Source organism: Schistocerca piceifrons, chromosome 1, assembly GCF_021461385.2.
Source record: "Schistocerca piceifrons isolate TAMUIC-IGC-003096 chromosome 1, iqSchPice1.1, whole genome shotgun sequence".
In the NCBI taxonomy this organism is placed as follows: domain Eukaryota; kingdom Metazoa; phylum Arthropoda; class Insecta; order Orthoptera; family Acrididae; genus Schistocerca; species Schistocerca piceifrons.
The window spans coordinates 24,517,806-24,589,894 of record NC_060138.1 but is presented as its reverse complement, the minus strand read 5'-3'; positions in this window follow the sequence as shown (position 1 = coordinate 24,589,894).

Sequence of the window (72,089 nt, the reverse complement as noted above, 5' to 3'; positions counted from 1 at the left end):
AGGCTGCAACTTTAAAGGAGATTCTCTCTACAATTACGCGCTAGCAATAAACAATAGCTACACTAATTACACAAACTACAAGAAAAAAATCAGAAGATTCCAGTGAGGTATCCTCGGCTAAGGGTCGACATATGAAACGTCCCCATAGAACAATTTATACAAGACTGTGCTTAAACTGACATACAATATTTTTAGCGCAACGCAATCTGACTTTCAAAAATCCCTACAAAAGAATGGCCCTGACTAACATTAACCTATACGTTTCACAAATCACTTACCTCACAAAAATCTTGCTTACTCGAACTACTGCAATACAGCGAGCACCACTACTGCCAGCTAAATAAAAGATTCAAACTACGGAAGGCACTAACTACTGATAGGCATAGTTAGCAAATGAAAGATTTTAATAGAGAACAAACAATATATTTACCTCAATAGTCATAATATATATAGCAGTTCATGACAAATTACAAAACTCCGCCATCTCTCTCCCCACATCCACCACTGCTGGCGGCTCACCTCCAACTGCGCAACGCTACGCGCTGTTAACATCCAGCTGCCGCTGCCGAACACTACAATGGCAGACAACAATGCAAACTAGCCACAGACTGCACACAGCACAGCCAGTGATTTTCATACAGAGGTGGCGTTACCAATAAAAAAACCTAAACATCCTACTTACACAGGGTGCTCGGTAAGACATGGGAAACCGTCAGTTCGTCCAAGAACATCTGACGACGTCGTTGAGCAAGTGAGACAACGTTCTGTCAAAGCCCTACGAAATCGACCTGGCGTGCATCTCGCGGACTGCAAATCCCGGTGTGCGTATGCAGTGGATACGACAAAGTTAAAATAAGCAATATATTCATTTAGTTATGTACCGTAAGTCTAATAAAAGTTCTCTTGGGGGTATGTAAAGAAGGAAGGAAAATTATACCAAATTTTGCGTACGAAACACAGCCGCCTCCTGCTGCTGCCAGGGCCAGGGTAGCAGCCGGCGCGAAGAGGTGGCGTGGTGACGGCGCGAGCGCAGCGCAGCACTGCCGGGGCCTGCACTAGCCGTGACCAGTTACCGCGCCACCTCCTCGCGCCGGCTGCTACCCTGGCCCTCTCAGCAGCAGGACGCTTGGGAGCGTGCCGATCGCACGCCAGCGCCAACCTCTCTCTCTCTCTCTGTCGGACACAGACAGGCACAGTCGCAAAAATTTGGTATAATTTTCCTTCCTTCTTTACATACCCCCAAGAGAACTTTTATTAGGCTTACGGTACATAACTAAATGAATATATTGCTTATTTTAACTTTGTCGTATCCACTGCATACGTACACCCGGAGGGAGAGCTCTGTGGGATGTGTACGCTGGTTAGGAATTGTAACACAGCATGTATATACCACAGCTGAGCGGTCAGCACGACAGAATGTCATACCTAACGAACCGGGTTCGGTTCCCGGGTGGGTCGGAGATTTTCTCCGCTCAGGGAGTGGGTGTCGTGTTCTCTTTATCGTCATTTTCATACACATCGACACGCAAGTCGCCGAAGTGGCGTCAATCGAAAGACTTGCACCAGGCGAACGGTCTACCCGACGGGAGGTCCTACCCACACGGCATTTGTTTTTATTGTATACCACTGCTTTGTTTCACCTCATTAAATTACTAGAGGCTTGTTTTCCTCAAAAGAGTAACTAGATGACTCAGTCAACCAAACCACTGATATAATCAATTGAATGAACGAAAAAGAATGTATGCATGCTTCAACTTACAGAAACTACAAAGCCTTTTTCACTTGAAAACAAAGAATGAACAACTCAGTACGCAAAACACCGCTGGAGTGAGTCAATTGTTTTCATCCGGTTGCTCCCATAGATTCGTTTCATTCGTTTCGCCACGTCCGTTTCAGTACACGCCATGCCTCTCTGTTACGTCGCTCGTGCAGCAGAGTCCGAACTTAAACTGCTCAGGTTACCGTCTCCGAAGAAGTTGCTCTGGCGTGTCCGTCAGTGTGCATGAATTTTCCGAGTGCACTCTTATTCTGAAGTACAAGGTTCCAACCTCGATGCTAAGCTTGCCGCGTGGTCTGAAATGCTTTCCAAGATTCTCAAAGTCTTTTATGGTATGGTCTAACTTGTAGCTTGATGCTGATTTATTTTGCGTGAGCTATGTGTTCCATATTCAGTTATTATTACCTCTATTCGGGTTCTGAAACTCATTATGGCGCTTTTCAAGCATTAATAACGCTTAATACCATATAACTTTGCTAGAATGTTACCCGAAGCAATTCCTTTGTGGTTCTGTGCAACAAAAAGCAAATTAATACTGAGCTTTAAAATGGATTTTTCTTAACCCGACAGTTTTCTGAAATTTATTGTTTCACACTGTCAGGCAGCTTTAATTTTTAACAAGTACGAAAACAAATGACTGTATATGCAGAGACGATTCTGTTTATGACAGGTGAATGGCGAGCTCGTTTTGTGCGCCAATGAAGCTTATCGATGAAGGGCATCGGCTGTCAAGCAAAGGGATGCATGTCATTTCTCTTTAGTCTCGGCTGTGTGCCTTCGTCGAGTTATTACTACCGAGTAAGCAAGATTGATTACCTCTCCAACCTTGCTGACAGTCACCAAAAACTCTTCGGCGTCAAGGTCTAAGTGTTTTCTTCGTGAGAAAAAACGTCATATTACTCTTTTGTAGTTTATCAGAAACGATGAAGTTCACTAAAATTACTTGCTAACAGCATAGAAAGAGGCTCCGACAACATAAACAAAATTTCCAACAAATGTCACTCTCATACATATATCTGAGCAATTGAATTACACGTGACTTAAGGTAGTCTGTACATCAACATACCTACAACTACATTTAAGAAAACGCGATTTCATTATGAGAATCTGACTTAAAAGCTTTTTAACACATTACCTTTAGAGGCACGTCAGGTCTTACTGAATATCTTCTATAATAATATTCCAAAAGTGGCTACAAGTGCGCTTTTTACACACTTCAAGAATTTTAAAATTGTCGGAAGATGATCTAAATTACTAAGTGATTCGCATGATTTTAATTGTGTATAGTAGTATTGTAAGATTTCTGTAAATTGAAAAAGGCTATGTTGTATAGTAGTGGTCATCGAGTTCCATATAAAATTACCCTGATTAAAGATTTTCTCTGTACTAAGTGAATAACGCTCAAAATGCATAGTATAATTACGTGATCTGTTCCTCCTTCAGATATGATTCAGTACAGGCGATTTCGCAGAAACATCACTCAGTGGAAGAGAAGTTGAAATAAACGAACACGTGTTTTAGCTTATCCGTAGATACACCACCGTTTCTGAGAAAACGACGTTCGCAGTTTTATAGTTATTTTATGTGCATTTTAGCGAGTGGACAGTTCAACCAAAGGCAACACAGCGCTTAGCGTCGCCTTCACAGTATCATCCCGCTTGTTCGAAGCCCGATTATTATTTCCGTCCTTTTAATTTATCTATCCATGTCCATAGAAGATTATAACACGAATGTTTCCCATTTTTATTCAAATAACGTTGTCCTTATTCACCTGCTAATTGCATGTCCGGTGAATGAAGTAAAATAAATAAATAAATGAGAATATTGTTCGAAATTGTTTTCTGTGAAACAGCTGTGGAGTATTTTGATTCGTAATCAACTGCAAGCGACAGTTTTCGCTAAAGGGTTCAGTTTTACGGGGTTTGCCGCGGAATTATTATAAACACGTTATCAGTGTTCAAGACGTTTCCTTCTCGAGTGAGATTCGTACGAAGAAAGGTCACTGTGGCATACCCGACTTCGCGCAATTCTCGTGCTGTTTGGAATTTCAATGTTTCGAAGATTTCTATGACTTATATCATCCATGGGAATGCACCAAATCTTTCTGAAGAATAAACTTAAGAATAAAATACAAGAATTAATGTAAGAATTGAAAAAAAAATGGCTCTGAGCACTATGGGACGCAACTGCTGAGGTCATTAGTCCCCTAGAACTTAGAACTAGTTCAACCTAACTAACCTAAGGACATCACAAACATCCATGCCCGAGGCAGGATTCGAACCTGCGACCGTAGCGGTCTTGCGGTTCCAGACTGCAGCGCCTTTAACCGCGCGGCCACTTCGGCCGGCTGAAAGAATTGACATAAGAATTAAATATAAGAATGTGAGAATTTAAGAACATTGCAACCTCTGAAAATACCATACATCTACATATTATATAATAAATGTATGACACTTATAGTGAAACCCAGTTGTGATTTAACTGTTAAATAACGCCCTTGTATCCCCTAGCTTGACAAGACATATTCGTGTAGTAACCTTCTCTGAGCATGCGGATAAAAGAAAAATAAATGAATGCAGCTATCGGGTTTCGAACGCGGGGCACGAAACTGACAGCCAAGGACTCTAGCAGCTCTGCCACGATTTCAGCTAAGACTATAGCGTCCTTACATGCAATTTCTGGCCGTCGCTTTCGCAGATACGATGCGGTATCTATGGACAAGCCTAAACACATGTTCGCGTATTTTAACCTCTCTTCGACTGCGCGAAGTTTCCGGGAATTCGGGTTATGGCACCCGCCGTGTTCCCCTCGTTAGCGCAACGGGTACTCTTTAGCATCTGAAATGATCTACTATTATTAACTGAGCAAATTTATCATCGCTGAATCTGACTTTGGATCCCATAAACATGTTCTAGATTTCTTCCACTAGAAGGGCCAAGTGTCGTATTGTGTATTCAATTTGGCTTAGAATGCTTATCTTGACTGGTTACATATCGTTTCCATAAAACATTATATCAACGCAGCGCACCACAGCTCATCTGTAAGTCTCGAGGCAAATTTACCTTCTGGAATCTGCAAACAATAGTAATAGGAATCCTGTACTGAATCCCTCTCATGTTCTTACGACATGAGAAAGGGTTACCATCGAGCAAGTGATTGAGCTGAAGGAGGAAGATCATTTCTCTTTCTGTTTCTATGCAAGATATTAGTGCAAAGCGTCATGGTTACTCAGTACCACCGTCATGAAAAGATTACTTCATTTAACTTACCTGATGAAAAGAACAAAATATAAATAAATATATGAGATTTACTTATGATTTGCGATCATTGGCTCGAGTGAATACAAATGTTTTACATAGGTCGCTAAGATTAACATTACACGTACTATCTGGTTGACACGCCACTATCAAACAAAGAACAGCTCTTCTGGAAAGTTGTGAAATATACAAAGTGCAAAAACCCTTTGGTGAGTGAAATACCGGCTTGCTAAACTCAGTGACAAACAAATACTTTTACCAAGCCCCAAATAAATTAAAGACATTAGCTCCCAGGAGGAGCTGATTTAGATCAATGGGGCAATTTGAAAATTTTTACTGGACTGGGATTTGAACCCAGGTGTCCTGCTTACTAGGCAGATGCTCTGGCCACTACACTATCCAGACAAAGTGGCCACCACCATCGCATGGACTACTCGAGCACTCCTCCCGTCGGAACCAAAATCTCCAATTATACCACACACTACTGATGGGAGGCATGCTAGGGTAGTCTGCAGAGGTGTTGTGGCCACTGTGTCCAGATGGTGTAGCGGTCAGCGCATCTGCCTATTAAGCACGAGACGAAGGTTGGAATATCGGTTGGCACAAATTTTCAACTTACAGTATTGATATAAATCAGTTGCATATAACCTATTTACATTTGATATAAATCAGTCCCACCGGCAGATAATATCTTTGATTCCTCTGTGCCTTGATTCATAGTGGCAGCAGGATCAAAATGTCCCAAAGAACAGACATCACATATATTGCTGGAAAAAACATTAAGGACAGACACAACATACAATGCTGGAAAAAAGTTAGTACACCTTGTAAGACAACGTCGATTTTGATCTAATGACATTTGCCATCTGGGGGATAGTAGATGTAGTGACAATGGTTTCAACGTCGTTCGCCAACAGACTGTGTAGTGGTATAGTTAACAGAGCGCCATCTGTGTCTATCCTTTAATATGGGATGCTCATAGCCAGAAGGTACCCCCACCGTCCTACCTTACCCCCACAGGCCGTGAATCCCGTCGTCTCTACCGTGCCTTCCTCCGCACGCGTGACCCGGACACACTACGACGCCACCGGCAACTCCAGCGACACGTTCGTAATTTGCTCGCGGCCAAGAAACGCCGGGACTGGCGACAGACATGCACCCGTTTAAATGCAACCTTACCATTCAACTCGTCCAAGTTCTGGTCGGCCTTCCGTCGCCTTACCGGAACTAAACCCTCCCCCTATTATCCTCTTCTCCATGATGATCACCATTTCCCTGACACCCTTAGTAAGGCCAATCACTTTGCCTCCTACCTCTCCGATGTATTTTCCATCCCCGATGATCCCCAGTTCGATTACTCCCTTTTCCCGTATATCCGCGATCGAACTGACACCTTTGTCCCTCCCCTCGCTCCTGGTTTCCAGTACTTGGACAACATTGCACACACGGAACTCAATGCCTCTATCACTACACAGGATCTCATTGATACGCTCCGCACAAAACGCAACACCGCTCCTGGTCACGATCGTGTCACCTACCGTCACCTTCGTGAAGCTCCTGTCTCTTTCCTCTCCACCCTGGCCAGGCTCTACAATGTAGTCCTGTCCACCGGTTACTACCCTGACCTGTGGAAAACCTCCCGTATCCTCATGTTCCTTAAACCTGGCACACCGCCGTCCGCCGTCTCCTCCTACCGTCCCATCAGCCTTACCTCAGTCTTCAGCAAGGTCCTGGAATCTATCCTCACCCGATGCATCCACCAGAATCTCCGCCAGCACCGCCTCCTTCCCATTACCCAGTGTGGCTTTCGGCCGTCCTTCTCTTCCGACGACCTTCTCCTTCACCTCACTCATCTCCTTTCCGAACAGCTTAATTCCCGTCGCTCCGCAATCTTCCTCTCCCTGGACCTCGAACATGCATATGACCGCGTATGGCATTCCGGTCTCCTCTTCAAACTTCAAACCTTCGCCCTTCCCATTAACTACGTCCGTCTGATCGGCTCCTTTCTCTCCCGCCGTCCTTCCTATGTCACCATCCATAACACGGATTCCTACACCTTTTTCCCCTCTGCCGGTGTGCCCCAAGGCTCCGTCCTCTCCCCCCTTCTGTGCCTTTTGTACACAGCGGACATGCCGCCGCCGTCAGCCCCCGTCCACCTTCTCCAGTTTGCCGATGACACCGCCTTCCTTGCCCTTGCCCCCATCCTACAGCGCTCCCAACACCTTCTCCAATCCCATCTTGACCGGTTCACCGCTTGGTGCAACCACTGGTTGCTCAAGGTCAATCCCTCCAAAACCCAGGCGATCATTGTAGGCAAAACCACCCCTTCCTTCTGCCTCCTTGATTTCTATCTCACCATCTATGGCCGTCCTATCACCCTCACTCCCACCCTTAAGTACCTTGGCGTCACCCTCGACCGTCGCCTCTCCTGGACTCCCCATCTCCGGACAATCCAAGCCAAGGCACACTCCCGACTCCGTCTCCTCAAGCTCGTTTCCGGCCGTACGTGGGGTCTGGACCCGTCCACCATCCTCCACACCTATAAGTCCCTCATCCGCCCTATCCTTTGTTATGCCCATCCGGATTGGATCTCCGCCCCCCCCTACCTTTTATAAATCCCTCCAAATCCTTGAACGTCATGCTCTCCGCCTCGCCTATCGCATCCGTCTCCCCTCCCCCACGCGGATTCTGTACGATCTCATCCCCTTCCCCCACCTCCTCCTTTTCCTTGAAAGGATACGGATCCTGTACACCTCCCACAAACTCGATCCTCCTCACCCGCTCGTCTCCCCGATTCTCTCCCACCCCTGCCCGCTGCCGCACCTGTATTTGTACATCCCACCCGGTCTCCATCTCTCCACCCTCCTTACCCTCTCCCAAGGTGGCTTCCGCCAGCTCCCCCTCCCTGATGATGCCCTCCTCCCCTCCATCTACCCCTCCTACCAATTTTGATCCTCCCGCCCTCCTCCTGGCTTGCTCCTCTGGGCACCCTCCCTCCCTTCTCTCCCTTTTCCCTCCCTCCTCCACATCTCCCCCCTCCTCCCCTGGGCCTCCCCTCCCCTGTCCCTCTCCTCCTGCCCCCGTCTCCTCAGCCATTGGCATCCTTTTACTCCCCTCTCCCCCACCTCACCCCTGTTCCCCTCTTGGCAGGTCCCCGGACTCGCACACGCTCAGTGGACATTCGCGCGCCAGAGATCACCGCCATCAGTGTTTCGTGTGTGCCGTCATGTTTAGTGTTCAGTGTTCACCGTCACACTCCTTCGTTCACCAGTGCCATCGTCTTCTTCAGTGTTTGTGCGTCGTATCAACAGTTTGCAGTGTGGATTATCGTCGCGTGTGAATGGCTCTGTGTTTGTCTTTATGTGTCTACTGTTTTATTGCTCACCTTTCTGTAACTTATGTGTCTTCTCCGTGTTTCTTCTCTTTGTGTATCCTCTGGCTGAAGAGCGGCGTAGAATGCTGCTGACAGCCTGCCTGTTGTACAGGTTTAAAATAACAATAAAGAAAGAAAAAAAACAGAAGGTTCAGAGTGCAGCAGACGTGTGAAGCAAGCAGGCAACCATGCCAGACACACGCACAAGTGCATCCTGCAGCCAACTGACGGAGTTTGGAAGGCGTCGAATTGTGGCCTTCTGAGTGCTGGTATGGCCCTTCCAGAGAGCTGGACGAGCAGCGTCAGTTGTGCAGTGACGCTGTTGTCAGTGGTCACGTGAACATTCTCACACCTGCAGACGAGGTTCTGGATGTCCACGCAGCACAGACGCCCACCAGGATTGTCACAGTGTAAGAGCAGCAGCGGCAGATCGTACAGCTACCACAGCACAGGTAAGAGGCTTTGTGAGCTAAGACGAGTCACCACGAACTTTTGCGAACCGGTTATTAGCAGTGGGACTAGAGGCATGCACAACTGTAGCCCGTCTTCGGCTTACGCCATTGTGTCGACGTGCACGGCACCTCTGATGCTGTCAGAGGATCACTTGGAATATGGAATGGCGCGCCTTGGTCTTCAGCGACGAAAGCAGATTCTTCCTGCACCCATGTTGTGACCGGCGAGCGCTGTCTCGTAGAGTACATTCGTCCAAAACATAGTGGCCCTACACCAGGCCTTATATTCCGGGGTGCGATAAGCTACAACTCTCGTCCACCTCTGATATTTCTGGAGGAGTCGTTAATAAGCGCTCGGTGCATGCTGACTGTTGTTAGACACGTCTTTTGCTGTTCTTGTGAAACCTCCGCTTAGAAAAATTAATGAATTATTGTGCTGATAAACCTCTACGTTATTTGATTTTCAAACAGCTGAGCAAAACTGAGCGTACACAGACATTCACTAAACAGGCACACAATATTTTTAGCGCAACGCAATCTGACTTTTAATAATCCCTACAAAAGAATGGCCCTGACTAACAATAACCTATACCTTTCATACATCACTTACCTCACAAAAATCTTCGTTACTCGAACTACTGCAATACAGCGAGCGCCACTACTGCCAGCTAAACAAAAGATTCCAACTACTGAAGGCACTAACTACTGATAGGCATACTTAGCAAATGAAAGATTTTGATAGAGAACAAACAATGTATTTATCTTAATCGTGTTCAAATATATATATATATATATATATATATATATATATATATATATATATATATATATATATATTCATGACATCCAGTCTTACAAATTTACTGTCTCTGATGGACACACGTCCAAATCATCCGCTCTCAAAACTCCGCCATCTCTCTCCCCACATCCACCACTGCCGGCGGCTCACCTCCAACTGTGCAACGCTACGCGCTGTTCACATCCAACTGCCCAACACTACAATAGCGAATATTACAACAATGCCAACCAGCCACAGACTTCATACAGCACAGACAGTGATTTTCATACAGAGCGCTATGTGGCGTTTCCAATATAAAAACCTAAACAGCCTACTTACACTTGCAAAGGGACGGTGTTCCAACAGGAAAGTGCTCACCCACACTGTCCGTGAAACTCAACGAGCTCTGCAAGACGTGTAGCTACTTTCCTCGCCAGGACGGTCTTCGAATGTGTCTTCAATCGAGCAGGTGTGGGATATGATGGAATGAGGAATGACTCGTGCGGTTCGTCAACCAACAGCTCTTACAGAACTGCGTGAATACGTCCAGCAGGCGTGGCATAACGTATCCCAGGACGGTATTCTCCATCTGTACGATCGACTGGATGCCAGACTTGGCTCCTGCTTTGCCGCCCACGGAGGATACACCGCTTACTAATACGGCTGTTTCAGCGTGGGTCGATATCTGGTACCAGAGAACCGTCTGTTCTACTGATCTGTAAATGTATTCATTTCATGTACTCCATACGCACTGTTGCAACAGTAAGTCTTGAGTGAATTCGGAACCTCTAAAAGGATGTACTAATTTTTTTCTGGCAGTGTATATAAATATACTTGTATCTACATATACACACATTCTTCGCAAGCCATTGTACGATACAGTTCCGCACTGTCGCCTCATAAACAAAGTAAGAGCCTGCGGAATATCAGACCAGCTGTGACGCTGGATTGAAGATTGGTTGGTTGGTTGGTTTGGGGAAGGAGACCAGACAGCGTGGTCATCGGTCTCATCGGATTAGGGAAGGATTGGGAAGGAAGTCGGCCGTGCCCTTTCAGAGGAACCATCCCGGCATTTGGATTGAAGAGTTTTTAGCAAACAGATCACAGCATGTTGTTCCCAATGGAGAGGCGTCTACAGACGTTAAAGTAACCTCTGGCGTGCCACAGGGGAGTGTTATGGACCCATTGCTTTTCATAATATATATAAATGACCTAGTAGATAGTGTCGGAAATTCCATGTGGCTTTTCGCGGATGATGCTGTAGTATACAGAGAAGTTGCACCATTAGAAAATTGCAGCGAAATACAGGAAGATCTGCAGCGGATAGGCACTCGGTGCAGGAAGTGGCAACTGACCCTTAATATAGACAAACGTAATGTATTGCGAATACATAGAAAGAAGGATCCTTTATTGTATGATTATATGACAGCGGAACAAACACTGGTAGCAGTTACTTCTGTAAAATATCTAGGAGTATGCGTACGGAACGATTTGAAGTGGAATGATCAAATAAAATTAATTGTTGGTAAGGCGGGTGCCAGGTTGAGATTCATTGGGAGAGCCCTTAGAAAATGTAGTCCATCAACAAAGGAGGTGGCTTACAAAACACTCGTTCGACCTATACCTGAGTATTGCTCATCGGTGTGGGATCCGTACCAGGTCGGGTTGACAGAGGAGATAGAGAAGATCCAAAGAAGAGCGGCGCCTTTCGTCACAGGGTTATTTGGTAAGCGTGATAGCGTTACGGAGATGTTTAGCAAACTCAAGTGCCAGACTCTGCAAGAGAGGCGCTCTGCATCGCGGTGTAGCTTGCTGTCCAGGTTTCGAGAGGGTGCGTTTCTGGATGAGGTATCGAATATATTGCTTCCCCCTACTTATACCTCCCGAGGAGATCACGAATGTAAAATTAGAGAGATTCGAGCGCACACGGAGGCTTTCCAGCAGTCGTTCTTCCCGTGAACAATACGCGACTGGAACAGGAAAGGGAGGTAATGGCAGTGGCACGTAAAGTGCCCTCCGCCACACACCGTTGGGTGGCTTGCGGAGTATAAATGTAGATATAGATGTAGATACATGGCGGAGGGTACCTTGTACCACTACTAGTCATTTCCTTTGCTGTTCCACTCGCAAACAGAGCGAGGGAAAAACGACCGTCTATATGCTTCCAATTTCTCGTATCTTTGTGGTCCTTGCGCGAAATGTATGTTAGCGGCAATCGAATCGTTCTGCAGTCACCTTCAAATACCGATTCTCTAAATCTTCTCAGTAGTGTTTCGCTGAAAGATCATCGTGTTCCCTCCAGTCATTTCCATTTGAGTTTATGAAGCACTTCCATAGTAGTCGCTTGTTGATCGAACCTACCACAGCCAAATCTAGCACAACGCCTGTGAACTGCTTGGATGTGTTCCTTTAATCCGACGCGAACAGTGCTCAAGAATGGGTCGCACAAACGTTGTGCCTGCGGTCTCCTTTATGGAAACAGAATGGAAGCTACAGCACATTAATCATAATCTGGAACACCACTCTGATGTTCATTCTGCTTTGGTAACCATGATCTGCAAGCTGGAAAATTATAACAGACAACTTACATCAGACGCCCCTGGAATTAGAGAGTACATTTGGAAAGTTTTCTGTGGAGTAATTAGCAGAACACATTCCAAGCTGATCATCTAAATCATACTAATAAGCAGAAATGTGGTCCGCATTCGCCAAAACAGGGCAAAAGTTAACATAGTTAAAAACTCATCAAATACTAGAATGAACTCTAGGACATATAGTTTTGATAAACCATTATGAGGTAAAAGGTCAGTTTCCGGGATCTTTGCAAAGGAGCGATACTACTACTAGCACTGGCAAAAAGGGCGCTCCAGGCCGATAGAAGTCTGCTGGCGTCAAACACAGACCTTAATTTGAGGAAGAAATTTCTGAGAATGGTCGTTTGGAGGACAGAACTGTGTGGCGGGGAAGCATGGACTGTGGGAAAACCAGCCAGAGAATCGAAGCAGTTGAGATTTAGTGAAAGAGATGAAATTAGGTGGAGTGATAAGGTAAGGAATGAGGATGTTCTCCACAGAATCGGCGAGGAAAGGACTATAAGTAAAAACATTGACAAGAAGAAGAAGCAGGCTGATACAAAATCTGTTAAAACACAAGGGAATATGGTACTGTAGAGGGTAAAAACTGTAGAGAAAGACAGAGACTGGATTACATCTAGTAAATAATTGAGGACATAGGTTGCAAACCTTATGCTGAGATGAATAGGTTGGCACAGGGGAGGAATTCACGGTGGGCCACATCAAACCAGTCAGAAGACTAATGACTCAGAAAAAGGTAAAATGTCTAAACTACTGTGATTTTTTTCCAGAAATGTTGAATGGTGTTGGCCTGCCATCGCCATTAATGGCACCACTGATACCTGCCCCCAGGCATTCAGCCATACTGCCACAGGCATCGTCGTCTGCAGGCACGCCACCCACACCTCCTGGACCACTGCGAGTGCAAGCACTGGCGTCGTCTGCACCCACATTCGGACCTTCAACCTTGCACTGCAAACATCAAGAATGCCAATATCTGCCTCACCGGCAACCAGACCATCATAGCTGCAGCAACACTGGCACCGGCGCGGTCGACATCTGGATGCGATCTTCGTAATAATGATGATTATCTATCAGTTAGCAGCAGCCTCTCTCTTCCCAACCTATTAACTATGAAGACAGACAGGTGTGTCACACCACAGCTTTGCCATAACCAGTGATTTGAGAGGTGCACTTGGTGACGTCGTTATAACTGTCAGGTATCACGGTCTGATCTTTTCCCTAAAAGTGAGCCTACTTGTTTCAGAAAGAGAACTTTCCAGTATTGTAAATGATCTGCGGTATCCTGCCATTAAGTGTAGTGCTACGCTGTACTGCGAGTTCACACTTCCGCTGAAACCTGGTGGTGTTTCTGGAAGCTCTATCAACATACATGGGGCGAAAACAGTGTGATGTCATGGGTCACCTCAGCTGTTCACTGCTTCAAGAAATCTACTCTGAATGTCATACAGGCTCTATTCTCTGCATTCCAAGAAAGAGATTCTGGGTAATCTTTCAGTGCAGTCCTGTATTTGGATGTTCTTACACACTTTGAACCAATATGTGGGATCTTCCTATATCCCTATTCCAGAGGATATGACAGGGAAACGAGGCATTATTAACCCTTTTGCTGCTGTTGGCGTTACACACGTCATGCTACACTCTTCCCCTGGTGTTGCGGATGTTTATACGGACACCGCTCGTATTTTCCTACACGGCTGCAGACCAGTTACTTCGACATCTCGGGGAATAAAAATATTTCGAGTGTTTATCACACAACATAGATGCCTCATTTGAAAAGAAAAAAAGAGCCTCGATTTGGTGTCGTGGATCCTTTAAGAGATACTACGATTGTTACGTTACGACCACGTGCTTTGCGAGGCTCTGCGACGTGAAATGGCGTGACGCGCGCGACCGTCCTTCGGATAAAGATCCCAATAACTCGAGAACGAACTGGGATATCTTCCTGCTCTCAATTTTAAATAAAATTTCTACGTCTTATCTGCATTTCATTCTCTGCAATGTATAAGATAAAATCAACCATACGCAAAGTTTACGCAGTGCGTTTTTACCTTTGCGAACTCTTGAAAATTTCGTGCATTGTTTTGCTTAATTTCATGCAGCATAGTAATTATGGCGGATAACGAAAAGAAACCATGTTCTTCATCGAGTGAAGATATTAGAATGTAAGATGGGCAAAAATCAAATTTTTTCACCTAATAGTTTTCGAAAACTCGGATGACAAGTATTTAATATCGGCCGAAATGCCGATCCTTAGCAGAGACACCAACATATGGCGACCAGTACAGTCGTAACAAAAGCGGGCTCAGCACGGAATGCAAAGAGCACGTCTGTAACAGAAAAACTACTAATGTCCAAAATAGCGTCAACTTTTGCTTTGCATGGTCACTAATGGATTGCGGAAGAAATTATGAGGCGAAGGCACAGAGTATGAGCCGATAAATCATTCATGATATTCGCAGGTATTACAGAGGTATTGAATTCCCTGTGAAACTCCTGCACATCACTAAATGCGAGAGGTATATCCATTCATGTACGAAGGCCACCGCGAGCGCGCAGAAGTGCCGCAACACGACGTGGCATGGACTCGACTAATGTCTGAAGTAGTGCTGGACGGAACTGACACAGTGAATCCTGCAGGGTTCTCCATAAATCCGTAAGAGTACGAGGGGATGGACATCTCTTCTGAACAGCACGTTCAAGGCATCGCAGATATGATTAATAATGTTCGTGTCTGGGGAATTTGGTGGCCAGTGGAAGTGTATAAACTCAGAAGTGTGTTCCTGGAGCCACTGTGTAGCAATTCTGGAACTGTGGGGTGTCGCATCGTCCTGTTGTAATTGTCCAAGTCCGTCGGGATGCGCAATGGTCATGAATGGATGCAGGTGATCAGACAGGATGCTTACGCACGTGTCACCTGTCACAGTCGTATCTAGACATATCAGAGGCCCCATATCACTCCAACTGAACGCGCCTCACACCATTACAGAGCCTCCACCAGCTTAAGGGACTTCCTATCCCGACAATGTTAAATTTAGCGGCTTCCCTGTATTTCAGGAACCACTGTGAACATTGACATGAAACTTTTACAGGACACTGAACTGTATTTCCGAGTCTACTGAACTACAATAATTGCATTTCAGACGCTGCTTTCGGAAATACAATTTTTTAATTAAAGGGTTAAAATTTTGTGTACTTTTTTGTAAGTTATCCTAAATAATTTTAATCATACATAACATTATGTTCTTCTTTTAGTTCAGTAGACTCAGGATATGTATGTTATTACTCCCTAAAAATTTGAATTCTCTACTCGAAGTGGTTTCTCAGATTTAGGAAAAAATGCAACAGAAAATGTAAATTTTCAGGAGCGGCTTCTAAAGTTTCAAAAGACTGTATCTCACTTAATGTATGCTGATTTTTTATTTTTAGTCACTCAGATGCACCCTGCACCATACTGTACCTCATCCTCTTGATATTTTTTTCCAAGTTTTTTCTTCTTTATGGGCTCCTTAGTGGCCAACTGTGCTACATACCCTGCTTTATCAATGGGAACCTTGTCTATCCGTTCAAGTTCTCTGATGCAGTTTTCTCCAGGATTAATTTCCATATCCAGTAGCACTTTCACGGTACCAATGTTGCCATCATTAAAAGCAGTCACTGACTCCCCCATTTTACTGTCTTCATTCCAACAAAAACATTTTTTGGTAAGAGAGTCCATATAAGATTACTGAACGACTCATTGGAATTTTGAGTCTGACCATGCATACACTTCTTCAGTAATTCAGGATTTTCCAAGATTTCTGTAAATAGGTTTCATGATATCCATGACTGCTACTGGGATGCAATGTTTATGGCTGTATGAACTGTTTGAGTACTGTACTGGGCACTGCGGTAATTGCACCATGAATGAGGTTCAGGAGGGCAAAGCTAACGTACTGGCTTCTCATCAGTTAACAGTCTGTGGAAGTAGGTAGCCCATACCGCCTGCTTCATTTTCAACAAATCCTGACTATTATTTCTAATGACCATCCCATAATACTGCTGTAGTTCATCAAGCATTTTGTCTGTCAGCGTGCCTCTTATTGTTTTACCGTCAGAAAGTTTCTTGTCTCTCAAACTTTGATTCAACTTCCTCAAGCTGGTGCTCATCCTCTTCTGGACATGAGTAACCTTTATAACACAGCAATCCACAGCCTTCTATATAAAAAGAATTACCGATTTAATTTTAACGTTTTCAATCGGTGTAGATTATATTTAAAAAAATAAAATAAAATACTTCCCATGTGAGTTTATAATTCGGAAAATTGCAAATTTTATAATGTGAGAAAAATCTGAAAACGTGAAAAAAAAAATTCCGTTCAAACTCCCCTTAAACAGTCCCCTGCTGACATTCGGGGTCCATGGATTCATGAGGTTGTCTCCATACCCATACACGTCCGTCCGCTCTATACAATTCGAAAGGAGACTCGTCCGACTAGGCAACATGTTTCCAGTCATCAACAGTCCAATGTATGTGTTTAAGGACCGAAGTGAGGCGAAAAACTTTGTGTCGTGCATTCATCAAGAGTACACGAGTGGACCTTCAGCTCCGAAAGTCCCTATCGATGATGTTTCGTTGAATGGTTCGCACCCTGATTCTTGTTGATGGTCCGGCATTGAAATCTGCAGGAATTTGCGGAAGGATTCCACTTCTGTCACGTTGAACGATTCTCTTCAGTCGACATTGGTCCCGTTCTTGCAGGATCTTTTTTTCCGAACGCAGTGATGTCGGATATTTGATGTTTTACCTGATTACTGATATTCTCGGTACATTCGTGAAGTGGTCTTACGGAAAAATCCCTACTTCATTGCTACATCGCAGATGCTGTGTCCTATCGCTCGTACCGCAGTGCCGTATTCTGCCCCTTTAGATATCTCTGTATTTGAGTGTGCATGCCTATACCAATTTCTTTTGCGCTTCGTTGCATATGGTCTTGGTGCACGCAAGTCAGATGATAGCTACGACGATATGCAGAATAAAGTGAAGCATAAAGTCACTGGATCTCTTAAGTTGTTGGTATTCGCCGGTCAGTATGCGACCCATTTGGAGTTCTTGTTAGTCTCTCAGGGTGAGAAAACAAAACCACTGCCAGACCAAAGAGATATGGCTCAAATGGCTCTGAGCACTAAGGGACTTAACTTCTAAGGTCATCAGTCCCCTAGAACTTAGAACTACTTAAACCTAACTAACCTAAGGATATCACACACGTCTATGGCCGAGACAGGATTCGAACCTGCGACCGTAGCGGTCGAGCGGTTCCAGGCTGTAGCGCCTAGAACCGTTCGGCCACCCCGGCCGGCTCAAAGAGATATCCTACTCGGTCATTCACAGCAGATTTGTCCTATGTGGTGGAACCAGTTTTCTACAGGTGAGTAATTAACAGGGCATATGCTGGAATGCACTACGCAGGATGTTGTATCCACGGACCCAACCAACTAACCTACCAACCAATCAACTCGCGCATGCGCGCCCTGACCGTGACACCGCTGGCCACAGTTGCTGTCGCGGCCGTCGGCGTCTCAGGGCGTTACCGCCGACGGAAGAGGTCGCGCCACGGCTGAGCCCGCGTCCGCAGCGCCCTCTGCCTTTTGCATATAAGGAGGAGCGCTGGCCCCGAGACGGACAGTCTATTGTCTGTTGCTAGCCTTTCGTGGAGTTTGTAGCGGAGCCATTGCAGTGTGATATTTGCTATCGTATTCGACTAGGCTCGGTACACGGATTACTCTCGGATATTACTTGGACTTGTATTGCTGGTGCACGTTTCGTCAGAAATAAGGATAAGTTATCTCTTCACTCTATTTGGCGCAATTCTTATTTTTCGGCCAACAGACATAGCTACATCCTGGTCACTACCCACGCTTTATACAACTTGTGGTGGCTGCACCAAAAGCACCGCCGAGGACCTTGGGCTTGGGAGCCTTCACAAAACAGGATGCTGTACATACAGAGGTACCCACTGAGGTGAGTAAGTCCTTAATGTTTAAGAATTTTCTCCACAAGGAGCGTGTATGCTTTGTTATATATACCGAATTCGAGTCTCATCTCGCTCCTGTGGCGTACTGTGAAGCTGCTCCCGCTGCCTTAGATGCGACCATGAGAGACCGATGAGTACCGCCTGTGGCAGCTTATCTGGCCATACGTGTGCACAACTCGAATTATTTTAGATTCCGCATCAGGGAATATCCTGCGAGGTGGATGCTCTCTGCTGATGTGATTCACTACAATCCGATTAAGACCAGCATGTAGGAAAATAGATCCTTGTACAGGAACGTAGTGGATTGGTATGTTTGTGGACAGCTATTGGCTAGAAAAGCTTAAATACCATGTAGGGATCGTTGCCATCCAACCGGCGAATTCCAGGTGCAGTACACAACTCATGCAACCTGAATTACAAGCTTCCCTGACACACACTCATTTTTTCACAATCTGAGCGAGTATGATGCTGGTTTCCTTGTTAAGCACTTCGCTGAATCTGGTCTGTGCAATGATGAGGTTAGTGTCCGGGCTGACAGCATAGAAAAATACGTACTTCTTCAAAGAGAATAGCCCAGAATATTATGCAGCAGTTCGCTGACTCGCTAAGACTTATGCAGGCACCACTTCACAAACCTGCAGAAACCGTGCTTCAAGAGGACATCCATCTCACTCTACACGCACAACCCAATGATGCTGAGTTTCAACTCGAAACGAAGAAAGGAGTCTTCCTGCGTGAATATCTTGATTCGATGACGAAACTCAATGAAACTACATTGCCCAACATAGTTGGATTCTTGTACAAACTAAAAAGGTGATGCCATAACGGATATGGAATATGAGCAATTCCAGAGTGCATGCCTGAAAACATATAAGCATTTTTCTACATCGTCTCAGGCTTTACTGGGACACCATGCTCAATTTCACGCAAGTCAACATCGAGCTCTTAACCAATATCGACATGGTGCTGTTTTTTGAGTACAGTTCGCAGAAGACTTTTGCAATGTGTCTGTAGGCAGACTGTGGAAAATATCCCACTAATAGGTGAAAGGTTCAATAAAGCGCCCAGCAACTCAAGTTCGATTACGTACTCGAATGTTAACAATTTATACGCATATGTTATGCAACAATCCCTATCTATGGGAGGGTTTCCATGCTTGTCTAATGACGAAATCGTCGAACTGGTAATATCTCGTGTGTGGTGACAGATTCTGAAAGAGATTGTGTTTCAGAAGTTGATTTAATGTATCCTAATAGTTAACATGGAACACACAGCAACTGTCTTTGCTTCCAGGGCAATGAGTCCTTCAGAACAGTTCCCACCCAAGAGTGCTGGCAATGATGGAGGGACAAACGTGGTACATAACATGTTATCGAAACGTCCAGCAATATCTCTAGTTGTGGTTGCAACTGGTTGCAAGTACCCACCCTGTGTCCTTCATGCAGAACTTCTGGAATACCGGAAAGGATGCGTACATGAAGTTCATTTGATAAAGATTTTTACAAGTCAGTGAACAATGGAATTTCCAGTAAAATGTCAGTAACCACCCTGATATTCATTTAGTCGCACATCCGGAGGGGTGTTTTGGTGCGAAAGAATACATCACTAAGTCAAATTTTCAAAGGGCTGCAGTGTTCAGTAAAGAATTTGTGGCTGTGAAAGTGGTGATGCTTTCAGTGGAGTTCATGAAACCTTTTTAAGTAGGTGTGTGTATATTGGACATAACTAAACTCCATGTGTACCAGTTTCATTATGAGTTCGCAACAAATTTCTTTATGTGGACACAGTTTGATTCGTTTACTGGGTGACGGGTTGCGATCCATATGAAGTTATACTGTGTCATCACAGTGCATTTGACACATCTTGATATGCGACTGATAATGCTTAAAGCATAAAACCAGCTAACAGTAAGGTTATTGGCTTGAGGAAAGATAAGACGAATGGGGCTCAGACTGTGGAGTTTGTAGGTCCCTGCACAAAGAAGAATGCGTACAACACAGAGGCGGGTGCCACCCCGATACAGGCTAATGGTGTGTGTTGAGCAGCCTCAACGGCTGTCGGGGTGGAAAGAGACAGTCTGAAAAGTTTGGAAGAGTGTTGCAGGGGAGGTTGTGCTGACAAATAACTGTTAAAAAAATCGATGTATTGCGCCTTTACCGAGTTATTTACCACTGAAGTTAGCCAATCACGTCATTGTGTATATAAATACAAGCACTTGCACTTGCTAAAATGGGGTAATGTACAGTCATGTATGGATCCGAGAGTTGCCACTTGTTGAAGTGCTCATGATCATTTATGATGTCCCTTTTCCGGAAGTGATAAATTTAAGCTAGGTGGGCGACACTGCCTCTGGCAGGCTGCATGAATCTGTACATGTGACGAGCTGACTGACTGACTACAATGCTGAGTAACAGGGATTCGGTGCAACATATCGAATCTTTTTTCTTAACAATTATTTCTCAGCACTACCTCCCCTGCAACATGTTACAAGCTTTCCAGACCGTTTTTGACCACTACTTGCATACTAAGTATGATAGTGTACACTGTGCATGCTAGTTATACTGAGTGCATACTGTACGTGATAGAGTGAAGACCGCGTGTGTGAGTTAAACTGTCTACGTACTATGAACGCTAGTTAGTGTAGTTTTTCCTGTTGCCAACAATACGAAGCAAGATCGTTTTTTTTATTTTATGTAAATTGTAAAATGTACAAAAACTTCATCTCATATGTTACAATGTCAACTATTTGGTCCATTCTGATACAGTAAAATTGTGCTAAAAGATTGTAAAATAAACTATGACTATTTCAAGTTGTAAAAAATTTTTCCATGCTGCTGAAAACACATAAGTGCTTCAATATACGAAAACAAGTAACACTATTCCAACTTGTGAGACCTTTTACGTAAGAGTATTTTGTACACTGTTAAACTACTTTGTAAATATTGTAAGTTTGTACACAGTTTAGTACTTCGTTTCACGTTTATACAAACTATCTAACCTGCAAAGTGTAAAATTTTGTGAACTGTTAAATGTAATATTTCTACTTTGTAAAAAAAGTGGCTGAACTGAAAAGAAACATAGAACAAATGTGTTTACTCTAGTCACTCGTCTTTCTCTGTACGTCAGGCCTGTAAAGTAGTTTGTTTACAACACTTGAATACAAATTGCTAGACCGTACAATGTTCATACATATGCACTGAATGCACCTTTCATAAGAAAAAGACAACGTTACTCCACATTAACGGAATTGTTGTGCTTTTTTTTTACCACATGCAATGGGCAGACGTGGATGATTGACATATGTCTCTTCTACAGGAAGGGGTGCATTTACAGTTCCTCATTTAAAGACTATGATCATTTGGTGTGACAGAAAAACCTCACTAGAAATAGGGTAGTGAAAGTCTGACAGGCTGTATGCTATGGAATATACACTACCATTGCACTAGCGTGTGTGTATTGAAGTCAGACATGCTTCTACCTCCACAGGAGCCAGACTTTTCATAGTCGGCTGCAGGCATGCAGCCAATAGCAAGGCCTGTTAATGGCCAGCTGGATTCATGGTGCAGCGTCAACGGTCGGTGCTGTTGATGCATTTAGCCTGTAGATGTGACATCTGTTGGGACGCGGCGCCCCCCAATGGACTATCTCCTCCCTACCCTACGTGACACTAATACTTACTGGCAGGCAGCACTGTGACTCTCACAACATGCACAGTGGGCAGTGGAGGCATGGGTGGTGGAGGTGACTTGGAAGAGGCCGTTCTGGCACGGCCTTTTTGACATAAAGAATAGTTATATCTTTTTCCCTCATTACTTGCACCACATCTAAGACACTGGAACTGTGTTAATTACTCCACGCATTTTCTCATCGACGACTATCTCTGATCGACGTGGACCATTTGCCAATAACATGAGTGGTTTAGTTACAGTGGTTGAAATTTTTCAGATGCAGCTTCAAAATCGTTAATTGCAATTCATCTTTAATTATTTTTATTATAAACTAGCGAAACTAGCAGAGCTTCGCAATTCCTAAATATGTATCGGGATTGGATATGCCGTAATCTCCTTCTGCCTCTCTCTCTGCCCATCTCTCTGTCCATCTCCTCATGCTCCCTCCACGCACTGTCCATCCGCTCCCCCTCTTTCTCTCCATCTCCACACTCCTCCCTCTCTATGCATCTCCCCCTCCCACGCTGTCCAAAAAGACAATTTCTCTGTTTCCAGAATGAGATTTTCACCCTGCAGCGGAGTGTGCGCTGATATGAAACTTCCTGCCAGATTAAAACTGTGTGCCCGACCGAGACTAGAACTCGGGACCTTTGCCTTTCGCGGGCAAGTGCTCTGCCATATGAGCTACCGAAGCACGACTCACAGCTTTACTTCTGCCAGTATCTCATCTCCTACCTTCCAAACTTTACAGAAGCTCTCCTGCGAAACTTGCAGAACTAGCACTCCTGAAAGAAAGGATACTGCGGAGACATGGCTTAGCCACAGCCTGGGGGATGTTTCCAGAATGAGATTTTCACTCTGCAGCGGAGTGTGCGCTGATATGAAACTTCCTGGCAGATTAAAATTGTGTGCACCGACCGAGACTAGAACTCGGGCCCTTTGCCTCTCGCGGGCAAGTGCTCTACCATCTGAGCTACCGAAGCACGACTCACGCCCGGTTCTCACAGCTTTAATTTCTCTATTTTCTGCAAAAACTGACTGAGAGGAAGAAAACATAACAGCACATTGCTGTGCATAATTTTTTGTTAAAAACTTATATAATGAAAAAGAATATGTATGGGAAAAACAAGTTTTCCAATGTTTTGAATGCCCTACTATCGTCGTTAAAACTGACTGCAAGAAGAAATCAGAACCACACATATCCATAGCAGAGCAAAGCGCAGCATTATCTTTGTCACAGTGGGTTTTAACAGAAAACGTGTGAACTGTTGTTTGAAAAACTGTATAGCATGTGTCTATAGGAGTGTTTAGTAGTGTGTCCCGGTCCAGAAGTTTTCGAGATTTTTGCTAGTAATGTTTTATCTTCCTGTATTAAATATCTATTTATGTATGATGAGATGCTGCTCCAGTAGGTATTTAAAAACATGCACGTATTCGAGTGCAGTGTTGTGTCACAATTTCAGAGAAATTGGCGAAGCACATGCAGAGATTTAAGATTTGAACAAACGAACATTTACATGGTTATTTATGTAGATTGATAAACAGCTTAAAGTGTTGAGGGAGCGCTATTCCCAGTTTTTGTAAGTAGGGTTGCCTTATCTTCCTTGTAAGTTCTCACCAAATCATTGCCTCAGGTGTTTAATATTGCAAGACTACACTGGCCTTGCGGTATGATTTGATAGGCTACAGGCGACTCTGAGTTTACGCCCTGCCAGCAGTCACTCTAACTAGAAAGCCTTCCACCTGCTGACCAGGCCCATCCGTCTGCTAAACTGATTTTGCCCTTTGACAGTGGTTGTTGTTATTAGCCTGCATTAGAGGCTATCAGTTTCATCAGAATCTAAATGAACCTGAATGCTGAAATAATTTAACTAAATCATGGCTCTGTCACTATTGTAAGCAATTATAGATGGGTGATCAATATATCAACCCGGGATTGGTCTTATATAAAAAAATTATGGCAACAGTTTATTGATCGTAAAATAAGATAAACGATACAAGTTAAGCGTTATGACAGATACATCATGAACTGTTGACAGTACAAGTAGATACAGCAAATAAGTAACACTCCATTGGATGGTGACCGGTTGGCAAAGACGAAGGTTTGTCTGACTGAACTATTTACTTTGACTAAAAATATCGATAACGCAATCTGAAAGTATCTAATGCTGAACAGACTTCGATCGATTTTCCTACACAGAAGTTATACTACGTTGGTGCAGCTGAGAACAAGTGGTGAGACTGTGACTCTGTGTGCTCTACCAAACCAGAGTGCTAATACTGTGCCCCGTTCTCGACGTGCAGCGCTGTCTCATGTGACGGTCGTGGTGCAACCATCTACAGAGTAGCGACGTGCAGCGCCTGTAATTCGTTATTACGAGCACAAAATATACAAAGTCATCGCTGGCGATCTATTAGACGGATCGAAATTAAATGGAGCTCTGAGATCTCGGCAGATTCCAGCGTGTCACACTCCAATTCGCCAGTCATACTATGGACCAATTTGACTCACTTATACAGCAGTACACATAAGTAAATCAAACGCTAAGGTAGGTAACCTGACAAGAATAAGATTGCTCTCAGCACAGAGAGTTGTTCGAGACGACTGAGATCTACACTGTCGCTACGGCGAAGTTCTCGCCACAGGCTCCTGAGTCGAGACCAATGCCAGAGCGAGGTCACGATCAGGACGAGTGTCCTCAGTGTGGCCCACTCATTACAAGAGTGAAGATCAGAATCCTCACCTCCCGGGCCCTGAACCAGAGGACCAAGTTTCTTCACTCCTCACTAAACCTTGGTAAACTCCACAAAAGCACTCATGCAACCGCTCCCACATGGGTTTCGTGCCAGTCACAAGACTCCTCAAGATCCATGTCTCCCCTCTAACTCAGCTGCTCCACCCATCAGCTAATGCTAATCAAGGTTAATAATGCTCTTCTCTTTTCTGGAGAAGCAGCCAATCCCTTACTCGTAAATTCCCACAAGAGAGGAGAAGATGTGCTCCCGACTTGTCTTTTTCCCACGGCCACTTTATTCAGCGTGTTTTGAGTTTCTCTTTAGCCCTAAAGTGAACAACACATTTATCACAGAGATCATTAGCTGGACGGGCTGAACGTTACATCGTGTCCGACCAGGGTCCTCAGCTAAACCAAGAGAAGTGCTTCTGTGTCCCAAGACAGACCATTTCAGAGCCACCATAAATATTGTACTCCATTCTGAAATTCTTTTGAAGGCCTGAGGCTTCCCAGACAACTCGGCAGGCAGAGGGATCCCTCGATAGCATTTGGTCCACGGTGAACATGAAAGAATGCGAATTTTTTATGGTCGCCATCCCTGTTCACTAAGGGGTTTACGACACTGTCGAAACGCCTTGGCCGGGCGACCTAAATTCCTCTCGCGTCCCTGCCCCTGCTCTAGTTAGAGGTACCTAACAGGTAGAACCAGGTAGGCAGTTTTTTCGTCTATTTGGCCGAAAGCATTCTGGTGCGAGAAATTCTTGGGACCGGTGTTCTGTCCCCAGGGAGTACTTCAAGGTGTTCCTTTCCCGGATAGCTGCACGTGGCTTCGAAGCCCCAAACGTCTGCTGCAAGATTTACTCTTGAATGACCAAACTGCCAGCTTGTTATTAACTTCACAAGTTTGGTTCGAAGGAGAGCTACCATAAAGGTCCCACATGAATTAACAAATTACCTCTGCTTAAGTAGATGTATTTTGTCGTCTCACGAAAATTATGACTTGAGTGTAAAATCAACATTAAAAAGTAGCCCTGAATATGAAAAATAGCGACAGACTCAGCCGTCCTCTGTCAGTATTGTTAGCGACATACTAGACCCTTGCCTAAAACGCTGATTATCATACAGTTTGTGCCGGGTGACAGGGTTTTTCCATTATCCATAAAAATTCTCGCATTAGTTCAGATATGTTCAATAATTTAATCAGTTGTTTCGAGCATTCTTTTTCCCTTCACGCAGTCGAATGATTTCACAAAATCTGGGTAGACTGTGACCCTTCGGATGCTCTCTCCATGGGCAAAAACAAGTTCATAGTTTTGCGCACATCGTCATCATACGGGGCAGGGCACCTAAGACAGGAAGTCCCAAAAAACATCCAGAATGGTCAAACATACTGGGATGTGGTTTCCGCTAAGTTATAGCGAACAATGTATGCATTTTTCTTACGTTTTAACGTTTATAGTTGCCAAATTATGACAGAGACTTTTTAAATACTTTTTCCTGTGGTACTGGAAGGAAGCTTCCTTCGAGGGCTTCGACAACATACACTGACGCAAATAAGAAAAAAGTTGCAACACCAAAAACGAATCGGTAGGCGTGTTTCTACATCCGAAAGATGATGTCTGTTTAAATTTCGCGCCAGTCGCATAAGAGTAGCTCTAGCGTTAGTTACCTTTGAGAATGGACGTGGTGCGTTGATGTTAGTCAAGAATGCCTTTAAGGTGCCAAAGTCGGATTATCAACACTGTAAACAATGGCTGCTTTTTTTGTTTAAGTCATCAGCCCTCTGACTGGTTTATGCGTGCCACCACAAATTCCTCTCCTGTGCCTATCACTTCATCTCAGAGTAGCACTTGCAACCTACGTCCTGAACTATTTGCTGGATGTATTCCAACCTCTGTCTTCCTCTACAGTTTTTGCCCTCTACAGTTCCCTCAACTACCATGGAAGTCATTCCCTCATGTCTTAACACATGTCCTACCACCCTTTCCCTTCTCCTCGTCAGTACTTTCCACATATTCCTCTCCTCTCTGATTCTGTGAAGAACCTCCTCATTTCTAACCTTATCATTCCACCTAATTTTCAACATTTCGTCTGCAGCACCACATCTCAAATGCTTCGATTTTCTTCTGTCCCGATTTTCGTACAGTCCATGCTTCACTATCAAACAGTGCTGTGTTTCAAACGCATCTCCTCAGAAATTTCTTCCTCAAATTAAGGCCTATGTTTAATACTGGTACACGTCTCGTGGCCAGGAATGCCTTTTTTGCAGTGCTAGTCTGCTTCTGACGTCCTCCTTGCTCCGTCCGTCATTGGTTATTTTGCTGCCTAGGTAGCAGAATTCCTTAACTTCATTTACTTCGTGACCATCAATCCGTATGTTAAGTTTCGGTCCGGTCTCCTTTCATCTACTTCTCATTACTTTCGTCTATCTTCGATTTACTCTCAATCCATATTCTGTACTCACTAGACTGTTCATTCCATTCAGAAGATCGTGTAATTCTTCTTCACTTTCACTCAGGATAGCAATGTCATCAGCGAGTCGTATCATTGATATTCTTTCACCATGAATTTTAGTTCGACTCCGGAACCTTTCTTTTATTTCCATCACTGCTTCTCCCATGTACAGATTGAAGAGTAGGGGCGAAAGGCTACATGCCTGCCTTGCACCCTTCTTAATCCGGGCAGATCATTCTTGATTGTCCACTCTTGTTATCCCGTATTGGCTCTTGTACACATTGTATGTTATCGGTCTTTTCCTATAGATCTCCCTACTTTTCTCAGAATTTCGAACATCTTGCACCATTTTACATTGTCGAACGCTTTTTCCAGGTCGACAAATCCAATGAACGTGTCTTGATTTATCTTTAGTCTCACTTCCATTACCAACCGCAACGTCAGAATTGCCTCTAAAGTGACTTTACCTTTTCTGAGACCAAACTGATCGTCGTTTAGCACATCCTTAATTTTCGTTTCCATTCTTCGGTATAGTATCCTTGTTAGCAATTTGGATGCGTGAGCTGTTAAGCTGATTGTGCCATAATTCTCGTACTTACCAGCTTTTGCAGTCTTCGGTATTGTAAGGACGATATTTTCCCGAAAGTCAGATGGTATGTGGCCAGACTCACTGATTCCACACACCAATGTGCCACTTTCCCCAATGATTTTAGGAATTCTGGTGGCACGTTATCTATCCCTTCTGCCTTATTTGACCTTAAGTCCTCCACATTTGTTTTAAATTCTGATTCTAATACAGGATCCCCTGTCTCTTCTAAATCCACTCCTGGTTCTTCTTCTATCACACCAGACGAATCTTCCCACTCACAGAGGCCTTCAATGTACTCTTGCCACATATCCGCTCTCTCCTCTGTATTTAACAGTGGAATTTCCGTTGCACTCTTAATGTTACCACCCATGCTCAGTCTTTCCGACAATCATTTTTTTTTCTATTCCTTCACATTTTCCATTTAGGCACGGCAGCGTTAGTCACGAGAATTTACGGTTGTAGGAAGACTGGGCTCCGAGCGGCGGCTTGGCACCACGGAGAGGGGACAACATCGTGTTCGGCGTATGGCTCTGGCGCATCGTACTGCATCTGCAGCGGCAGTCGGCACCACAGTGGCGCAACGAACTTCTCCAAATTGATTACTCCAAGGACAGCTCCGAGCGATCATTTACATGTTTATTTATCTAAATTGATAAACACCTGAGCCTGCAACGGTGTACTCCTCTGTGACGCGTCCCAGGTGGTGGTTGTGGTGAAGGATGAAGGGGGGGGGGGGGGAGAGGGGGGGATCCTCACCAGCCTTGCTGACGAACTTCAGCGAAATGAAACAGTTCTCGCACACAAATGTCACATTCCGTCAATCTCATTTTTCGTCCTTCGATATGTTATCCATCACCTTTCCAGATCTCATCTGGAATTGTAAACGCTGGCCTTGGTCAGTCACTTGATCATTGATCAGACAATCAAACAAATATGAGGAGTATTCCGTCGAAAGAGTCCACGGGTTAGGACAACAACAGCAAGGTTATCCAGACGAAGACACCATTCGGATACGGTAGTGTCAGATAGAGAACAAGGCGAGTCGAAGCGCCTAGTAACACACTGAATAAACAAACAAATATGCAGCATATTACACGTAAGAATAGCCTAAATTTAACGAACAAGGAAGCTTTTCTTTTTTTGCAACAGTAAGTGTAAATTCTCTAAGGAAAGCGGTAAATTGAAACATCTAACAGATATCTTAGATCTACACAAGGTAGTTATCACAGCCCTTCAAGAGTTAATTAGTACTGATCAGGACCTGATCGAGTCAGGAGTACACCGCCTTTACAAAGGACGATCATGAGAAAGGGTGAAAGGTCTCTGTTGGATTCCTTTCATGTTTAATTTCTTAAATCTGTTGTCATTTATGGAGTAAATTCCTCTCCTAAATTTACTGTGGCGTTTCTGACTATCTGGGAGGAGACTGAGTAGTGGAACGTGTTACTTTTACACATAAACAAGAACGATCTGTCACACTACTACACTTTAAAACACAGTTTATATGTAATTCATGTCACACAGTCTCATACGCAACCTACATCCGCTTTCTTTTATATACTGTATATGATAAGATACTGTCATCCCCCTTCCCTTCTGTGTGAGAGTATGAATGAGCCAATGTATTTGTAGTTGCATGCTTGAGGGTAGCAGACAAGCCTGTCTGCTAGAGAACAGTAGGACCAACGTCGGAACAGGTAGCTACGCTTCCTAAAAGCAAAGAGGTTTCTATCCTTAGTATGGTTCTGTCCGTCCGTTGTCTTGTTGGTATAGGAAGCTGCCCCTCTGGCCACTTCCGTTTGTCTTTGTGAGCCACCCTCAGGAAGCACGCTCGGCAGTAGGCAGTTGCTGTGGGACCGTGGCGAGCGTCTGAAGTGGTAAGATCTCCGGCTAAGCGCGTGTCTGCTAAGTCCGTAGGACAATGGATTTCTTAAGTTCAGCCTAACTGAAAACTTAATACCTTGATTTCAGATTTAGCTCTAAAATATCTAATGCTATCTTAAATTGCAGCGGAGTGTAATTCTCGTGTGAAGTTCAGATTATTTTGCGGTAGTTGCTTTGTCATTACTTTGTGAGTAAAGTGGAACCACGTGTTGATCAGTAACTCTAACTAAGTTCATCAATCTTAAATGTGAATGCTTGTGTGATTATAACATCTCGTCTTGACAATATTTTACAATATAGCAACTTTTCTTTATGCTTTTCTTTATGTTCAACCCACGTGGAGTGTACTTTGCGAGACCAGTACCACGTGCTTATATAACTGTTTGACCCATCAGGTTAATAGTAAGACGTTAGTAACCAGTTCAAGGTTTTTATTTTGTCAATTGCTTTTCAATCGAATTTATTTTAATTATCAAAATTACTGTGGAGTTATACGCTTTCTGTAAACCAAGTTGACCACGTGGAGCATGTGGTGTAATCATCAAAGTAGCCTTCAGCTATTCTTTTTGGGAAGATTTCACAAAGAGTTAATATGAATTTAGTATACCAGTGTGTGGTAATTACATGACGGACAGGATTGTGTTACGAACGTAATTTCTTTGGGTGAAAACTGAATCTGTTGATTGTGGTTAACTTCTTCTTGCTTATGTTTCAACGTTCTTTGGGTGTTGTTTTGTGAATGCAGGGTTGTATGCAGTCTCCCAATCTTGGCTCCATATTTGATGTGTTCCGTAAGATTAAAATCTCACATTTTTACAATCCTTAAACAAGGCACCAGCTCAGTTATAACTCACGTATAATATGCTGAAATTTCAATGAACAATCTTAAAATAAATTTCCAAATATAAACTGATTTCTTTCTTTTTATTTAAATTCTCCTTTTTATATATAGATATATTACCGGTTGTTGTATGACTGTAAAAGATTATAATCAATGTTAGTCTGATTGGTAATGTGGTAAACCTAGACTAGTTACCTGGTGAAACAGTTGCGCAGTAATGCACGGTTAACTTCTCCCCAGACAGCTCACAGCTTTTAACCCGCTTTTATTCTACTATTAGCACCCGATTTCAGCATAGCAAATTCTTGTAGCAATATTACAAGGGAAACAGAAAATGTTCCCCTGTTTGAGGCGAGTTTCTCGATACACAATAGAATATTGGATTCCATTGAGGATTTTTCATCTAATTCTCCACGAATGACATTGTTAACAATTATGGTGGAAAACAAAATCTACTCATTGATAAATGTTCATGATCCAAGTAACCTCAAAAACAGAACTGATACAGATGGAACAGAAAAATTTTGGGGTGAGCTTGATCAACTGGTTACGACCATACTGAATATCAATATTAAAATTCTCCTTGGAGATTTGCAATGCGAAGATAGGACTAGAGAAGGAATTTCGAAACAGGGCGGGGCGATGGCCAGGGCATAAACTTACAAACAGGAATGGAGAACTATTAAATGAATTTTGTACTAGACATGAGTTGGTTTTGAACACAACGAGTTTAAGAGAAGACAACTTAAGATAGTCACTTGGAAACGTCCCAGCGTCGAGCTAGGAGCATTTCAGAAAGATAATGTGGCCATGAATCGGAAATCTCATACAGAAATCTGGAATGTTAAAGTCCTCCGTGCCGCCGATATTGATTCAGACCACTACATGTCAAAAATTAAAATCAAACTGTCACCTGAAAGAAAAAAAAACATCGTAAGTTCGATAGAGAGAGAACTTATGATCCTAGTTATGTTATTAACATTTTGATGTATTACGAAAGATCTAGAACATCTTTAAGTGACAATCTAGGAACAATTATAAGTGGATAAAACGTTGGTGCCTTGCGGAAATGATAGAAAGACGCTTGGTGGAATGAGGAATGGGATATGACAGTTATACGCAGGCTTCAACCTTGGTTAAGTGACCAACAAAAGCAAACTGAAAGTTGCAGGAGAAATTAATCAATGCTAGATGATCAACGGCTGAAGACGTTACAAGGATCAAAAAGAAATTTTATCAAGACTCTCTTTTAATTGCCATAAGACGAGAGATTACTATCAGACATGTAATCAGTACCAGTCGAAATATACTCCACCTATTTTCATAAAAATGGATATGAACGGAAAAGTAGCACATAACAATTATAACAATTCAGTGTTTTTGCTAAATACTTCAAACAGTTAGTAAATAGTGCGGAACCTGAACATTATATAGAAATTGACCCCTATACGAGAAATAAAACGGATTCAGATAAAGCTATACTCCCACATCCAGACGAAGTACAAGCTGGTATTATAAGGCGACGGCTGAGAATCAACTAGAGGCAGAACTTTGGAAATATGCAAATGCACAAAGTATTCTGAATTTACACAAGCATCTTATTGACATTTGGAATACCGAGAAATTGCCAGGCGAATGGAACGTTGCAATAAACCACCCACTACGCAAGAAAGCAGATACATCGGAACCAAATAATTATAAAGGATACTACCTACTAAATTTTCGAATTCGTGAATAGCTTGATGATGAATTAGGTGAATATCAAGGTGGTTTCCATCCAGGACGAAGCTGTTCTGATCAAATTCTTAGTCTTAAATGGAAAACAAAACGCCAAAGGGTCGGGAACCTCCTCGATCGTAAGTAAGTGTATGACGGTGTCCATCGTGGATCCCATTCTCTGTCCTTACAGACTATGGTTGCACCAGAAACTTGTCAACTTCATTGCGGTCACCCTTCGAAATTTTAAATCTAAAGTAAGGTTCAAGAATGAATTATCTAAACGTTTGGGATTCGAGCTGGTCTTCGACAATGTGATGGGTTGTCTGTATTACCGTTTAATTGCGTGCAGGAGAAAATCATGCGCGAATGGAAAAGATGCCACCATCTGTTAAGATTGGAACGAAGATTCTACTTAACAGTCTTGCATTTGAAGATGATTTGGCGTTATTGGTTCAAATGGCTCTGAGCACTATGGGACTCAACTGCTGAGGTCATTAGTCCCCTAGAACTTAGAACTAGTTAAACCTAACTAACCTAAGGACATCACAAACATCCATGCCCGAGGCAGGATTCGAACCTGCGACCGTAGCGGTCTTGCGGTTCCAGGCTGCAGCGCCTTTAACCGCACGGCCACTTCGGCCGGCTTTGGCGTTATTGAGGAATAGTATCGATAAAGCAAAGTTTCAGATACAAAGACTAAAGTGATTAGCGGAAAAGGCTGAACTGTAAATTTCTTTTGACGAAACAGAAATCATGCCCACCTTCCCCGTTGATGCACCCCATATTAAACTCCATAATGCTCAAAATATTAAGGTGGTAATATTATGACTTGGAATACCACCAAAAGGATAGTAAAAGACAGTAGAACATTAAAACTACAACGAGCATAGAGAATTACGTGGCCAACTTACAAAAAACGATCTGTTTCAATTAATGTTGAACTTCAGCATTATTCCTCAGTCGTTAAACCGAGGACAACATATGCAAGTGAAACATTGTTTAAACTAAACCTTCGTGTAACAATTGATGCGAAATAATTTTGGTGAAGGTCACGGTTAAAGCAGGCTCAGACATGGTTAATGGATGTCTCTATAGGCCCCCTGGCTCAGCAGCTGTTGTGGCTGAGCACCTGAAGGATAATTTGGAAAATATTTCGAGTAGATTTCCCCACCATGTTATAGTTCTGGGTGGAGATTTTAATTTGCCGGATATAGACTGGGATACTCAAACGTTCATAACGGGTGCCAGGGACAAAGAATCCAGTGAAATTTTTTTAAGTGCTTTCTCTGAAAACTACCTTGAGCAGTTAAACAGAGAACCGACTCCTGGCGATAACATATTAGACCTTCTGGTGACAAACAGACTCGAACTATTTGAAACAGTTAACGCAGAACAGGGAATCAGCAATCATAAAGCGGTTACTGCATCGATGATTTCAGCCGTAAATAGAAATATTAAAAAAGGTAGGAAGATTTTTCTGTTTAGCAAAAGTGACAAAAAGTAGATTTCAGAATACCTGACGGCTCAACACAAAAGTTTTTTCTCAAGTACAAATAGTGTTGAGGATCAGTGGACAAAGTTCAAAACCATCGTACAATATGCGTTAGATGAGTATGTGCCAGGCAATCGTAAGAGATGGAAAAGAGCCACCGTGGTACAACAACCGAGTTAGAAAATTGCTGTGGAAGCAAAGGGAACTTCACAGCAAACATAAACATAGCCAAAGCCTTGCAGACAAACAAAAATTACGCGAAGCGAAATGTAGTGTGAGGAGGGCTATGCGAGAGGCGTTAAATGAATTCGAAAGTAAAGTTCTATGTACTGACTTGGCAGAAAATCCTAAAAAAATTCTGGTCTTATGTCAAAGCGGTAGGTGGATCAAAACAAAATGTCCAGACACTCTGTGACCAAAATGGTACTGAAACAGAGGATGACAAACTAAAGGCCGAAATACTAAATGTCTTTTTCCAAAGCTGTTTCACAGAGGAAGACTGCACTGTAGTGCCTTCTTTAGATTGTCGCACAGATGACAAAATGGTAGATATCGAAATAGACGACAGAGGGATAGAGAAACAATTAAAATCGCTCAAAAGATAGGATACCAGTCCGATTTTACACAGAGTACGCGAAGGCACTTGCCCCCCTTCTTGCAGCGGTGTACCGTAGGTCTCTAGAAGAGCGTAGCTTTCCAAAGGATTGGAAAATGGCACAGGTCATCCCCGTTTACAAGAAGGGATGTCGAACAGATGTGCAGAACTATAGACCTATATCTCTAACGTCGATCAGTTGTAGAATTTTGGAACACGTATCATGTTCGAGTATAATGACTTTTCTGGAGACTAGAAATCTACTCTGTAGGAATCAGCATGGGTTTCGAAAAAGACGATCGTGTGAAACCCAGCTCGCGCTATTCGTCCACGAGACTCAGAGAACCATAGACACGGGTTCCCAGGTAGCTGTCGTGTCTCTTGGCTTCCGCAAGGCGTTCGATACAGTTCCCCACAGCATGTCATTCTCAATGGAGAGAAGTCTTCCGAAGTAAGAGTGATTTCAGGTGTGCCGCAGGGGAGTGTCGTAGGACCGTTGCTATTCACAATATACATAAATGACCTTTTGGACGACATCGGAAGTTCACTGAGGCTGATGCTGTGGTATATCGAGAGGCTGTAACAATGGAAAATTGTACTGAAATGCAGGAGGATCTGCAGCGAATTGACGCATGGTGCAGGGAATGGCAACTGAATCTCAATGTAGACAAGTGTAATGTGCTGCGAATACATAGAAAGAAAGATTCCTTATCATTTAGCTACAATATAGCAGGTCAGCAACTGGAAGCAGTTAATTCCATAAATTATCTGGGATTAGGCATTAGGAGTGATTTAAAATGGAATGATCATATAAAGTTGATCGTCGGTAAAGCAGATGCAAGACTGAGATTCATTGGAAGAATCCTAAGGAAATGCAATCCAAAAACAAAGGAAATAGGTTACAGTACGCTTGTTCGCCCACTGCTTGAATACTGCTCAGCAGTGTGGGATCTGTACCAGATAGGGTTGATAGAAGAGATAGAGAAGATCGAACGGAGAGCAGCGCGCTTCGTTACAGGATCATTTAGTAATCGCGAAAGCGTTACGGAGATGATAGATAAACTCCAGTGGAAGACTGTGCAGGAGAGACGCTCAGTAGCTCGGTAAGGGCTTTTGGTGAAGTTTCGAGAACATATCTTCACCGAGGAGTCAAGCAGTATATTGCTCCCTCCTACGTATATCTCGCGAAGAGACCATGAGGATAAAATCAGATATTAGAGCCCACACAGAGCCATACCGACGATCTTTCTTTCCATGAACAATACGAGACTGGGATAGAAGGGAGAACCGATAGATGTACTCAAGGTACCCTCCGCCACACACCGTCAGGTGGCTTGCGGAGTATGGATGTAGATGTAGATAAATTGAAGAAAGTTATAGAAGAATACTCTGAATGATTATCAATAAAAAGCAGCAAGTTAACTGTCATTTCGGTGGTTTACTAAGAAAGTGAATCCATTGCTGATATGTTGCGAAAAAGAAGGGTTCTTCTTCTTGCGTTACGACATCTGTAGGACCACGGATAGCCCCTTCTTGGACTGCATATTCCTTTTCCTCTCCCAGAACCTCTTCATTCTTTCTTTTCTTCTCTCCCGCTCTTCTTCAGAGATCTTCAGTGTCCTTTTCTCCTGTCGGCTCCACTGGTGACATTCTAATCTTTTCCTGTATTCTTCTCTGTCGTTGATCTCCGGCATATTGGTCTGTGTGTATTTGTTCCTCCGATTTTCCTTTCCTTTCCAACCAGCCCTTCCGAAGTTCAACAACCCACTTGTTCCCTGTCTGTCTCTTTGTCCTCCCTGTTGTTTCCCACACTCTCTTTGTCATTCTGTCCATACTCATCCTAATTACATGTCCAGCAAACCTTGCCCTTTTGAGTCTGATTTCCCCGGATATTGTTCTCATCTTCCGGTCCGGTTCTTCCCTAGGTCTTCGCATCCATCTCTCTCCACCTCTTTAGGGACCTAGTATTGTTCTCAGTATTTTTCCTTCTTCTTTCTCTAGTTTCTCACCCCCATTTCTTCCTTGTGTCATCGTCTCAGCAGTATTTAATACTGCATTCCTCACCGTTGCCTTGTAGTGGCTTATCTTTGCCTCTGTGGATCTATTCTTTTTATGGTATATCTCTCCCGCCATAGAGAAGGCTGACCACATCTTCTTTATCCTCTCTGTTTATACCTCCTTCTTCCTTTCCTGTTATAAATTCTCCCAGATATTTAAATTTTTCCACCATTTGCACAGTGGCTCCCGGTGTTTCCTGGTCTGCAGTGGTATTTAATGTCTTTGTCTTGTTATGGGCGACCCTCAGTCCCACCTTTCTTGCTACCTTACTTTGTGGGGCACCCACATGCCTTGCTCATACTGTGGCATCAAGCAGTCAGGACTGCAAGATGAGTGGTCTGCCAAGCGAGTGGATTCATTCTCATTTATCGAGTAACATGAACTCTCGTACTCGCAATTAAGTTATAAATTATCCTCCTTTATGAATAATACGCAACGGTAACACGCATCTGACTATCAGTAATTTACAGAACTCTTGACTGTTCACTACGCACTGGCAATACCACATTTTCTTTTTCTTTTTTATTTAACGGCTTCATCAACACGTGGCCATCGCACTGAATATGAATGGCGCACACATTATAATTTCTGGATATCTTGACAACATACAGTTCGAAGGAAAAGGCCACCAATCATTTTCTTTTCATTATCTTATTTATTCCGATAAATTCTATAACCTAAACACACAAATTCTATAACCTACAACAATAACACATGAGAAATTCCGCCCAGTGGGCATGGCTTTACATTGATGAATCTCTATATTATGGTCTCGTAATTATTTAATGCTACAGTGCACTTTCTGGATAGGATGGTGGATCTTTTATTATTTCTCACACTTCGACTCTCACAATCATCATCACGAAACTTTCCTCCAGACCGAGCAGTACAAAAGGAACACGCATAACCCACTACCTCTGAAACTACCTTGCTACTCTCCCATGCAAACCACACATACTTAAATTACATGACATACACCACACTACAACATGAAATACAACACAGGGATTAGTCACAACATTATCACTTTCAGCTTTCCCACTTCAATTAATATTTGTCCCAGTTTCACACGACACTGCCCCATTACGTAATTCTACTTTCCTACTATGAACTCTGGAGATATATGCACGTCTTCCTGTGCAATGCAAGCCAAGTGGCGTTGGTGGATAGACGGCTGACTCACCTTGCTTATAGTCTGAATTAAGCGTCACACGGAAACATATCATGCAAAGTAATATTAAGAACATATTCATCACACACACAAGTCCTCAACTGATACCATGGACGAGTACTTCTCTTTATCCTTTGTCTCATACACAGATTGAGAATCACACAGTACTCACCACGTGGAAGTATTCGTCTCTAATTTCAAGTCCTGCACACGCCATTTCTTAAATATTTCAACTTATAGTACACACGCTAGTAATTCAGCTTAACTTAAGCACATAGAAGTATTTCAACTTATTGCTACACGTGGTTTCATTGTGACCGTTGGTCACTTCCGAAGATTACTACGATCCCATTAATATTACCTGCCTGACATTTAATTCTCCCCAAAAAAGTTCCTGAAATAGAGAAATTATTATTTCAAACTACTCTTAAATATTCCACATGCATACCAAGTCTCCACTCTTTTGTCATTACGGAGCACACCTAAGACAGGTCTTAACAGCACAAGATCCAGTGGCAGAGTGCCGAAACGTGGCCATTCTTCAGGTCCTCTCACACCTCTGCCGAAGTGGGGGAGCACCTTGCTACCGTATTGGTCAGCCACATTTCAGGCCCTCAAAGCTCAGGTAAATTTCATCTCTTTGGTCCCACCAAAGGTGGCCAAAGGATCGTCTCAAAGATGATCATCTATTCACATTCACTATCTGCAGTTAGCAGACGACCATACATTCATTCATTTCACAGATCTCAGCAAACTGGATGTAGGGATTTATTTTGTGGGAGTGCACATGTGATCAATTAAATAAATAAATTGTCATTCTTTCCTACACTGATATCCGGCTTCGCTGCATTAATTGAAATTGAGTTATTATTAGAAAAAATATGTTGTTCTGACAAGAATAACGAAGAATGTTGTACCTATTTTCAATGTCGGGCGGTACTGCACCCTTTCAGCACCGGCTACCCATGCAGAAAAAAATGGCACGGTACTATCCTTGTAATGCGAGGGTAGTTCTGAACATTTTTTTAAGAAAACTGTATTAGAACAAACGTAGCAAGTCATCATAATGACCAGGAGGAGAGCTTAGCCCCTGGTGACCTCAAATAGACGACCAAATGCTGTTACTTTATCAAATTATTGACACAGTTGTTGGATTATTGTACTCTCCACAATCCGGAGTAATGTACACATACAAATTTACAACATTCCACATGACAAATAAAACATTACATCATACAAATAAAAATAATGTTGAGATTAAAATTTGCTTAGTTACTGGGAACTTCGTTATTTTTATGAGTAATCCAAACTTCACTAATTCTATGACAAATAAAAAAAATACTAATTGTACTCATGAAATTTTAAATAGCTCACCGTCCAAACACAGAACAAGTAATCCAACATTCATAAATTGCGTTGTAATAATCTTTTACACGGCAATGTCTAAATACAAAACAAAATCAACAAAAGAAAAAAAGTTGCATACACTAGTTACATGTAGAATGTCAGGCTCCATACCATTACCCTAAAATGTACATGAAACCTACAGAGAAATTAAACTGAGAAAAAGAAAAACAATGAAATATACCACAAGTTACATACTGGTTATGTAATATAGTCAATCTAAGACATCATGTCATACCTCATTAACTATCATCACTTAAGCAATTGCCACCCACTACTCGACTGTGAGTTTAACTTTATCCTTGTCCACCAGTACAAATACCTGCTGCTGAGCTAGTCAGTCCATCAACTTTGATCAATACACGCAGTAAATAGTTAGTAATAAGTGCTTGAATCCACCAGTAGCTCTCGTACCTTACTCTACTGCTCATTTCTCTGTTGTTACACATTTAGACGACAAGAACTTGCATTTCGACTAGCCTTCATTACCCTTTAATGTGAAATATCACCACTGTGATAATGCAAATAAGTTGCTTCAGTCAACACACCAACAAGATCATTACTGTCCACGACATCAAATGCATCAGTTAACTCCAGTATTTGTTGTTGCAATGCAAACTCTTGTCCCCTGTGACAACCTTACTGACCAATGCAACAAGAGCCGCTATGTTAGTATTACGCCACTGGCTAATAATTAAAGCATAATTGTACCAAATATTCTAATAAACATGCTACGTGAACTTGATAACCCAGAACAAACAAAAAAACACTAACTGTTCTAAACACAAATGTTAATGAAATACAATTACACTTGCTGTCCCTTCAGGAATGAAACATATAAAAAAATTTACACAATTACAAGTACAAATACATTATTTCCTATATTGCAAGTCACACAGAATCATTTCATTCTGTGATTTTCTTGGGATCAAAAGGTTGCTGATAGTTTCCTAGAAACACTGCCTCGGTGTCAAAGCTCTCCCATGGTTACCCAGACGAAAGTCTTTAAGTCACTCAAATCGGCATTTTGAACACATTAAACACAAATTTCATAGTCACTTTGAGAGTACCATCCACACGAATCTGGTCGTCCAGAAATGGCCCTACAACTACTATTACCCACGGTTCTGTCCTTTCAGTTCATGGTGTAATTAAAAGTCGTAAGTTCCAACCACCAGCACTTATTCCTGCACCAATTAAAGAAATGTCTCCTACTACAAATGCAAATGTCAATGTCCCACTTTAGTTTCTTGCGTTCATACAATAATTAGTCACCAAACGACAACTGTCCTCTTTAAGTATAAGAAGTGTCCCACATGCAATTCACAAAGCACACTTAACAAGTCACTGCCAAACGTTTATGGATCCCACAATTCAGTGGTCAAGACAAAATAAAACAATCGTCCTGTCTGCTAAAGACAAAATCTTTTCCACCACTCACAACGTGGAAACACCAGTCCTTCACTTTCCACCTTACGGCTCCACAGTCCAGTACTATTTAATAGTTGCTGTTACAAAATGCCCGCCGGACTCTGCCCCGCGTCGTTCATTCTGCCGTCGGTCCGCCATTGAGCAGAAGAAACCACCCGCTGTTGCCTCCGCGGGACACTGTCTCCAGTCGTAAGGGTGGCGGAACTTACGAAAGCCAGTGGTACGTGCGTGTCGCCCCAGGCCATTGACCTGCTGTAGTGGGCGCGTGGAGTGTACCTCGACTGGCAGTGGAGTGGGGAGTGCCGCGGCTCTGTCGCCTCTCCCATGGCGATGTCAGCTTGGCCCCGCTAGCGGTATGCGCGTGTTCCGCGTAGCACCTCAGTGCTACGACACCCAATCAGTCAGACCCTTCCGTGCATCTCGCAACATTACAGACAAAAGGATATTCTTACATTATTTGAATACTCATTGATTACATGTATGATCTATTAGATACATTGGTAATAAAAGAATCTTTGTTCTAAAAAACATAAAATTATACACCCTAGTTTTCTACACATACAACATCAACATTTATCCCTATTCTATATACAGCACACACTTGTGCTACTGATTGTACCTGTCGTCCCTCATACGAAACATGAAAGTGTAAAAAAAAACAAAAGGAATAAGAAACAATCTATACAGCTCATAATTACAATATCAAATAGTGGACTACTCTAACATCCTATCACAGTGAAAATATTAGAAGCTGTTGATTCTAAAACTAAAATATACAGTGAACCTTTGTGCTTGTGACAGACTGAAATTAATACTCCTTGAAAGTGTTCTAACAAAAAAATAAGACATAATCTACACAGCTCACAATTACCTACCACATGTTATTAAATAATAAACTACTTTAACATCCTAACACAATAAACATTTTAGAAACTGATGACTCTAAACCTACAACATACAATGCACCTTTGTGCATGTGACAGACTGAAATTAGTATCTCTTTATATGTTTTACCTTTTTATTTTATATAACAACATTTCTAGGACATGTATGAACCATCCACATGATGTCAGATCATGACCTGCCATCGAGGTTCATCCAAATCAAACAATAAAGCACAATAATGTTTTACTTATGGATCGGTAGCATCCCCTTTACAGGAGTGTGCGCATTGATCACACTACTCTACGACTCTCACTCACCAGACATCACATTTTCCTTCTCATTCAATCCATTAATACACTAACAGAATAGGTCTAGAAGTCAGCTAACCTAAACACCACCACACTCACGACAACATACCATACCTTTGCTCCCTTATACTCATAACACCACCACATTCACGACAACATACCATACCTTTGCTCCCTTATACTCAACCACATAACACATGAAGTTGTTTCAGAGATAGCATTCCAGTCTCTGAATTCGTCCTTTCACTCTGGCACCTCTCTCCATCGGCTTACCTCTGCATTCACTTTACCCATTATTCATCCTGCTAAATATCAACTTAGAATTGCGACATTTCATCTAAGAACAAAAAATACACAAATTATTCATCCTGCGAAATAACTGTACACCTTCTTGGTACAACAACAAAAATTACTTTTTTTCATGTTGCAAATGTTATGGTAAGAATTAGATTTACACTTATATTACATCTCACGTCAGTATTCCACAACGTTCACCACCTGGATCTCATACTCCCTTTATGTCCTTTCACATTCTGCAGTTGTCCTCATCTCTTCATTCGTATTTCGGCTCTCCGTCCGTCCATTACTTCATCATTTCCTGGTCTTCCTTCGCCATTCGCATCAATCTCGATTGCAGCACACACAGGCCTCTCTGTAACATACATCTAAGACATCTCCACATTATTAATTCTACTCACCTTCATTCACCACTGTTTCATCACGTCGAATCTCTATTTATTAATCACACTGCTTCACGTGGCTTCTCTCCTTAAATATCACCTTTATCCACTACTATTTATCACGTCGCTTCTCTATCTACCATCTTTATCCACTCATTAATCATCACGTCGTTTCTGCTTGATCCTTATTCATATGACAAAAAATACGTACATACACCACTCTGTCGACTCCTGTTCATGACTCATTCGACCAGTCTATTCCGTCATACTTTCTGACATCCCGCCTGAAAATTCTTATGTTCGATTTGACCCTGCACAACGTTACACACCACAAATAAATACACTGACTATCTACCATAAATTGCCTACTTTCGATCTATCCTTAACTTTTCCATAATTTGATGTTAGAAACATGATGAAGCCCACGAGATTGTTTTCCCTTGATCGTCTCAATCAGTACAGCATTTTCATGGACAATCCGCCTCACTCTGAATGGTCCACTGTACACCGTAAAGAATTTGCTAGTTAAGAATCTGTGCTTCTTTGATAATTGATGAGTTTTAATTAGAACCTTGTCTCCTACTGCCAATTCGATCTTACGGATCTTTCCTTTCTGCTTCTCCTGCCTATCCTTAGCTGCTTTCTTAATACGCTCTATCGCAGCCTTGACAATTCCTGTGTGCCTCTGCTTTCCTGATCGCGGAAAATTTACCAGCTCCCTGACTCGATATGGTGGTGGTTCATTCTTTAGTACCGTAATTGGTGACAAACCAATTGCTCCATGTGGTAGCTCATTGAGGATGTCCTAAAAATCTTTGAGAAAAATACTCCAACTTCTATGTTGCCTACGGCAATAGATCTTACACAACTTTCCCAGTTCTTTTCCCACTCTCTCACTGGGGTTACTTGCAGCATGGTATCGGGATATGAACACCGGTTTTATCCTTCTTCTCTTCAGTGTGGTTAGCCATTGTCTGGATCTATATTGTGCTCCATTGTCAGCTATGAACTTTTCTACAGTTCCTACTTCTCGCAAAAAGTTTTTAACGATCGCTGCTGCCACTGTCCTTCCCGTCGCACGTTTCAATGCGGTAAAAGTCACATACTTTGACACCAATTCCACTGCTACTAAAACGTATCTATATCCCTGCACTGACCTAGGTAGCGGGCCAAACAAATCTGTTGCTCCGAATTCCCTCAATCTACCTGGCACTATCGGAAAAAGCGGTGCTTTGCATGAGATAGTTAACGATTTTGCCTTCTGGCACAATTTGCAACTACCAAGCACGTTCTTGATCCTCCTCTCCATACTAATGAAATAAACTGATTCCCTTAACTTCTTACAGCATTTCCTTGCCCCGTAATGCCCGTAACTTAGGTGTGTGTACCAGATCAGTTTGTTGACTATTTCATTTGGTATACACAACACCCAGTCCTGTGTGTTCGGATTTCTACGGTATAAAAGGACCCCGTTCTGAATTGTATAAATGCGCGCTATATTGGCATCTAAGTTCGCTCTAACTCTGTCCTTCACCATTCTCCATGACGCGTCTTTATCCGGCTCTTTCGCCGATATTTGTGAGTACAGCCCCTATGTATTTCTCGAACGGCACGCCCTGCATGTACAATATATCATATCTGTTCTCGTTTACCTCCTTATCAAGGCATTGACCATGACCTACTGGGTTCCTTGGCAACGCATCTGCCACTATATTCTGTGGCCCAGGAATATACATGACCGAAAACTGAAACTCCTGTAAACAGAGTGCCCACCTAGCGAGTCGTCTATGGTTAAGTTTGGCCGACATCAGAAACTGTAGTGACTTGTGGTCAGTATAGATTTTAGTATGCTCCCATACAAATAGTATCTAAACTTACTAAAACCCCATACTATTGCCAAAGCTTCAAGCTCAGTTACCGTGTAATTTCTCTCAGCTTTGCTAAGCACTCGGCTCGCAAATGCAATAGGTTGTTGTATTACTTCTCTTCCTTGCTCTTTCTCTTGGAACAATGTTACCCCAAGTCCACTACGCGAATTGTCCGTGGCCATACAACACTCTTTCCCTAGGTCTGGATGCCCGAGAAGAGGTGCCGACAGCAGTGCCTTCTTTAACGTCTCATATTCTTCCTGCGTGACAGGGTCCCAATTCCATACCGTTTTCTTTCCAGTCGGCTGACATAGTCTGGGTGTCGCTGCACCCCCAATCTTAATGAACCTCCTGTAAAAATTGATTAATCCTAAATAACCCCGTACCTGACGTTTTGTTCTCGGCACCGGAAAATCTCTGATTGCTTCGAGTTTGTCTGGATTTGGTCTTATTCCCTCTGGTCTCACAATGTGACCTAGAAACTCGATTTCTTTTCGTCCAAATTCTGACTTTCCCAAATTCACGGTTACCCCATGTCTCTCCAGTGCACTGAGCAATATGCTTAACGTTCTATTGTGGTCTTCCCAGTTTCTTTCGGCTATCAGGACATCATCCACGTACTGTGTTACCTTATCTTTTATTTCATTAGGAATGACAGTATTTAGCGCTCTGATAAATGCCGCGGATGATACATTTAACCCAAATGGTAGTTTCCGGAATTGATACGATTTCCCGTAGCACAAGAAAGCAGTGTATTTTCTACACCCCCTATCTAACTCCACCTGCCAGAAACTCATTCTCAAATCAACTGAGCTGAGAACTCTGATCCCGTGGAACTTTTGTAGCAATTCGTCGAGTGTCAGCGGCCGATCTGTCTCTGGCTCTATTATCTTATTAATCCTTCTTGCGTCCAAAACTAATCTAATTGACCCATCCTTTTTTTCAACACAAACTAAAGGGCTGTTGTACGGACTGGATGCTGGTTCGATAATCCCTTGTTGTAGCATACTTTCGATCTCAGCTTCCACTCTTTCTTTGTACACAACAGGTATCGGGTACACTTGGGCCCTAAACTGTTTATGAGGCTTGACCTTGAATCTATACACAAAATTTCTTATTGTACCCGCAGCATGTTTAAATACCTTTCTATTCTCGTATAAAATGTTCTGCAATTCCCCGTAGACCGTGGTCCCTCGTAAATGCCAGATTTTCTCCCTGATCTCCTCCTCCAAACATTTATGAATTTCCTTCTTCTCTTGTTCGAACCCCGTATTCTGTGCCTGTCTACCGGACTTTACCGCCAGACATAATGCTAAGTGTGCGTTATCTTTAGCATAAAAGCAATCGTCGAATCTTAATGTCATTTCCTCCGAATCTCGCTTCAACTCCATCGAACCATTTCTCATGTTAACGACTGCTTTACATTGGTTCAAAAAATTAACGCCTAATATCCCTTCAACAGTTAGAGATGACACAATCATGAACACTGTACTAAACCTCTTCGCCTGGCACACAAAGTCTACCTGCGCTTGTAACTTCACCTCAATCCCTTTCCTGAAACTGCCCCTCTCACTGTTGTCCTTTGCAATGGCAACGTTGGCCATGGTTTTGTAAGACTACAACACTTAAACACATCTTCCCTCAAAAAACTCATTACACTGCCTGTGTCGATGACACAAGGTACGATCATATTATTTATTTCTACGCTAATTATTAGGTGGACTTCACTCCCCACATCTCCTACCTCCTCTAACAGATTCTCCCTTAGTTTTTCGTAATCGATATACCTAATATTTACATCATTAATAGTCCTGGTTTGTACCCGTCTATCATGTAGTCACCTTCTTGTCCCTCCGTCATTGTGACAGTGATTGTCCTGTCGTGAACCCAATGACTGCCTATCCTCTCTTCGCCCATCATTTTCATTTTCCCTTCTTCTTCCATCTCTGTCCCATCTTCTATTTTCCCGGTTTGCCGGTCGACATCCCCATGAATTCTGCCCCCTATTTCCTCGCCATCTTCCATTTCCGTCATTCCTCTGATTCCATGCTCTCCTGTCATTCTGATAGATTCTGCCGTTCCTGTCCTCGACTCTGTCTGACCTATGAGTCGTGTCGCCGTTCACAATGTTGCTCTCATTACTCAGTTCCTGTAACAAGTGCTAAAATGACGCGGAATCGTCGAAGCCTCTGCCTGCTATCACTACATCTCTGCGCAATCTCACTGGCAACTTCGTTATACAGATCCTAATGAGCTCCCCAGGTTCGTATGGCACATCCAAATACCTATTTCTTCTCAGCATTTCCTGATAGCACGACACTGGATCTCTTATACCACCTTCGTTACAATTTGGCATCATCAATATGCTTTGCTTAACCTGGTCCTGCTTACTTTTCGACCAGAATTCATTTAAAAACTTGTCACAAAATATCTTGTAGCTACTACAGTCTTTAATAACTTCCTGCATTTTCGCTCTAGCCTCGTCCCTCAAATGGTTAAACACAAACTTCATTTTGAGGAGCGGTCCCCACGATGAAGGTAATGAATCTTGAAATTGAGACAGCCACAGGCATGGATGTTGGTAATTATCAGGATCCGGAAAACAAGTGTACGTTTGTAACAACACGAAGTGCCTCCTACATTCTTCTTCCGCATCTATGTTTTCTGACCTTGGACTATACCCAGTTGGGTTTGCCACCTGTTTTATCCGACACAACCGTTCTTCTAACTCTCTGAGTTCGTCTTCCTCTTTCTGCCTATTTTCGTTTTTTGAATTTATCTCACTCTCCCTCTGCAGTCTACCTGGTGGTGTTTCACCTTCACTTCTGCACACTAATTGCAACTGTGCAAGTTCTTTCCTATGTTTCCTATTTGTTTCTAATTGTGCCTCTTTAAACTGTAATAGTGATTGTATCTCCTCCTGGTCGGCATAAACCTCTTGCTGCATACTGTCAGAGCCTGTTTCGCCTCTTATACTGATCTTTTCTACATCTGCGCTAATCGTATTCATTCTGACCACTACCTCCGCAACTTCACCCCTGTGTTTATTTAGCGCCACTTCCTGCCGGGTGACTTGACCTTCCATGCTGTCTAATGCCCCTTGTTTATCTGCAAGTAAGTCCTCCACTATCTCTTTGATTCGCTCATCCGGCAACACGTCCCTAAGTTCTGTAATATCACTCTCTATTGCAAATATTCGTACCTCCAAATTATTGGCTTTTTCTTTCACGGTATCACATACTTGCTTCAACGCACCCAGATTCTTCTCCCCCTCATCTAACCGATTACTAACTACAGGAAGACGCTCATCGATAACTGTGTGTAGCATCCTCATTGCCTCTTTATTTCCCTTATCCATTGCCTCCAATCTTTCCTTATTTGCCTCCAATCTTTCCTTATTTGCTTCCAATCTTTCCTTAGTCTCCCTATCCATCGCTTCCAATCTTTCCTTATTCTCCCTATCTCTCTCCTTATTATCTTTATCCATCCTCAGTAAAAACTGCAGTTGCACATTGTCATTTGCTACTTTTGGTGTGCTCACCTCGTTCGCCTGAGAAACCGTAGCTTCGCTAAGGGTAGCTACACTTTCACTGCATACCTGACCTAGTCCCGGCTTGCCCGCGTCGTCGGGAAAAGCCCCCGATTGTGGACAAAGCCCGCCGCTTAAAGGATCACCTAGCCGTGGTCCGCTGAATAATTCAGCCCCTTCCGTGTGTTTGCCGTTCTCACTCATTAACACAAGGCCGACACCTACTTCCTGCTGCACTGCTACGTTCATGCCAGAATCACTATTCTCCATGGTGACTACACTTTTCGACTGCAACCTAGTTACTACGGACATTACGCAAAAGAAATTATACAACGACCTTCCAGCCTTGGGCGATATAGCAATTAATTACATAAAAAAATAAAAGATCCTCATCAATCCAGAAAGAAATTGCAAACAAAAAAAAATTTTACTTCTTAGCGCTATCACATTATATTCCATCAAAACAAAAAAAATCTTAGCAAACCCTAACAGCAAAATCCTGGCAGGGTCGAAATTATGAGAGGCACCCATATATCTTGCTCATACTATGGCATCAAGCAGTCAGCCCTGCAAGATGAGTGATCTGCCAAGCGAGTGGATTCATTCTTATTTATTGAATAACATGTACTCTCGTACTCACAATTAAGTTACAAATTATCCTCCTGTATGAATAATACGCAACGGAAACACGCGTCTGACTATCAGTAATTTACAGAACTCTGACTGTTCACTACGCACTGGCAATACCACATTTTCTTTTTGTCTTTTATTTAACAGCTTTTGCCAACACGCGGCCACCGCACTGAATATGAATGGCGCACACATTATCTTATTTATTCCGATAAATTCTATAAACTAAACACACAAATTCTATAACCTACAACAATAACACATGAGAAATTCCGCCCAGTGGGCATGGCTTTACATTGATGAATCTCTATATTATGGTCTCGTAATTATTTAATGCTACAGTGCACTTTCTGGATAGGATGGTGGATCTTTTATTATTTCTCACACTTCGACTCTCACAATCATCATCACGAAACTTTCCTCCAGACCGAGCAGTACAAAAGGAACACACATAACCCACTACCTCTGAAACTACCTTGCTACTCTCCCATGCAAACCACACATACTTAAATTACATGACATACACCACACTACAACATGAAATACAACACAGGGATTAGTCACAACATTATCACTTTCAGCTTTCCCACTTCAATTAATATTTGTCCCAGTTTCACACGACACTGCCCCATTACGTAATTCTACTTTCCTACTATGAACTCTGGAGATATTTGCACGTCTTCCTGTGCAATGCAAGCCAAGTGGCGTTGGTGGATAGACGGCTGACTCACCTTGCTTCTCTCTCAGAGTATTATAGTTTGAATTAAGCGTCACACGGAAACATATCATGCAAAGTAATATTAAGAACATATTCATCACACACACGAGTCCTCAACTGATACCATGGACGAGCATTTCTCTTTATCCTTTGTCTCATACACAGATTGAGAATCACACAGTACTCACCACGTGGAAGTACTCATCTCTAATTTCAAGTCCTGCGCACGCCATTTCTTAAATATTTCAACTTATAGTACACACGCTAGTAATTCAGCTTAACTTAAGCACACAGAAGTATTTCAACTTATTGCTACACGTGGTTTCATTGTGACCGTTGGTCACTTTCGAAGATTACTACGATCCCATTAATATTACCTGCCTGACATTTAATTCTCCCCACAAAAGTTCCTGAAATAGAGAAATTATTATTTCAAACTACTCTTAAATATTCCACATGCATACCAAGTCTCCACTCTTTTGTCATTACGGAGCACACCTAAGACAGGTCTTAACAGCACAAGATCCAGCGGCAGAGTGCCGAAACGTGGCCGTTCTTCAGGTCCTCTCGCACCTCTGCCGAAGTGGGGGAGCACCTTGCTACCGTATTGGTCAGCCACATTTCAGGCGCTCAAAGCTCAGGTAAATTTCATCTCTTTGGTCCCACCAAAGGTGGCCAAAGGATCGTCTCAAAGATGATCATCTATTCACATTCACTATCTGCGATTAGCAGACGACCATACATTCATTCATTTCACAGATCTCACCAAACTGGATGTAGGGATTTATTTTGTGGGAGTGCAACGTGATCAATTAAATAAATAAATTGTCATTCTTTCCTACACTGGTATCCGGCTTCGCTGTATTAATTGAAATTGAGTTATAATTAGAAAAAATATGTTGTTCTGACAAGAATAACGAAGAATGTTGTACCTATTTTCAACGTCAGGCGGTACTGTACCCTTTCAACTTAATTTGTAGAGTTGTGTCTTTGCATCTTCTTCTGTCTCACTTACTATTGCTATGTCGTCTGCAAAGGATAGGCAGTCCAATTGATCCCGGTTGTCCTTTTTGTCCCCCACATGGGTCCTTAGCATTCCCATTCCTCGTTTACTGCTCTCCACTGCCTGTTCACTTCGTCCAGTGCCATACTGAACAACAGTCGTGACAATCTATTCTCCCTGTTTAACATCAGTCTTGATCTCAAATTCTTCTGACAGTGCTCTGAATACCACCCTTGCTTTTGTGTCTGTCAAAATTTCTTTTATGAGTTCTTGTGTAGTTCCATCAAGCCCTCTGTTCTTCTGGATCCTAACAAGAGTCTGTCGATAGAGTCATATGTCTTTGTGGAGTCCACAAAGGTTATTACTGCCTTTTTGTTTTTTAAGGCCCTATGTTCTATCAGTTGCTTCAGGATAAATATCTGTCCTACACATCCTCTTCCTTTCATGAATCCCGCTTGGTAGGCGCCTACTGTACTTTCTACTCTCTTGAGCAATAGTTTTGACAGCACCTTGTATCCGACCTCTAGTAGCGATATTCCTCTGTAGTTGTTAGCATCTCTCTTGTCCCCCTTCTTATGTATTTCATTCTTCCATCCTGACAACATCTTTGTTCTCCATTTCTGGTGGATTATGTTGATCATGTTGTCTATTGCTTTGTTGCCACCCCACTTTATCATCTCGGCTGCTATAGCATCTTCTCCAGTTGACTTATTATTCTTTAGATAGCTTATGGCATTTGCGACTTCACCCCTGGTTGGAGGGTGAGGCTCTCGCTCTTCTGCGTCAGTCCCAGTTCCAGCTCGTCTTCAGGTTGTTCACAGTTCAGCAGGTTGTGAAAGTGATCTGCATAAATCCGACACTTCTCCTTCGCACTAACAGCCAGCTCCCCTTTCTCATCTCTCATAAACAGCTCTCTACCCCTGTATCCAATCAGACTCTTTTTGAATTTTCCGAAAAAGTGTCTGCTGCTGTTTTTCCTGAAGTTGGTCTCAATCTCGTCCAGTTCCTGCTTCATCTTCTGTCTTCTAGTCCACCTTATTGTTCGGGTCGCTTCCTTTCTTGCTTCTAAGAAAACTTCCCATTCTTCCAGCTCCTTCTTGCTGCTCCAGTCTCTCCAGGCTTTCCTGGAAGTCTCTACCACTAGCTCACATTCCTTGTTCCACCACCAGTGCTTCTGTCTCTTTTCTTCCTTTCCCCAAAGTTCAGCTTGTTTCACCATATTTCGCTTCATGTCCTTCCATTCATTGAACGATTCAATTCCTTCATATCTTGCTGAAGATAGATGGGTAGATCACATAATTAATGAGGAGGTACTGAATAGGACTGGGGAGAAGAGGAGTTTGTGGCACAACTTGACTAGAAGAAGGGATCGGTTGGTAGGACATGTTCTGAGACATCGAGGGATCACGAATTTAGTATTGGAGAGCGGCGTGGAGGGTAAAAATCATAGAGAGAGACCAAGAGATGAATACACTAAGCAGATTCAGAGGGATGTAGGCTGCAGTACGTACTGGGAGATGAAGAAGCTTGCACAGGATAGAGTAACGTGGAGAGCTGCATCAAACCAGTCACAGGACTGAAGACCACAACAAAAACAATCTTGATCGATTGTGTCTTAATTTGTCTCTATCTAGCTTTATGTTTTCGGTTCTCCTATTCGTCTGTGGCAGTCTGTCCCTGTTTGTAATCCAAAGGCACTTAACTTCTGTATGATAATGATCCGATTCTATTCTTGTGTTCTTCCTGACCGTTGTGTTCATGATGTCTTTAGTGTTGGCCCAGCTGATTGCTGTGTGGTTAATCTGGAATCCCCAAGGCGGGTGCATGGGGTCGCCCATGTCTTTTTCTTACTCGGTTTGGCCCTGAAGTGTGCTGTCATCAGTCTCATTTTGTGTTCTCGACACAGTTCGATTAGTCTTTCTCCATTTTTGATTGTCCGCTGGTGTGCAGGGTACTCGCCCACTACTCCTTTATATTGTTTCTCTCTTCTAATCTGTGCATTATAATCTCCTACAAGTATCTTTACATGTCTATATGTTTTTCAGTGTATCATCTAGCTCCTCACAGGAACTGTCTGCAACCTTCTTATCTTTCTTGTTCTTGTCATTTGTAGGTGCATGTCGATTTATTGACTGCAACTTTCTTGTCTTTCCTGTTCTTGTCATTTGTAGGTGCATGTCCATTTACTATCGTATACTTTTTGTTCCCTGCTTCAAATGTCAGAGTTGATATCCTTTCTGATCTGCTCTTCATTTCAGTTGCGACATCCTCGTATCTCTTGTCTTCTATGAACACTGTACCAAAGCATCTAGGTGGATGCCTTTCCCACTCTAACTCCTGGTTTCCCTTTCAGTATTATGAAGCCTTCTGACTCCACTGTATCTTCGTCAGTGTGTCTTGTTTCTTGCATCGCTAGTATTCCAATGCTTCTCTCTTTCATCTCATCTATTACATGTTTAAGTTTACCAGTCTTAATCATTGTCTGTACATTTATGGTTCCAATTCTCTAAGTCTTTTTAGTTTTAATCTTCTTTGAGATTCTTGGGAGCTCCGAATCTTCCCTTATGCACTTTTTGGCAGGTCCCCCAGAATCCAAATGCCTGCTTGCGTCGACCTTGGTCAACGGGGGATTGTCCCCCTGGGGTAATCTCCATTGCATGAGCTAAAAAAATTTTTTGTTGGGATGGCTCATGTCTGTCCAGTTATAGAACTGAAGTTGTTAGCCCCAGAAGATGAGTTCAGGCCGCCCCTGAAATGGGGACACAGACGCATTTGGTAGCCGCTCCTAACACGGAGTACAGCCGCCACCTGATATGTTTCAATGGCTCTTCCGCTCTCTCTGCCGTTGGGAAGTGATGTTCCTTTTCCGCCTTCGCAACCGTTGGCCGGGCTTCGGCTGCAAGCCTAGGTAGGGGCCCTAACTGGATGCTACCATCCGGAACCAGATTGACCCAGGTTTTTTTACGAGGTTGTTACTCCTCCCCCTCCTCCTTCCCCACGACTTGCGAGTGGGGCCCCGGGCTTGGGCCCAGCAATGGCGGAGTTGAAAAAGAAGGGTTGCACTTATTGGCCACATTTCTCGCTTGCTGAATGCTGGACTCCGGAAACAACTTTTTGGCTACATTTGGAACAGTAAGACGAAAAACAAGTTGTGTCAGGAAGTAATAATGGATATAAACGAACTGAACATTACGAAACGTCAAACTCAACATAGAAAAGAGAAGGTGCTGCTCAGGAACAAAGACATACAACTGACATTCGAAACGTCACAACCAAAGAAGCACGTCATGCCCGCAAAAGGGCGAACCACCTAATGAAGACGTTTTTCGGAAAGGAAGAAACTGCTAGGATTTAAACATATTCATTGTAGACTCTGTTGCATAATGTTTGATTTTAGCGCTCCAGTGTGGACGTAAACCATGTAAATAAACAACTAAGAGTGTTAAGGTACCCCTATTTCCAATTTTCATAAGTATGTTATCTCCCTTCTGGGTTTTCACCAAATCAATGCTGCAGGTGTTTAATATTATTAGGGACATACTAGACACCTGCCTAAAACCTGGATTTGCATACAGACTGTCAGGTGACAAGTTTCTTCCGTTATCCACAAAAGTGTTTGCATTAGTTCAGATACGTTCAATAACTTAATCATTGTTTCGAGCACCCTCCCTCCTTCCCTTGTCACGCTGTATGATGTGCTTTCTGCTTAGACAGTCGAATGGTTTCGCACGATCTGTGATGACTGTGATCTTGGGCAACATGTCTTATCCTCTCTCGGTAGACACAAGCAAGTTCATAGTTTTGCGCGCAACATCATCGTACGGGCTGGGGCAACTAAAATAGGACGCAACCAGAACGTTCAAACATATTAGGGCGTGGTTTCCAGTAAATTTTGGCGGAAAATGTATGGAGTTTCTTTCCTTTTAACGTTTACAGCTGTCGAATTGTGGCAAAGACTTTTAAAAATATTTTTTTTCGATTTGAGGTCCGCCAGTTATGCAAAACATCGTTTTTCTCAGTACCCAAGCATGTTTCGGCACCACTGTGCCATCAACAGTGGGTTTTCGTTTTTATTTATTCTGCAATGTAAACATTTTTGTTTCACAATTATAAAATTACGTGCATTATTATTTCAAACAACAGACCGTTTCTTATTATAAATACCTTTACATTTGATGAGCATGCATTTTCTGGACCACTGTAGTGTTATTTATTACAGGTAGCTTGTCATCTGCAACCAAACGATGTTGATGAGAAAGTTTTTTTTCTGAGAGTTAACCTTTCTTCTAGAGTGTAATTTAGTTTTTCGCGATGTTTTCGCCCCTATTTTCGTATTTACTTACGTTTTCGTGTGGCAAGCACTTCCATTCTCCGCATCATGCTGAGATGTTGTGATGCATACGTAGCTATAACCAAGTTTTTTCCACAAATAACGTAGTAAAACGCTTTTCACTACACCAGAAGTCCAGAACACAGTGTCATTGTGATTTGTTATGTGTCCCAGCCCAGTAGTGTTCATTTGTTCACCACAGAGTTCGGCGCCAAATTTGAATTTTATTTGCATTTTATCTTTGTGTGTGTGTGGGTGGGTGGGGGGGGGGGTATTTTCTGTGTGCTTCTTAGCTGTGTGTGTTACCTGTTTTATGGCATTCCTATTTGTGTGTAAATGGTGCGTCTTTGCTTATTTTAGTGTATATATTTTTTTTCGTGTGTGTGTGTGTGTGTGTGTGTGTAGACGGTATCTGCTGTTTGTGCTGTTTTTATTTGTAAAGTTCCTTTAATGTGTTAAATAGAGTGCCCTTGCAGAGTGTAGTGTATTCGCTTAAGACCTGTTTTCCTTCCGCTATTACCTTCTGTATATGGAAGTATTCCTCAATGGTCAGTTTGCTATATAGGCTGTGGCTGGGTTTTAGTATTCTTAAGTCTGTTTCTATTGTGGTTGGGTGGTGGTTGTTGGATATAAGGTGGTCAGCAAATGTGCTGCGGGAGCTGTTGCTTTTTAAAGCTTGTTTTGAAGTTTATGCATGTTTGTCCTATGTATACTGACTGGCAAGTGTTGCATGTGAGATGATATATTCCTGACCTGTTAAATTTATCCATGGGTGTTTCTTGTGTTCTGATATTTTTCTGTGTTGCATTCTCCGCCCGGTATCCTACTTGGAGTCTCTGTTTCTTCAATATGTTGCCTATTCTATGAACAAACTTGATATTCCAGGTGAGTATGTGCCATTTCGTTTTGTGTGTGTGTGTTGTTGCTCTGTTGTGTCGCGTGTATGGTCATTGTTTGTGTTTTGTGTTGTTCTGTGCTGGGTGAGGATTTGTGTGTGTGTGGTGTGTTCATTTTTGTACTGTTTGCATATTTTTTGATTTAACTTGTCTACCATATGGGTAGTATAACCATTTTCTACTGCTATTTGTTTTATTGTGTTTAGTTCTTGTGTGTAGTTCTGTTTGTTCATGGGTGTTCTGTTTAATCTGTGGATCATGAATCTGAAGTTTGCATGCTTATGTGTCAATGGGTGGTTTGATAGGTTATGAATGGTGGTGCTTGTGGTTGTCGGTTTCCTGAATATTGTGAAGTTGTGTGTGTTGTTTGTTTTTTGTATGATGAGATCTAGAAAGTGTAGTCTGTTGTTAGTTTCTGATTCTAATGTGAAGGGTGTAAGTTGTTTATTTCATTGTGCAGCTGTTCTGTGTGTGTATGTGGCTCATGAGTCAGGCATATTATGCCATCGACATAACGGTACCAATATATAACTTTGTAGTTCTCTGGTTTTATTACGTGTCTGAAGATCATGTCCTCCATGTTGTTCATGAATATGTTAGCTAGGAGGCCACTGATTGGTGATCCCTTTGGCAGTCCATCGTGTTGAGAATAAAATCTTTGTTGAATATAAAATAATTTTGTGAAAGTATGGTCTTGAGTATGTTTGTTGTTTCATTGATTTGCTTGTCTGGTATGTTTCCTTGTTGTTTTAATCACAACAACTCAGCATGGTGCGGAGAGTGGAAGTGCTTGCCACACAAAAACGTAAGTAAATACGAAAATAGATGCGAAAACATCGCGAAAAATTAAATTACACTCTAGAAGATAGGTTAAAACGTTCTCATCAACATCGTTTGGTTGCAGATGACAAGCTACCTGTAATAAATAACACTAAAGTGGTCCAGAAAATGCATGCTCATCAAATGTAAAGGTATTTACAACAAGAAACTATCTGCTGTTTGAAATAAAAATGTACATAATTTTATAATCGTCAAACAAAAATGTTCACATTGCAGAATAAATAAAAACTAAAACGCACTGATGATGGCACAGTGGTGCCGAAACATGTTTGGGTACTGAGAAAAACGGTGTTTTGCATAACTGGCGGACCTCAAATCCAAAAACTTTTAACTGCAAACACGGCCAAGACAAGGAGCTGCAAATGAAAAAGATGGATATTTTAAAAATATGTTTGTATACTTTTTCCTGTGGTATTGGAAGGACGCTTCGAAGAGGATTTCAGCAACATACACTGACGGCAAAAAATCGCAGCACCAAGAAGGAGTTGTGCGACAAAAACAGAAGATGGTGGGCGTGTTTCCACATTTGAAAGATGATGATTATTCAGATTTCGCGCCAGTCGCATAAGACTATAAGGATCCAGATCAGGTTTGCTTTAAATACACGCTTCAGCGGTGGTGAGCGTTAGTTAGAGACTGGGCGTGGTGAGTTGATGCTAGCCAAGAATGTCTTTAAGGCCACGAAGACGCCATTATCAGCACCCCAGTAAGTTTCAACGAGGTCGTGCACTAGAGATACGAGAAGTGTTTCTGCGATACTGCAGGAACACTTGGCAGGAATGTAGCCACTGAACGTGATTGTCGGCTGCGGTGGTCACGAAAACGTACGGTCGCAAGAAGAGCGGGCTCTGGACAGCGACGTGGCACAACCGACGGGAAAGTGCAGCGCACGGCTCCGGTGCACCCGCAGCAGCAGAAACACTGCGACACATATCGGTTATTTGGAGAGCTGAAGCCAGGCGTCTGTACCGTGCCTTTCACTGCCCCAAAGCGCTTCCATTTGCGACTACAGCGGTGTCAAGCAACAATTCATTGCAGGGCAGGGTGGAGGTCTGTTGCGTTTTCTAATGAAAGCTGGTTCTGCCTTGGTGTCAGTGATGGCCGTTTAGTGGTTAGACGTGCGGCTAACGTATCTGCGTGCTAGACACGCTGGACATACAGCTGGAGCTATGCTCCAGAGTGCGATTTCTTGTGACAGCAGGACCACTGTCGTGCTTATCCCACACACCCTGACTGCAAATTTGTACGTCAATCCGGTGATTCCACCTCTCGTCCTGCCATTCGTGAAAAGCATTCCAGAGGGTGTTTCTTCCAATAGGATAACACTAGCTCACAAACCGCTGGTGTAACTCAACACGCTCTACGGAGTGTCGACACGTTGCCTCGGCCTGCTCGATCACCAGATCTGCCTCCAGTAGAGCACACGTGGCACATCATCGGACGCCGACTCCAGCCTCATCCACAAGCAACCTTAACCGCCTTTGTATTGACCGGCCAAGTGCAACAGGCGGGCAAGGAACTGCGTCCCACAAACTGATATCCCGCATCTATGCAACATAATGCATGCGCGTTTGCTAATGGCTTATCTCGCGCTTACGTTAACCTGTGAACTTGCAAATGTTAATCACTTTCCTAGACGATCGTATTCCCGAAGTTTCATTACTCTACATCAATTATTTTTTGGTGCTGCGATTTTTTACCGTCAGTGTAATACGAGTGGAACTTGAGCAGATAGAAACAAGATACCAGCTCCGCAAACCATCGTCTCGCCTCTCCCATTAGTTCGACCAGTTATCTGACGATCAGTAGACTCAGAAATACTTTTTTCTTTAGTTGAACAATTCTTGCTAGTAATACTGGTTTTTCTTATGTTTTCGCCCCTGGAAGCGGATTGCAATTACTGTAGACTTATACATTCGTACTAGATGTGCGTGTAACAGAGTTAGTGTGTAGAAAGAAGGGTAAGTAGGGCAGTTTCAGCGTCCCATCCACCATGAGGTAATAACGCACCATGAGCGAGATCAAGATCAGCCGGACTTGCTGATACAGCAGACTCGCAGCACGCTAGCTACAGGTGAATCAAATCCGGATCCAATCCACACTGCTCGTAAACTGACCAACCTGACTGAACTTTTTATTCTATCTGATCAAAAGTATCCGGACAGCCCTACGTAAAGTGGAACTCACCAGTGAGTATCAGTAGAGAAGGCCTCTCCAATATAAAAGTACGCAGGGAGTATTGTGTTGTCAGTAGCAAAGCAGTAACAGCAAAACTGGTTGATTGGGACAGCTCAGTGATTTTGAACGTGGACTAGTCACTGAACGTAACCTGAGTAACAAATCCCTCAGGGGCATTTGAACCCTTCTATGGGTGCCCAAACCGACTCTCGGTGATGTGACTGTGCAGTGGAAACGCAGAGGCACAACGTCAGCTAAACCAAGATCGAGACTACATCATGTACCGACGGATAGTGACTGTCGAGCATTGCAGAGTGTGACTGCAAAACATCATATGAAATCAGCTGAAGGAATCCTCGTGAATTGTAAAGTGCTACCAGCAATCGGGCTGCCATAACGACTGTGTGTATGGAATTGTGAAGAAGGGGATACAGTGGTCGAGCACCTCCTCATAAGTCATACACTCTTGCAGACAGTGTTAACCAGTGCTTGAGTTGGTGTAAAGAGCGACGCCAGTGAATGACTGTTCTCCCCCTTAGTTGATTGGTCAGCGCGTCTGATTGCCAAGCAGCGGGCCCACTTCGAGTCCCGGCAGGGTAGAAGATTTTCTCCCGATTAGGCGTCAACTGAAAAGACTTGCAACTCAGTGGCCCAACTTTCCGTGGTGCGAGACTCCCGGCCATCAATGGAATGCGATCGTTTCATTTCAGTGGTTGACTGGGTTGGGTTGTTTGGGGGAAGAGACCAAACAGCTAGGTCATCAGTCTCATCGGATTAGGGAAGGACGGGGAAGGAAGTCTGCCGTGCCCTTTCAAAGGAACCATCCCGGCATTTTCCTGGAGTGATTTAGGGAAATCACGGAAAACCTAAATCAGGATGGCCGGACGCAGGATTGAACCGTCGTCCTCCCGAATGCGAGTCCAGTGTGCTAACCACTGCGCCACCTCGCTCAGTCAGTGGTTGACTGCAAACTAATGGTTTGGGTTGATGAATCACGCTGAACCGTGTGAAAGAGAGATCGAAGGATGTGGCTTTTGCCAATGCGTGGAGAACGTTACCTGCCACCATGAACTGTGCCAACAGAGAAGAACATAGGAGGTAGTGTTATGGTATGGCACTGTTTTTCGTGGATAAGGAGTGGTCAGAGTATTCCACCTAAGAGAATGCTAAATACAGAACAATACGAACACATTTCACAGCACTGTATATTGCTTATAGCGGAGAAACAGTTCGGATACGACGAGTGTTTGTATTAGCATGACATTGTACCCTGCCATAAAGGATCATCTACACTGAAAGCCAAAGAAACTGGTACACCTAGCTAATATCGTGTAGGGCCCCCGCGAGCACCGAGAAGTGCCGCAACACGACGTCGCATAGACTCGACTAATGTCTGACATAGTGCTGGAGGGAACTGACACTGCGAATCCTGCAGGGCTGTCCGTAAATCCGTACGAGTACGAGGAGGTGCAGATCTCTTCTAAAACGCACATTGCAAGGCATCCAAGGTTTTTGTCTGGGGAGTCTGGTGGCCAGCGGAAGTGTTTAAACTCAGAAGAGTGTTCCCGGAGCCACTCGGTAGCAATTATGGACGTGTGGGGTGTCCCACTGTCCTGTTGGAATTGCCCAAGTCCGTCGGAATGCACAATGGACATGAGTTAGTCACATCTAGACGTATCAGGGGTCCCATGTCACCCCAACTGCACACACCCCTCACACTATTACAGAGCCTCCACTAGCTGGAACATGCAGGGTAAACTGATCCATGAGGTTGTCTCCATACCCTCACACGTCCATCAGCTCGATACAATTTGAAACGAGACTCGCCCGACCAGGCAACGTGTTTCCACTCATCAACAGTCCAATGTCGGTGTTGACGGGCTTTCTGTCGTGCAGTCATCAAGGGTACACGAGTGGCCTTCGTCTCCAAAACCCCATATCGACGATGTTTCGTTGAACTGTTCGCACGCTGACGCTTATTGATCGTGCAGCACTGAAATCTGTAGCAATTTACGGAGCGGTTGCACTTCTGTCACGTTGAACGATTCTCGTCAGTCGTCGTTGGTCCCGGTCTTGCAGGATCTTTTCCCGGCCACAGCGATGTCGGAGATTTTATGTTTTACCGCATTCCTCCTGATATTAACGGTATACTCGTGAAATAATCGTACGAAGAACTCCCCACTTCATCGCTACCTCGGAGATGCTGTGTCCCATCGCTCGTGCGCCGACCGTAACAAACTCACTTTAATCTTGATAACCTGCCACTGTAGAATTAGTAACCGATCTAACAACTGCACCAGACACTTGTGCTATATAATGGTTGCCGACCGCGGCGCCTTATTCTGCCTGTTTACATTGTATTTGAATACGCATACCTGTACCAGTTTCTTTGGCGCTTCAGCGTATAAGGCAATGGTTTGTGGATAATAACCTGAACACAATGGAGCACCTATGGAATGAGTTAGAACGACGGCTGAGCTCCAGGCCCAAGCGTCTAACATCACTACCTTCTCTCGTTTCTGCTCTTGAGAAGGAGTGGGCTCCCATTCGTCCGGATGCATTCAGAAACCTCACTGAAAGTGTCCCCAGCACAGTTAAAACCGTCATAAGGGCGAAGGTTACCAGACACTTCGGGCCAGATAGAGTAGGCTATTTCCGACACTCGTTTAGCCAAATGTTGGGCTGAGCCTCAAGTTCAACATCAGGGAATACGATACACAAACAGTTAAAATACGATTAACACACAGGACAAAGTTACACGATTCACAGACAGACGGTGCACGACACATCTATCCTTTGCTTACCTTCACGACTGACGTATCAGCAAGGGCATCCGGCCACAAAGTTCAACAAAATTTGCCGAATCCTGAAAACGTCAGCCCGGTACGAGACCAGATAAACGGTAGGGAACAGAAACAAGCGAGGTCTGCCTGATCAAGAGTGGGGCATGAAACTAGCAGTGGCGTAGCGTGGTTGGAAAGGTTGGGGAGACTTTGCAGTTATTATAGGGAGACAAAATAGTGCAATAAACAACAATTTAACAAATGAAACAAAATGCATCAAATAAAACAACAACTACTACTGCTACCACTACCATCGCCACAAATAATAATAATAATAATAATAATAATAATAATAATAATAACTAACTTGTTCAAGAAACGATGACAAATTTGTAGAACTCCAGCAGCACGAGAAAAAGCACTTACATCTTTTTGTACACAAGTGCAATGCACCTGTCTTTTCTTTCCACAAATAAGTCTATAACTCGGTCTACAAAGATCTGATCACTGGATAGCTCTCCAAGTAGTGACTTTTCTATTGCTAACGTGCTCAAACACGACAGCCGGATGTTGGACATTGAATTCCTTAAATAATTCTTCACTCGTTGAAAGAGGACTCATGCTTCGTTCATTGCTTGCTGTAGTTGCGGGTAAGGTCAAAACCGAACGCAGGAACTTCTTTGTTTCTTCATAAACGGAATCTAAATCAGTGTTGACAATGTACTTTAAAAGGATTCTTGGAGATAAGTGTTTTTTCTCATCAGCGTATATGTTCCACAGTTCATTTTCAACTTGTTCTTGTTTGAAAAGCGGGTACTGTTCTAATAATTGAAGCAGTTTCAACTTTGGGAATTCTTTTTGATAGTTCGGGAAACACTTTTCGTTCAAAAGTTCAACAAACTGAATTTAGGGAAAGTCTTGAAGCCTTCTTTCCATAGGAACAATTTGCAAATCCAGTATCTCGTAAGTTAGTGAGCTGAGAGATGCCTTTTGACTGTCACAGAATGATAAGTTGCCATTCAAACACAAGCTGCATTTAATGCGTTCATCAACGAATGTTTCCGTTCTTAACTGTCGTAAGTTTCTCAAAACAGTTCTTATTTCATCGTCGCAAGCAGTTATACTGACAGATTTTGACTGAATAACATTAAAGAGATGATCAACATAAACAAAGCACCCTCTGTAGAAGCAAAGCAAGTAGACAAACGTAGGATCATCCATCCGTCATTCCCAAAGCACAGCTCAAAGATTCTGGGTCCCACTGAGAGTCTGTATCATCAAATATATAATTAAAAACACTATATAGTCCTGAGAAATGACTAGATATTGAAACTGCCCTGGAACGAAAGTTCCAGCGAGTGTTGTTTGCATGTGGCAGTTTAAATCCTGTCTCAGTTAGCAATACAGTTTGTTTTGACGATTTGCTGAAAAACGAATGGAATGAGGTAAGATCACCTACAAACATGCGTACTTGTCGTATGAGTTGGTGTGAGTAACAATGAAGAAACAGCGTATAGAGACAGAACTGCTTCACCAATTGTTGTAGTCCTCTTTCTATGCCCGCCGTTACTGAAGCGCCATCATATGTTTGACTAACCACTTTTGCTTCCACATTCCATTCTTTCAATACTGCATGAACAATGTTTGACAAACCTTCAGCAGTTTTATCTCCAGAGACATCGTAAAATCCAACGAATCTTTCCTCAATTTTGTCTGCAATACAGTACCTGAATATTATTCTCATTTGACTCTTATACGATACGTCTAATGTTTCATCAGCCTGAATGGATATGAAATTGCAGCTCCGCATTTCAGATTTTATTTTCTCATTAACTGCCAGAGTTATCATTTCTATCAGATCATTCTGTATATCTTGAGACGTTCCTTTAAAGGTTGAGGATGATGACAGATGGTCTCGGATTAACTGCTCTCCTTGAGCTAGTAAATCCAACAATTCCAGATAGTTACCTTTGTTGCTGGAGGATTCGTCTTCTCGATAGCCGCGGAAGGCTATTTCCTGTTTATAAAGAAATACAATTGCCTGAATAAGACGAGCCAATACCCTCCTGTTGGATGTAACTTGTTTGTCGTATTTTATTGATGCCAGACGAGCGGCTTCAGAAAGGGCGTGCTCAATTCTACTTTTGCCCAATAACTGAAATGATTCTTTGTTCTGCAGGTGACGTTTTGATGTTTGATGTTTTTGTGCTTTCCTGTCAAAGTTCTTTATTGTACAAACGCCCTCATTGCATCATTCCTTTTCACCACCAAACAGAAGACATTCGCAGTCAGACAAGCATACTTTTCGTACCGGGCTGTCTGAAAAGTGCGTTTTTGTTTGGCTTCACTTAAAACTACACTGAGTATAGGAGTAGGTCGTCATTAAAATTTTGTATATGATATACTGTATAATGTATGTCATGTAAATAGTTGTAGATAACTTAGATTTTCTTATGCCCTTAGGTGAATTGCTTACCTGCAGGTGTGTCCTTTCGCCTCGCAATTCAGGGGCAATATAAAGGCACATTTGCATGCCGTGCGTGTGTTTCCTCGGAAACGCGAAATCTTAATTAAATAATTAATCTCTGACAAATAAATAAAGCCTATGGCACAGAACTGCAGCGCTATGTCGCTGATAAAACAAAATACAATTAGGACACTCTTATGTTTCATTAAGAAGGGGGAGGTCTTGCAGAACAACTGGTGCGAGAAGCACGTATATTTTATTAACTGGCACACCGCCATATTTGAAGTTACATAAGAACACTGCGAGTTGCAATCTTACTAGGCACTCGAGTCTGTAAAGAATTTATATTTATGAATGTAAGTAGAATTATTTATCTGTAGGCTTATTCGTTGAATATATCTGATTTAACTAACTGTGTAAACTTTTTTTTATGTTTAGTAGACAGTCACCTCTGTACGACGTATTGACATGGCTGGCAAATTATTATAATATTGAGATTTAGATTTTGAGTCCGCACCTACCGCAGCAGTCTTTGGAAACGATTTAAATACGAAGTCCGATTATTTGAATCACATTTCACGGTCAACTACGAATAAACATAGTTCTTATGTTGGCAAAATAGAGTGCGCGCATGCGCAGAAGCGTCTATGTGACTCCGGCACTGCCGTTATATCGTAAATTTAGATCACGCGGCACAGTATTGCAGTTCATATTGTTCGAGTGCGCGCGCATTTCTTAGTCGTTGCACAAAGAAAATATTCCAGCAAGATTACATATGAAGAGTACATTCTATGAGAGGTAACTTAATTTTAAAATTACAATATTTGTTATAATACAACTTTAGATTGTTGAATGTTCTTAGTTACATAGTATTGCATTGAAATGCTTCAAAGAAAAATGTCTTTTTGTTTCAGGTGCGTTGACCTATACACATCGTGTCGTTATTACAGTTTATATTCATCCGCTGCACAGTAATGTTTCACAGGTTAGTGTCGTCGTGGTAAAGTTTTTTTGATCACAGTAACATCGCTGTATTACAACGTAATTGATACATAAGCATGTCCATTTCCTATTTCCACTATAGCCGTTGTGATGCAGTTCGTTGTGACAACAAGCATTGTTTATTACAGATCGGACGTGGCTCGTCGAGTAATTGGTCCATATGCAGTTTGTTTTCGATATTCCGTGGAAGCTTGGTTGCAGAACCTCGGACGGCACACAGCTGGCGTCGATCCTTGGACAATCCAGGTAAGTGTGTCCGTCACATTTCGAGAACATTCCATTCCCAGAAGTTCCAACCAAAATTCTTCCACTCGTCGTGTTGTTTTCTGGACAGGCACGTTGTGACCATTTAATCCAGTTAACATCTTGAAGTTAGATACTGTAGTAATGTCACTAGACGATGCACCAATTATGCATTTCACATTTTCAGTTTTTCTTTTAAAATATAGCTAACCTAAATGTTCGTAGTTACTTATCAAAGAAATCGTTCATCGCGTTTACAAAGGTACGATGCATGATGAATGTCATTAACAGTTTCTTTCACATAGGTTTCTGCGTAGTTAATGTCCGTGAACAGTGGTTCACTATGCAATTTTTTTTTTGAGTTTTTCACATTTTGGCACTCGTTATCGTTCAAATTTTCACATAGTAACAGTTACATTATACATCATTTAAAAAAAACCATAAGTAATCATACATATACACGTCACATATTTTCTTAGCATAAACATAATACAGTTACATATAAACATGTTTACATCATCATTACATAGCTATAAATTATTCCATTGTGTCACATTTGATTACATGAATTGCAGATATTAACGTTCTCTTTAACGGTTTTGCTGGGTTTTTATCGATGTTTTTTGTGATGTCATCTGAAACTAAGATAGGTTAGACGCAACAGTCATTACATCAGTAGGCAAGACCAGGCGTTTTCACTACTCAATAAATATTCAAAATAATAAGAGACGGAAAACTGATAGATTCCTCGCGTTTTGTGCGTTTATGTATAGTGTCTGTGTGGCCTTGGCTACTGGTAGATGCTTTTCTTGCTGAGAGATGTGCGTCTAATCTATTTCTCGAAGTAAAAGGTCCCTTCACAGATGACGTCTGTCGGTTCGTCAGGTGTCATACCAAGTCAGTGGTACCTACAGTCACAAATGTTCCGTGAAAAATTAATATATCATTCACTGCTACGTAATGATAAATTTTACCTTAGTATTCAGTCTTCTTGGTAGTGCCGCGGCGTTGAAAGAAAAGTTCTTCTGTCTTCAACTGCGTCACTGGTACAGCTGAAATGAAAATTTCTATACTACTTATTATCTATGTTGTAGCAACAGAGTTTTGCGAGTTGCTTAGCAATGTTTTCATGGATATGACTTTGACATTATTTAGCATGAAATACTCTAAGATCTTGGTGTGCGCATAGCCCAATAATTTTGTTAGTTCTAGGATGTCGTAACAGATACGCACCAGGACGCGGTATGTTGACAATAATATAAGGTTCTTCGTGCGGTGGATGGTTCAGTGATTTTCCAGTCTAACATTTGTTTTAGTTTTTGCCACACAGCAGGTCGTTGAGATAACGGTACGTTATATGTCTTGTGGTAGAAGATCTTGTGAGGCTTAACTTCAATCTTGCACACATACGTGTTGATAACACCTAATCGTTTGGTAAAAACTTGTAAATATTTGGATAACACTTCCTGTAGTTTCATACGTTCATGTACACTGAGAGCTGTAGCTTCATTTATCTTATGATCAAGCAGTGTTTTCAAGTCCATTAGCTCTGTGTCAGATGAGTGTGTTTGCATGTCTTGAATGTCATTGTCAAGTACTAACTGAACCTTGTACCCTGTACAGTGTTTGTCGTGCTTTAGAGTTCTCCTGTCCAAATCAATAACAATTACACTGCCTTTATCATTTAAAATACATTTACCTTCTCGCTCATAATATCCAATCCTAATATGCAATTTGTCACAAGGTTTTGTACAACCAGGAATGGCAATTGTACGGTTCCATTACCTATTTTAATGTTTACAAAAACTTGCTTCTTAACCCTACATGACTTATTACCTAGAGCAGTTTTACAGTTTTGGGCGGGAAACTCAGGCACACGCTCCAATTCACACATCTTTTTATAGAAATTAAAAGACAAAACGCTCACAGCTGCACTTGTATCTAAGATAATAGTAGTTGGAATCCCACCTACTACACCAGTAGTAGAGGCTAAAACAATTTCATTTGTGTTTGAACGACATTGTGTACTGTCTTGCAAAAGTTCATCTGATATATTCTCATTGTGGTAGTATTTTATAAATAAAACAGGTAGTTTTTGTTTAGAATTATTAGGCAAATCAATATTTTGTTGTTCAATGGTGGTGTCAAATAACTGATTAACATTGAAGTCGCCCCCCCAAGAATTCTTCAGCTACGACCCGGGGCATAGAAGTGACTGTTTCTAGCTTGTTGGATTAGCATTTGTATTAGGTACTGACAGAGGTTGAGGTTGTGTATCAGGCGTCACTTCTATTATATTCACATTCGGATATTGCCTGTTGTGATCTCCAAACTTTTGCAGTTGTTGTTGCTGTTGCGCATTATGACTTACCTGTCGGTCGTAAGGTATGCTCCAATTTTGTCCTGGTGGCTGCTGTGGTATAGCAGTGTTTGAATGAAAGTAGTGACCGCTACGAGTCCAGCCTTGATGAAGTCTTGGCTCATAGTTATTATTATTTCTATTTCTGTTTGTGTTTTTGTTGTTACATTTGTATCCCTTGTTAACGTTGTTGTTGTTGTTGTTGTTGCTGTTACCGCGGTGACTTTTGTATGGATTGCCGCATGAAGTGTTATTACTGTTGTTTGTATTGGAATACGCGTGTTGATTTTGATTTCCGTATTGAGACGGCATGTGAGTTTGCTGTTTTTGCTGTACCGCGTATCCAACTGTGGGCGCGCCAGAATTGAATTGGCAAGCCTGCATGTTTTGCATACCACTAGTATAAACATTGTGGCTGCTGTTTTGCCGCGCGAAGCGCTGATCTTCTAGTAACATGTCGACCGAATCTAAAGCTGTTAAAAAATAATCTGGATCGTCATCCGGAATATGTAAGAGTTTTTCTTTAATGTTGAAAGGCAATTTGGCCTTCAACGCACGGAGTATATCACGTGTAGCGACTGGTTCCTCCAAAAAATGTCCCATGTTCAAGTATTTTTCAAAATATCTTCGTAAGTTACCATTTTTACTGTTAAAAGTTTCAGGTTCTAAAATTTGTCTTCTGAGTCGCTCCTGGACGGATTGCGACCAGAATTTGTTCAGAAAGGCACGCTCAAACTCACTGTACGTGGTACATACGTCAGCTTGACTGTATGCCCAGACAGCTGCATCGCCTTGGATGTAACCGACAATATATGAAATCTTTTTCCGGTCACTCCAAGTGCGTGGAAATGCGTAACTAAAGGATTTAAGAAAAATCACCGGATGAATGGTTAGTTTTTCTAGGATAAAAGTCTGAAATTGCCCGTGTTTTATTAAGCTTTCTTCTTCCTTTGCATTATGATATGGATTTGTTTCACTGTAATTACTGTAATGTTCAGATGGCGAGTAATTACGATAATGTTGCTGTGGTTTACCATGATAATAGCCTGTGTTTGTGTTTGCACGACGTGGTACGTGTTGTTGTCGTGGTGTGTTTTGTTCTTGTGTGTTCGTTGTGTGCATCATACTCGTATGTATATTGGTTTCTGAACTGTACATTTTGACTGATATTTTCGTTACATTCGGACTGTGGTTGATCGGTGAATTGTGTCATTGGTGCAGTGACGGATTGTACTGCGTCACTAATCAGCTGTTTGTTATTAGTGATGTATTCCGCTACGGAGTCGTGCACAATTGTTGGTAAATTTTCACGTATGCATCTATCAAAATGTTTGTCTTTGCTCTCTACCCAATCATGAAATTCTTTATTAATATTTTGAAAATGAGCTGTGGCATCAGATTGTAATCTGTCAGTCAGGTGTTGTTCAACATCGTCACATTTATTCTGCACCTCAATAATTCGTTTTTCAAGGTTGTCGTGTACTGAAGGATATGTTTGAATTTGTCCAGTAATGTCACACGTGACACTAAGGTTTTTTACTTGTGTCTGTAAAAGTGCTACGTCATTTGTAGTCTTTTCTTGTATTAAGCTTGGAAAATTTCGTACTGAGTTCAGTCATCTGTTTGGTCAGTGTGGCGTCTATAAGTTCCACACGTTTACATAAAGTGTCATTACCTGTCTTGATTCCTATGAGATCAGATTTAATTTGGTCATTTTGTGTCTTTAACTGTTCATTTTGTGTATTTAAGGTTGCCATATTTTCTGCGTTTTGTTTCATTAGCATTTGTAACATGTTGGCAATGTTTACTGTTTGCAAGGTCTCTGCCCCCGCCGCGTCATTAGACGTGACGTCATGTATTAACATGGGCTCTGACTGAGACTTCGAAATTTTTGTGGTGGACGGCCTATTGTCAAAACTTCCGTTAACACTTGCGTCAATATTTGATGAATCGTCACTACCGGTTGCTGTCGTAAAGTCATTTTCAAACATTTTTCCGAGTCGGATTGCGTCTGAATAGTATGTCTTTGCTGTTCCATCTTTGCGTATTGTTTTCTAGTTATGACCATGCCACACGTAATATATGCTTCGAGAAAATAAAGTTTGACACTGGTTTTAAAATAAAATGCAGTTGAACATGAATCGCTCGTAGCAACAATGGCTGTTTGTTAATTTAAAAATGTAAACTGAATATCGGATTATTCTGCTGGCCATGTTACAACGTATCGTACAGAAGTCGGCCATATTGTACACTTGTGTATAGGTATTGTTGCAGAAGTTATTGATAAAGGAAAAGTACTGAGAATGAAATTTATCACTGAAAACTGCTACGCGCGAGAGTCGTTCACTTGTGACAGCTGTGCACGTTGCCGTACAGCCGAGCACAAGCGACAACAAACGCAAGTCATTGGTCCCGCCACACCCACTCCAGCTCTATGGCTTCCTATCATACCAACGCGATAACCATAGTGCAAAATAGGTAACAACATGATGCCTTTTACTTATTTTTAACACACACCATTTCTTGCATCAGTACACAGTCACTATGCCTATAAGGAAATGTACGGCACATAACGAAAACAGGTTCTCCATTGAATAAATAGTACAGTCCACTGTATATATTGGGCGCTATTTTCTCTATTGGAATGGTGCACTTACAGGTGTGTTCTTCAATTGGCGTAATTCTGTCTGTGAATAGTTCGTAATTTCTACGCTGCAGAGTCGATTATAGTGACATTTTCTCGATAAGGCACTGGAAAGACAGTTCATATTATTTCATTAACATCTTCTGCACAGGTGGATGAAGGAAGTTAGAGGTGGACACATAGAGGTGGGGAGGATGTCATTTGTGCAATGTATGTGACGAATGCGTATGTGGGCAAAGCTGCAAGGAAACACACACACACACACACCTCTCTGTGTCCACCTCTATCTTCCTTCATCCACCTGTGCAGGAGATGTTAATGAAATAATATGAACTGTCTTTCCAGTGCCTTATCGAGAAAATGTCACTGTAATCGACTCTGCAGCGTATAAATTACGAACTATTCACAGAGAGAATTACGCCATATATATATATATATATATATATATATATATATATATATATATATATAATTAAAGTCATCCCCATGTAATTGCTGATGTAGCGACATATGAAACGGGTGAAAGTGGTGACGATGCAGTATGCGCATGACACTACTTTGACTCAGTCCACCGGCTGTCGCAATGTCCCGTGTACTCGTGTGTGGGTTCATGGCAACAGCAGATAACACACCAACTGCACCCGCTTCTCCTGTGACGGGTCTGTTACGGACCCGTTTGCGTGCTACGACCATACCTGTTGCATACAGTTGGCGGTAGATGTTTTGCAATGAGCGGCACGTTGGATACTCTCTGTCCGGGCACTGTTCTGCATACACCCTGCAGGCTTCAGCTGCATTTCGTCGACACTCGCCATAGATGAGTATCATCTCCGCCTTTTTAGAGTTCGAATACACCATGGTCACAGTTCCTACAACACTACACTATCACAGACGTCTGGTAACACGGTGTACTACAGTTGGTCTGCGTGCGGAGACGAATGCAGAATAACAATAGCAGCAAGCGCTACATGCGGACACTGCGATAGCTAGACCAAACCACAACAGTGCACTACAGCCACACTCGTAAACACGGTCGTCATCGTAAACATGTCCCTGCAGATGCTGCTCGCCGACCGTGGCCCGTGTTCGTTACAACACGCAACTGAACGTCGGAGGTTTCAAGCGTCAACTTTAGGTTACAATATCTCCGGATGTAATTAACATTTTACAATGCAACAAACGGCACTGATTACGTCATTGTTTATATGTTCAGATGTGCTAACAAAACTAACGGGGTTCCATTTTAAAAAAAACGTAGGTTTGTGTTAAAAAACATACTTCCGTGCATTTTTGTATGGTTTGTATTAACCAATTACGCTAGCCCCTCTCCTCACGTTTGGTCTGTGGAATCGATTCGTCCGTATTTGATGTGGTTTACGAAATATATCCAGCGGTAACGTTAGGTGACTCACCCTGTATATAAGGCCAGAGAAAAATAGTGAGGCACCTAGAAGACATCATCGGATGTCAGTATACCTTCATGAATGTACAAACCATAGGTGAGTGTAGCATATATGATGGGTGTGAACTCTGTCAAATGATGAGTGATCACCGTAAAGGGCACGGATATGTTGTTTACTCATGTGAGACAGCGTTATCAGCACGCGACAGATTCTGAAAGGGGGCTCACTGTGAGTCTGCATTTGGCCAGCTGGTGACATCGTGCAATATCCAGATTCGTAGTGCACTCAGGTAAGACAGTGGCCCACTGTTCTGGAGTTAAGGTTTCGCTCACCTGAGGCTGACCACCACCGGAGAGGATCAGCCTATCATGCGCCAAGCATATTGTAAACTCTTCACATCTGCATCTGTCATGTGAAAGCAAGTAATGGACTCCCTGCAATATTTTGTGTCATCTTGCACAATAATTATTGGTCAGAGACTAGCAGCAGCAGGACTAGAGAATTACCATCCCCTGTGCAAACTACAGTTAACACCACAACTCGAACAGCTGCAATGGGAGAGGTACTGTGACTGGGAAGCACGGACAGCTGACAAATGACACCGCACAGTGATCAGTGACGGCCATCAATGGCGTGTACAGTGGCGACATGGGGAGAGCTGCTCATCTCCCACTGCTTTAGAGGGGCACAGTGATTTTACTCCTGGTGTGTGGAGCCATGGGGTATAACTTCAGATCACAGCTCATGGTGATTGAGGGAACACTGACAGCACAAGAGTATGTCGCAGACACCTTGTGTCCACAAATGTTACCTCTCACACGACGGTACCGTGGTACCAGGTTACAGGACAACACTGCTCCACATGCAGCATGTGTTTCTATAAATTGCCTGCATGATGTTGGGGTACTCCCACGGCCGAGAAGGTCCCTAATAGAACATGTGTGGGAAGAGTTCGAATGTGTATTCAGTACCATTGCCAGTAGAAAGTATATCAAGCACCTATTACAAAAGTAGTGGCACAGGTTGCCACAGGAGAG